The sequence below is a fragment of the Rosa rugosa genome, chromosome 3, assembly GCF_958449725.1.
Source record: "Rosa rugosa chromosome 3, drRosRugo1.1, whole genome shotgun sequence".
Classification (NCBI taxonomy): domain Eukaryota; kingdom Viridiplantae; phylum Streptophyta; class Magnoliopsida; order Rosales; family Rosaceae; genus Rosa; species Rosa rugosa.
This window is the reverse complement of record NC_084822.1, coordinates 53,065,891-53,126,838: the sequence shown is the minus strand read 5'-3', so window position 1 is coordinate 53,126,838 and position 60,948 is coordinate 53,065,891. Positions and strand designations below refer to the sequence as shown.

The window sequence follows — 60,948 nt, the reverse complement described above, 5'->3', positions numbered from 1 at the left end:
CTGCGTGTTTTTGGTAAGAAAAAGTTTGAAATTTGGGTTTTACAGAAAGGCAAAGATTACATTTTTATGCCAAATAATTGAGAACTTAGAGCTTCATTGAAGGTCTGAATATGTTTTGTCTTCAAGTTTTTGACTCAGGATTTCGTTGGTTAAAAATAGGGGGAAAGAGAGGTTTTGGAGGGATTTAGCAAAAAGGAAAGTGATGGTGAAGAGGTTGATGTTGAGAAGGTACAGTCAAAAGAGTTCAGAAGAGTTCGCAAAATATAACACCTCTTGCAGACATAGTGTGGTAGTCTTAGCTCCTTCTTTTTTCCTTCTGTTTTGAATCTATTAGTCACAATTGTCCTGTGTTTTCAAATTACTGATATCAACATTGTCAATAACAGGTTGTTGATCCATCCACTGGAGTAGAAGAAAGTCTACTGGTCGTACTGATTTCTGTCTGGAATATACGCCTAAAATAGTGCAAAACCATGGTATTAGTCAAGCAAAACATGGTGATACATCAAGCTTCAACAAAGGAGATTGTTGACACGCTACATCAAAAGACTTTCAATCAAACCAGATTTAAACCATCAAACAACCAAAGAAGTTTGTGCAGTAATGATGGCAAATGTCCAGAAAACTTGATTAAGAGCAGGGATTCCACTTTACAGTTTGTGCAGTTATCCAATCTTCTGCATAACTGTTGGTTTTTTTCATCAGTGTGTTAGGTTTCAACGGCTAGCGCATATATGTATCCAGCTTATCCTAGCTGGCAATTGTTTATTGACATGTATCTATTTATTTCCTTTGTTTCAATTTGTTGCCATTTGTTCCATGCTAATGTTCATCAACTCATCAAATTGTTGACAAGTTAATTTCATTGATAAACAACTTTCTTTTATGATGGAAAAAGAAGTTTGCAGCTGTCGAAGATAAATGCTATTATGTATACAACAAAACGTTGAAGCAAGGGTCAAGGGGTAAGTAAACTTCAAACTTAGATAGTCTATTTTTTGAACACCACTATGATAAGATCATCTTTTAAACAAAAAAAGACATTATGGTTATCATTCACATCCCGCAGCAAAGCAAGCGCGGGCTCTGTTGCTAGTGTTTATTATTCATACGATTCAGGATCAGACTAGGACAAATTGGACAAGTCAAGAAGATAACTTGGCTCCAATATCCAATAAAGGCATGACAAGGAAAGAAAGGAAAAACCAAGCAAATGGTTTTTTGGTTGTCTAATTGGGTTAGGTCACACCACTTTTCAACCACAATTTGACTCTTGACTCTCTCTGAGCTCCTCTTCTCCATTTTTCTCTCCTTCAACTTCTTCTCCCACTCTACCAGTTAGGGTCTTTCTCTGCAATTAGGGTTTCTGCTTCTTCACCAAAGATGCTGTCTTGGTGATTTATGAAGTAGAAGCACTAAGCAGGAAGAGAACCATTTGAGCTGGGCTAAGATCTGCTACTTAAGTAGAAAAAAAAAAATGAGCGCCTCCAGGTTCATAAAGTGCGTGACGGTCGGCGACGGCGCCGTCGGAAAAACCTGTATGCTGATTTCCTACACCAGCAACACCTTCCCTACGGTAAGTCAGTCCCATTTTTCGTAATTTCACACTCTTTTCCTCTCGGCATAATCATATGGCTTTCGTTTACAGGACTATGTGCCCACTGTGTTCGACAATTTCAGCGCTAATGTTGTGGTGGATGGAAGCACAGTCAACCTTGCACTGTGGGACACTGCAGGTGATTTCACCACTCTCATTTTCGAATATCTGAATTCAATTTCTTGTGACTAGTTTTTGCTAATCTGTTTGTAAACAGGGCAGGAGGATTACAATAGATTACGACCCCTGAGCTATCGAGGTGCCGATGTGTTCATACTTGCTTTCTCTCTGATTAGCAAAGCCAGCTATGAAAATGTAGCGAAAAAGGTTGCAACTCTTCATTAGTTAGGAAGAATTGTTTGCAATAGTTCTATTATACAATGTCTTCATTGGTGTTTTGATGAGTAATTTTGTTTTGTGTTTTCGGTTTCAGTGGATTCCTGAGCTGCGGCATTATGCACCTGGTGTTCCAATTATCCTTGCTGGAACAAAGCTCGGTAAGATCTTTTATCATCTTGTCTGGATTAGTTGCTATATAGTTCTGTTATGGTTGTGCTGGTGTATGCTCTCTGGTGCTTCAGGGTCTTAGGTTGAGGATAAAGCTTAGCTTCTATAATTGTATACCACCGTACTATTAGCTTTGATCAATAATTGGCCACGTACGGCTTGCATTCAGTGAATTTTATGTAGAGGTCTCATCTTTCTTCATGGAAGGCTTATGGTGATAATGTCTTCTGTACTTATCCTTTTCTGGAGCACTTGTTGTCATCAATCATTAGTCACTACTGAATTTTCTAACCCATTTGATGAACTAGGCACTCAACTTAACATTTCATGTGCAGATCTTCGTGATGATGAACAATTCTTTATGGACCATGCTGGTGCTGTTCCCATCTCCAGTGCTCAGGTAAATATACCTTGATTTTCAAAAGCTAATATCTGTTCTGTTGGTCTATGACCTTGATTTTCAATTTTTCTTTTTTGCTTAAAGGGAGAGGAAATGAAGAAACTGATTGGAGCTCCTTCATATATTGAATGTAGCTCAAAAACACAGCAGGTATGCATATAATGTTCTTCTCTTCTTGACAAACGCATCACTTGTTTTCACCTCTTGTTATTGATGGAATTTATGTATTATTGTGATGGCAGAATGTGAAGGCTGTTTTTGACGCAGCCATTAAGGTGGTGCTCCAGCCACCAAAGCAAAAGAAGAAAAAGAGAAGGGTACATAAGGCTTGCTCCATATTGTGATTTCAAGAGACATTTATTGGCCAGATGACCTCTCTCCATGTTCAGTAACTCCTTTGTACTTAGTTCCTCAAGGAAGCAATCATGTATAGTAGCAACTGACATTCTAGGGTTTCAGGTGAAAGCATTAGATTGTTTGCTTCAGACTGGTTTCAAGGAAGCATTAGCTGATTAGCATACTCAACACACGTGCAAGTTTGCAACTTATGTATTAACCGGATGTGATGAAGATCCTATTGTGAAAGAAGTGCTTCCTGGAGTGAATATTGTTGTATTTGTAATTGGCACTCCTAGGTTTTGGTGTTTGTTAGTTTGCAAGTGTGGCCGATACATTCATCATTGGTCATCAACTTGGTGTTAATTTGAATTCTGCATTGTATGATTCATTTGGGATTTGAGTATCAAGCTAAACATGGTTCTTACTGTATCCACATGAGCTTCTACTTGTTTGATTTGAATATTATAGGAAGGAAATCTAGTATTGACAGACATGGTGGTCTTATTATACAGAAATTGTGAAAGATTTATTGTCCACAACAAAGTCCAATATATACAATGGTTATATTAGGATTGCAAATTAAGATTGACTATATAACGAATTTGCAAAGTTTTGTGATGGAAAAGAGTGATCATTTATAATCCTTTTGAGTTAATCAAACACTTGTTCACTCCTCTTGCTGTAGACCAACTAATTGTTTATACAGACTTCCGGGGGTTCCAATCAGCTGCTCATGGCTACCCATTTCCACCACCCTACCATTTTGTAGCAGGGCAAAATTGTTTGCATCACGTATAGTTGACAACCTGTGTGCTACCAAAATTGTTCGGCCTTCCATTAGCTTATCTAGAGCCTCCTGAACCAGCTTCTCGGCCTCTGTGTCCAACGCACTTGTTGCTTCATCTAAAAGAAGTATCGATGGGTCTTTCAGTATAGCTCTAGCAATAGCCACCCGCTGTTTCTGCCCACCAGATAACTGCACCCTTTCTCTCCAACTTGAGTTTTGAACCCTTCAGGCATTCTGCTTATGAATTCATGGGCATTTGCTGCTTCTGCTGCCCTCATTACCTCAACTTCGGATGCTTCCTCATTCCCATATTTGATGTTGTCATAAACTGTTGTTGAGAACAATGCTGGCTCTTGCTGGACTAGTCCTATTTTCTTCCTCAAAGATTTCAAGTTTAAGCCTTTGATATCATGTCCATCAATCATAACTGCTCCTAAAATAGGGTCATAAAATCTCATTACTAGTGCAATCAGAGTACTCTTCCCTGAACCACTTGGACCGACAACTGCAAGACTCTTCCCTGCTGACACCTTCAAATTCAAGTTGTCGAAAATGGTGATATCAGACCGTGCAGGGTACCAAAACCGCACATTTCTGAATTCTATGTCTCCTCTGATATCAGCAACCACATTTGATGTGGGATCATTAGAATGTATGGCTGTTTCTCTGTTGAGTATACTAAAAATCAATCCAAGTGCTTGTGACCCCTTTACAATGTTTGGAGCAAGAGCAAGAGTTTCTGCTATGCACATTGCAGTGACAATTAACACCATAAAGGACTTCATGATGTCTCCAAAATTAGAGTTTTTGTGCTTGATTAGAACGGATGCATACCAAAGGCCGAGTGCATAGGAACAGAAGGCAAAGAACTGTGATAGGCCATAGCAAAAACCGGAAATGTGACCTCAAAGAACTGCTTTCTTATTTGGCTGGTTTAGCTCTGAAGCAAACTGAAGTGATATCCGATCCTCAGCCCCAAATGCAGCAACAGTGCGTATGTTGGCAATTGCTTCACGAGCTAGGGAAGTTGCTTTAGCATAAGCACTGTTGTAGTCTCCACCAAATCCCTTAAGAAGCAATTGCTGCACATATGGAACTAAGGACATTAACATAAATATCATTAGGTAAATGATGAATGTTTGGAATGATATATGACACTGACCTCAACAATGGAAGCTCCAATAAGTGGGGGGAGGGTAGCAACCACAACAGCTGCGATACGCCAACTTAATGTGAAGGCAATAACAAATGCAGTTACTGCGAGTGATACATTCTGCACAATTGTTGATAGGCGGTCAGCTAGAGCGCTTCGGACTAATGTTGCATTGGTAACTAGGATTGATGTCAGTGAACCAGTGTTATTCTCATTCAAATCAAACCACCCAACATCGTTTGAAAGGATAGCTGCAGTTGAAATGAGATAGATCTCTTAGATTTGCTCTACTATGTGGAATTAAACTGTTAAGTAAGGAAATGGCAAGCAGAAAAGAACCTGAGAACATTAATAGGCGCACACGACTTGTGAGCCGCTCCCCCATCAATGTGTAGAAGTAGTGTTGCAACAGATACATTGGAACAGTAATACCTGCTAGTACAACAAACATGAGAATTACCTTGTTAACCTCATGTTTGATTTCGGAACCATTTGGAGCATAAAATGCAGCCAGGATGTGAGTTATTCCAAGGGCAAAGAGAGGAGCTTCCATTCCTGCCAGAATTGCACCAACTGACCCGAGTATCGCGTAAGGCCACTCCTGTGCATTTAGTTTTACTAATTCCCATATTGATGAACTAGGAGAAGAACTTCTTTTGGACAGCTTTTGATCACTTGGCTCCTGCTCTCTTGTTGTAATTGACTTAACAACCTGCTGATTTCTATCATTGCTTTCTCGAAAGCTTGCATTTGTTGCACTTACAGACTGAGATAGTGAGCTAGAACGTTTGTCATGTTCCAATACCTGCAAGCTCACCAGACTAGCATACTCACCTTTCTTACACACCAGTTCTGAGTGGCTGCCACTCTGAACAACCTGACCATTTTTCAGCACAATAATTGTATCCACATCGCGGATAGTGGAAAGCCTGTGAGCAACAATGATTGTAGCTCTATGTGACATGATTTTATCCAGTGCTTGCTGAACAATTTGTTCTGATTCTGCATCAAGAGCACTAGTGGCCTCATCCAAGAGTAATATTTTTGGGTTTCTCAGAACTGCTCTCGCAATTGCTATTCTCTGTTTCTGCCCTCCAGAAAGCTGAGTTCCTCCCTCTCCAGCCTGAGTGTTGTAGCCATCAGGTAAACCTTGAATAAAAGAATGTGCATTGGCAGCTTTAGCAGCTTCTATGATCTCATCCATGTTGGTGTCTTCTTTACCCAACAGGATGTTGTCAGCTATACTAGTAGCAAACAATGCTGGTTCTTGACTTACCAATCCCATCTGTTCTCGCAACCATCTCAATTGGAGAGTGGAAACATCATGTCCATCCAACAGTATTTTACCTATGAAACATTGCTGCATCATAAACTACACTATTTGCATATACACATTAAAAGTCAATGTTGTAAATATGATATATAGTTATATACCTGAAGAGGGGTTGTAGAACCGTTGAACCATGGATATAATTGTGCTCTTTCCTGAACCACTGGGACCGACAACTGCAAAAGTCTTGCCAGCACTAATCAAAAAGCTCAGGTTTTCGAACACCATGCTGGGTCGTGATGGATAGGCAAAACAAACATCAGAAAACACAATCTGCCTTGATACTTTTGGCAACACTACTCCTTTGTCTGATACTTTAGAGGAGTTAGAATCTGATTCAATCATCTTCATGATATTCGCAGCAGCAGCTCGGCCTTTAGAAATGGCAGCCAGGTTTGGGGTAGCTTGGCCAAGAGCACTACAAAATTAAAGGTTTATTTTCAGTAAATTTTCAAATTCAAGAACCCCATTATTACATGTTTTGAGTAGAAAACTTACAATCCACTGACGATGACATTGATGATTGTTGTAAATGCTTTGCCTCCATTTGTGTCATGATGTCTTACAAGTATGCCGGCATACCAGAGAAGCAATGCCCAAGCACAAAACAACAATCCATATGTAAGGCCTACACCTAGTCCCTTAGCAAGCCCACCTTTCTCACCAAGTTTGAGTGCCTTGTTAAGTGACTGAGAGTATGTTTCAATTGCTTTGTCCTCTCCCACAAATGAGTACACAGTACGAATCTATGAAATCACCTGGAGGACCATGCACAAGGTGAGAGGAAAATTAAACCAGAACAAGATACACAGTAAAGCAGTTTTGAGTATGTACCTCTTCAGCAACTTTTCCAGCTTCAGCATAAGCAGCCTCACATTTTTCTGATAAGCTTGACATGACTATGGTATAGTGATGTAGAACGGTTGGCGAGAGGAATTGAAAAACAGTTAGATCTTGCAAAAGGAGAAAAACCCAAGTTACTATTGCAACTTTTGCATTTGGTGTCCGATTTCAAGCGTGCCATAGCTTTCCGGAAAGAGAATCGCGCCAGGAACTAAACTCGTCGCTATGCCCCGACGTGTGGGCTTTTTCGGGCTTTCGGGGTCGTTTAGGGCCTCAAAACTACAATTTACTGTTTTTCAGAATTTTTGGTTTCCTAGTTTGTTTTGGATTTGTTTTATTTTTACCCGTGGGGTTTAGGGTTTCATTGTTAGTCGCCCTAGGGTTTCTTTTCTCATATATAAGCAGCCTTAAGCTGCTGCAGAACCTACCTATTATCTTTTATCAATCAAATAGAGAATTTTCTCTTTTATCTCTGGTGGACTCCAGAACCCTTTGTTTAGGTTTATTGCTTGTAAACCTAGGTTACTGTTCCGACTGCGTCAGGTGGTATAAGAGCAAGTCTTCCCTGTCTCTCCTATTTACCTTGGAATCAATGGGTGAAGTTACGAAAGCAGATCTTGATGCCCTTACCGCTTCTCTTACAGCAGCGTTTACCGCTGCCATCAACACCATGAACAATCAGATAGGAGAAATTTGTGGACTGTTGGGAGAAAGAAACAACAACAACAACAACAACAACAATCAGAATAGAGGCGGGGAAGGAGGCCAGCGAGCTAGGGCTCCATGTGGTGAAGTTGTTGTTAATAGTTCAGAATCTGATTCTGAAGAAGAAATTGTACAACCTGAATAACCAGTACAAGCTGACTAGGATTACAAAGTCAAGGCCAAAATTCCTTTCTTTTCGGGCAACTTGGGTGTGGAAGATTATCTGGATTGGCAACTTCAGGTGGACAGATTCTTTTAGATTATGAAGGTGCCTGAACACAAGTAAGTTAAGCATGTTGCCTGGCGTTTGAAGAGTACTGCTGCAGTTTGGTGGGATAAGTTGCAGAATACTTGAAAGAAGCAGAGGAATAGCAGGGCGTTAAAACATGGCGAAGAATGAAACAGCTGATGATGGAGAGATTCTTGCCAGATGATTATGAGCAGATTCTGTACAGGTTGTATATTGAATGTGTCCAGGGAACTAGGACAGTGGTTGAGTACACCGCTGAGTTCTTACGCTATTCAGAGCGTAATGAACTAGAAGAAACTGAAGGTCAGAAGGTGGCTCGCTATATCAGTGGGTTGAAACCTTTCATTCAGGAGAAAATTGGGTTACAAATTGTGTGGACTGTGGCATAAGCTTTAAGCCTAGCATTGAAAGCAGAATTGTTAGAGAAGCCTTCACAAGCTTCATCTTTCCAAAGGTATAACTATCAAAGGAGCACAGATTTGGTAAATGCCTCAACTGACAAGGGTAAAGCCTTATAACAGAATACAAGAAGTGTTTCTAGGGCTTCCAATCCTCCTTTTAAAGGGACTGGCAGTTCTAGTGGTGTTCAAAATAGAGCCCCAAATCAGAAGCCTAATAATCCTTATGCTAGACCTACAACAGAAGTTTGCTATAGATGCAACAAACCAGGGCATATGTCTAATGTGTGTCCTGAGAGGAGGCAAGCTGCCCTTATAGGTGAGTATGATGAAGATGAAGAAGAAGTTGGAAGAGATGACGATTATGACGGGGCTGAGTTTGCAGTGGGGGAGTCTCCTGAAAAGGTTAATATTGTGTTGCAGAGGGTTTTATTATCTCCTAAAGAAGATGGGCAGCGGCGCAATATTTTCAGGTCACTTTGTTCTATTAATAGCAAAGTGTGCAATTTGATTGTGGATAATGGGAGATGTGAAAATTTTGTGGCCAAGAAGCTGGTGGAATATTTGCAGTTACCTACACAGCCTCATGAGGCACCTTATTCCCTTGGGTGGGTCAAGAAAGGTCCATAGGTTCGAGTTGCTGAGTCCTGCAAAGTACCGGTATCCATTGGTAAGCATTATAAAGATGACGTTCTGTGTGATATTATTGATATGGATGCTTGTCATATTTTATTTGGGCGACCTTGGCAATATGATGTGGATGTGACTTACAAGGGAAGAGATAATGTGATGATGTTTATGTGGAATAGTCATAAAATTGCTATGGCTCTTGTGTGCCAATTTGAGAAATCTAGTGCGAAGAAAGGGGAGAGTTTTCTGACCTTGTCTAGCAGTGAATTTGAGATGGAGGAAGCTTTTAAAGAATCTGAAGTTTTATGTCCAGTGGTGATTAAAGGGTTGTTGGCTGCAGAAAAGGAAGATATGGTGATCCCTAAGGAAGTGCAGAATAAGTTGGGAGAGTTCGAAGAGCTGATTTCAAATGAGTTGCCCAACGAGCTACCGCCTATGAGGGACATTTAGCATCAGATTGATTAGGTGCCTGGAGCTAGTTTGCCAAATCTGCCCCATTACCGCATGAGTCCCAAGGAGAATGAGATTTTGAGGGAGCAGATTGAAGACTTGCTGAAAAAGGGGTTCATTCGTGAAAGTATGAGTCCTTGTGCAGTTCCAGTCCTCCTTGTTCCTAAGAAGGGCAATCAATGGCGGATGTGTGTTGATATCAGGGCCATAAATAAGATAATTGTGAAGTACAGGTTTCCTATTCCTCGTTTGGAGGACATGCTTGATGAGCTGGAGGGTTCCAAGGTGTTTACCAAGATAGATCTTCGAAGTGGTTACCACCAGATTCGAATCAAGCCAGGAGATGAGTGGAAAACAGCTTTTAAGAGCAAGGATGGCTTATACGAGTGGATGGTCATGCCATTCGGGTTGTCTAACGCACCCAGCACCTTTATGAGGCTTATGAACCAGGTTCTTCGCCCTTTTATTGGCTCTTTTGTCATGGTGTATTTTGATGATATATTGATCTATACCAGGACCAAAGAAGAACATCTGGTACATTTAAGGCAGGTTTTGGGAGCTTTACAGGAAAATAAACTGTACATTAACCTGAAGAAGTGTACTTTCTGTACCAACAAGCTGTTATTTCTAGGTTTTGTGGTTGGAGAAGAAGGCATTCAGGTTGATGAAGAGAAGGTACGAGCTATAAGAGAATGGCCTGCTCCAAAAACAGTTTCTGAGGTGAGGAGCTTTCATGGTTTAGCTATGTTCTACAGGAGATTTGTGAGAAATTTCAGTACCATTACTGCTCCTATTACTGAGTGTTTGAAGAAAGGCAAATTCCACTGGGGAGAAGAACAAGATAAGAGCTTTGCTTTGATCAAGGAGAAACTTTGTACTGCACCAGTTCTTGCTCTTCCCAATTTTGACAAGGTGTTTGAGGTGGAATGTGATGCTAGTGGCGTGGGAGTAGGTGCTATGTTGTCACAAGAGAAGAAACCAGTAGCATTCTTTAGTGAAAAGTTGAGTGAAGCTCGTCAGAAGTGGAGTACTTATGATCAGGAATTTTACGCAGTGTTCCGGGCATTGAAGCAATGAGAGCACTACCTGATTTAGAGAGAGTTTGTATTGTTCACTGATCATCAGGCCTTGAAGTACCTTAACAGTCAGAAAACTGTGAATAAGATGCATGCAAGGTGGGTGAGTTTTTTGCAGAAATTTCCTTTTGTGATTCAACATAAATCTAGTACTCTTAATAGGGTGGCAGATGCTTTGAGTAGGAGGGCTTCCTTGCTGGTCACCTTAGCTCAGGAGATTGTGGGGTTTGATCTCTTGAAGGAGTTGTATGAGGAAGATGTTGATTTTAAGGAGATTTGGGCCAAGTGCAGTAGCAATAATGCAATTGCATATTTTTATGTGAATGAAGGTTATTTATTCAAGGGCAATCGGCTATGCATCCCTAGTTCATCATTGAGGGAGAAACTGATCAGAGATCTGCATGGAGGGGCTTTGAGTGGACACTTGGGCCGAGACAAAACTATTGCTAGCCTTGAGGAGAGGTATTTATGTCCACAGCTGAAAAAGGATGTAGGAGCTATTGTGAGGAAGTGCTACACCTGCCAAGTCTCTAAGGGTCAGTCCCAAAATACAGGTCTTTATCTACCTTTACCTGTTCCTGTAGATATTTGGCAGGATCTTGCTATGGACTTTGTGTTGGGATTACCCCGCACCCAAAGGGGTGTGGATTCTGTATTTGTGATAGTTGACAGGTTCTCCAAGATGGCGCACTTTATAGCGTGTAGGAAGACTGCTGATGCTTCCAAAATAGCCAAACTGTTTTTCAGGGAGGTGGTTCGCTTTTATGGAGTACCCAAGTCCATTACTTCTGATAGAGACACGAAGTTCCTTATTCACTTCTGGATTACTTTGTGGAGGATGTTTGGAACAGCCTTGAACCGTAGCAGCACAGCTCATCCTCAAATTGATGGGCAGACATAGGTTACTAACAGAACTTTGGGCAACATGGTCAGGAGTGTTTTTGGAGATCGAACCAAACAATGGGATTATGCTTTGCCACAGGTGGAGTTTGCTTATAACAGTGCTGTGCATAGTGCAACAGGGAAATCACCATTCTCATTAGTTTACACTACTGTTCCTCGACATGTGGTTGATTTGGTGAAGCTTCCTAAGGTTCCTGGTGTTAGTGTTGCTGCTGAGGGCATGGCTAGAGATGTGCAGGCTGTTAGAGAAGAAGTTAAGGCCAAGTTAGAAGAAACTAATGCCAAGTATAAAGCTGCAGCGGACCAACATCGAAGAGTTAAAGTGTTCCAAGAGGGTGATGACGTGATGGTGTTCCTGAGGAAGGAGAGGTTTCCTGTTGGTACCTACAACAAGCTGAAGCCCAGAAAATATGGTCCTTTCAAAGTGGTGAAGAAGATCAATGATAATGCTTAGGGCTGGCTCGGTAACGGTAACCAGATTTTTTGCTCTAACACCGCTACCGAACCGAAACTCATCAGTTCTGAATTTTTTGAACCACCGCCGATACCGATAGATCGGTTACCGATGAATCGGTATACCGACTTTGCGGCTCGGTTTCGGTTTGTCGACCGACGCTACGGCGGCAGTGAGGAAGAACAACGGTCCTCCTAAATCCAGATCTAGAAATTCAGTTGGAGATCCGATTTTTGATTCATATCTAGAGGTGAAAGAAGAAGTGGAAGAATGAATAAGTTAAATGATGAGAAAATGGAGGCAGAAGCAAAAGAATATAAGAAGAACAAGAGCCAGAAATGGAGAGAGAGACAGAGAGCAGAAAGTGAGAGAACAAAGGAGAAAGAGAACGAAGAAGACGACTCGAAACACATTTTAATTTTCATCATTTCTGATTCCATTTAATTATTTGTTTTTCCTTAACTTTACACAAGCAAGCTTGTGGCCTGGTGGTAAGAGGTTCGAGTTTGTTGTGATGTTGGCAAAGGTTCGATGCTTGGAAAATGCAAGAGAGTAGGATTTTTTGGAATTAAATCTAGAAACTTCTATCTCGGCTGGTTCGGTAACACCGAACCTATGCAATTGGTTGTACCACTACCGAGCCGATAACTTTGCTTCGGTACGGTAGTACCGTGCCGTACCTTCAGGTATCGGATTTGTCGGCGCCGAGGCCACCGGTTCGGCCGGTTTTCGGCTGGTTTCGGTAGGTATGGTAATTTAAGCCAGCCCTAATAATGCTTATGTTGTTGCACTTCCAGATTCGATGGGCATTTCTAACACTTTTAATGTTGTTGATATGCATGAGTTTCGTGAAGATGAACCTCATCATCCTGAAGAGAACTCGGGGTCGAGTTCTTCGGAGGTGGAGGAGACTGATGTAGAACGGTTGTCGAGAGGAATCGAAGAACAGTTAGATCGTGCAAAAGGAGAAAAACCCAAATTACTATTGCAACTTTCGCATTTGGTGTCCGATTCGAGCGTGCCATAGCTTTCCGGAAAGGGAATCGCGCCAGGAACAAAACTCGTCGCTATGCCACTACGTGTGGGGTTTTTCGGGCTTTCGGGGTCGTTTAGGGCCTCAAAACTGCAATTTACTCTTTTTCAGAATTTTTGGTTTCCTAGTTTGTTTTGGATTTGTTTTATTTTTACCCGTGGGGTTTAGGGTTTCATTGTTAGTCGCCCTAGGGTTTCTTTTCTCATATATAAGCAGCCTTAAGTAGCTGTAGAACCTACCTATTATCTTTTATCAATCAAATAGAGAATTTTCTCTTTTATCTCTGGTGGACTCCAGAACCCTTTGTTTAGGTTTATTGCTTGTAAACCTAGGCTAATGTTCCGACTGCGTCATATAGGCTCCCCCTGCAAGAGCTATCAGTGGAACCACAACTAAGGTAAGAAGCGTAAGCTGCCACACCGATGCAAATCGAATGGCAATCCTACAATGAACTGAGAAAGCTAGGTAACGCAAAGTGTGGCCTGTCTGCATTAAGATCATACAAGATGTGATTACTCCATTCGAAGCATCCCATTATGGTTCTAGATCAAGCACAGAATAAGTTTCTGTATATTTGTTACCTTGTCACTTATTGCATCTTGGACTAGTATAGCATCACTTGAAATGTGGAAAATGATGTTAGTGTCTCTGGCTTCAGTGTCGAAAAAATCAATATCCTTCCTTAGAACTGATTGAAGATACTTCAATCGCAAACGAGCTGTCTGCCTCTCACCAGTTCGCGTCCAAGATGCTACACCTGAAAGATCAAAATGTCAACAACAGTAACGCAGCAAATCTTAAGAGTTGTGCTTTTGAAATTGAATGTATGAAACATACCTATCCATGCTGATATAAAGAGAACAATTCCAAGATAGATCAAGTACAAAGCATACTGCAAATGAGTCAGATACATGTAGAACTTGTAAGAATTACTGCTAACATATTGCAGACGACCGCAAACCAGTAATTAATTGATGGGGCTGATTCTTGTACAATCAACAATGCATAACATGCAGAGAACATCATGGAATCGAAACTCGATCATTTTTGTTAGCAGGGTGATATGTTTCATTTTACCTCAGAAATCCGGGAAGACATTTTGTTAGGATGCTTAGCCATATGCCCCAAAGAATCTATCATCCTGCCATACAAGACAAAGAATACAGGAAGTGCAGCACGATGGATACACGCTCCGAAACTTCCGAAAAGCATCAAGACATAGTCCATTTTATCAGCAGCAGCAAAGAGGCCAAGAAATGAAACACTGCGCGGCTTCTGCTTGTTTGAATGCACTGGTTGGTCCATTTTCGGATGTGGGTTGTCCGAAAACTCACTGGATTTGGAGGCAAGCTCCACTTCCTCCATTGTAGATCAATGTAGCCAAAGTTGTTTCTCAGAGAGGAACAGAGATCGAAATTGGAAAGATTATAGAAAAAACGTACTAGTTTTCATGAACAAGTCATGGAAGGAGTGCAGTCCATTCCCGCCAATAAAGCAAATGTCATGTGATAGAACTAATTATCTGCACTCAACCAACCACTGCTTGTCATAAAAAAAACCAACCAATGCTTTGTAAATCTTTATTACCGAATTTCCGTTTCACTTGAGCGTTGTAGGGTTGCTTCAAACTTGTACAATTAGCTCAGTGGTAGATAGATTTGACCCCAGCTGTTTACATCATCATCATCCCAATATCAGGAAGGACCGAAGGACCATCATTGATTTGGAATATTGTTTGGCATTTGATCTAATAATACTTACTTTATTACATTTAGAGAGACCACTTGGATTAGACCTCTTCTATATATGTTCAGCTTGAATTATTGTTATGCAGTATAAATCTACCATAACAGACTTGAACGACAAATTAAATCCAAAGCAGCGAAGTTCCATGTGTATATGCTAATTACAAAATTATGATGTGTTAAAATGTGATACCTCTAATTGAAGTTGGATGCCAATTGAACATTATACATTGAATAAGTGACCTTTGGGCTCCAGCCCGTTTCGTTTTCGTTAGCGTGTTTCATGTTTTGATAAAGGTTTTGGTTTGGTCCAATTCCTTTGCAGTCGTTTCCTATTTACTTCATGGAGGTGGTAAAAAACAATTTAAAAAAAAAAAAAAAAAACTAAATTCTAAGATAGAACCGGAAAATATGTATTGGCGATATTGTTCTGCGACTTCTGTGGAAATATGCTGTATTTGACCACAACTCCTTATGCGAAACCCGGCCAATGCTCCTAGTGCGAATTTCAGGAAACTATGCAAACTGCAAAGTAGAGCCAGCTGAATTATATTTATCTGCATTTCGAGTATCACAATTGATTAGAGATGATTGATGGATAAATAAAGAGAGTTTCTATTGGAACCTCCAAATCTGCTCACTTGACCTCACTCTATTATGAATTATTAAATGACATATATAACCTACTATAAAATGACTATCAAGGACAATAATTATACCAAAAAATATTATATTTATTTTATGTAGACTTTCCAATTCAATAATATTAGATTGTATTTCTTATTATTTTCCTTATCTATTTTCATTTTTCAATTTCACTACATACTCATTAAAGCATTCATATATATTTAATAAGAATTAAAAATATGATTATATTTAAATAATTAATCATGTGGTACAAACAATATAGGAAAAAAAAAACATTTTTTTTTCTTAATATAAAAAACAAACATTAAAAAACAAATGATTTTTTTTTTAGAATAAAAACAAATGATTTCTTCATTTTTTTTTTTTTGCACAGCTAAAATAGAAAAAAAAAATTAAAAAACAGAATAGTTCATGGCATTTTCTTATTGATTAGACATTAATTTTTGAAACTCAAGTTTGATTAAGAAATGTATATTTAGTTAAGATTTATAGAATGATTAAATCATTGAAATAACTAAATTTTTTATTTTAAAGATAATAATTTGTTTGCAAATTATATGAGTGAGGTTATTTGAGGAAGTTTAGTGAGGTTTAGTGAGTAAATTTAGTATTTGAAAATTTGATAAGAGGTGTAAAAAGTATAGAGGTGAAGTGAGTAAATTTGGAGGTTCCAATAGAAAAACTCATAAATGAATCTTCTGATATAATGTAACAGAACCTGCGCCGAAGGGGTTTATCTTGGGCCTAGGAAGCATTTGGATTCCCCTTGACAAAGTCAAAAAAAAATGTAACAGAACCTGTGGTACACAAATATTTCCTATACTAGTGGTCAATAAGTCTCTCCTGAGAATTGAATTATTTTTTTGGTCTGAAGAATTGAATGTCATCTTCATATTTCTTTTCCCTAGTTTTGTAAATTTCTGATATGATCACCACTACTACAAAAATGCAAACAGACGACACTCATTAGATGACGGTATAGAGGTCGCCTGTTGTCTGTAGGTTAACATGATCATTTTTGTTGTTTTTGGAGCTCTCCAAATGTAAAAAAATCTTACACAGTAGGTAACTAGGTATGCCATGTACTTGTAAAAAGAGCTCTCCATCATCTTTTTTCTATTAATGAAGTTCTTGTGTTTTTCCTAGTGGATGCATTTGGTAGTTACTTAATTCTCTGATTAGTGTTTTTGGTACACTTTGTCTTTGTCGGGTTTACAATCTTATTGTAGTATCTGGATCTAGATTAGTCAGTTCATAATATATCACCAAACATTATATCATTTTCCTCATTCTTACTGGTCATAACACCTAGACATTCCATGTGTGTTCTTGTTGCAGGAATACAGGATATTCGAAGGGAGCTAGGCATATCAACAAAAGGAGAAGACTAATAGTATTTGTTCTTATTGGCAAAGGTATTTGCGCTTTTCAATTTTCATCCAAGAAATTGTATTAATTTGTTGGGCTAAATACTAGTTAGTACCCTGTGGTTTAGGTCCAAAATCAATTCAGTCCCTGGACTTCTAATTTCATCAAAAACACCCCTGCACTTTCAATTTTGATCTAATAGGTTCAATTCGTTAATATTTTGTTATGGGTTCAAGTTATAGTTGGATTATTTGTTGAAAAACTATTTATTTTTAATAGTATGACTCACTCCTAAATTGACTATGCAGACCACCTCGACACCACATCATAAAACATAGGCCATATATGAGCCACATTAACAAGTTAAATAACTCAATTGTCGGAAAACTAACAAATTGGACCTATTAGATCAAAATTGAAAGTGCAGGGGTGTTTTTGATGAAATTAGAAGTTCAAGGACTGAATTGATTTTGGACCTAAACCACATGGTAGTAATTTGTATTTAGCCCTAATTTGTTTATTTAATCTTCTGTACTAATTTCTCTCCAAAGCAGATGGACATGAAAAAATGAGATCAGCTGATCGATCGATGAAGTGGCCATGCCTGGACAAGTTCAAACTGTTTAGTAATGAATCAGTATTTTGTGGGTATGTATTAGAGGAAATTAAGTAGTGCAAGCTGCAAGAGTTCTTGTATTTATTTGAGTACAATATACAAAATGGAAAAGTTCTAACAAAATGTGAATAAACTTCAAGATTTAAAAGAAAAAAATTAGAATTGAAATGTAAAATTCTTTTACTTTTTTTTTTTAACAGAAAAGAGGGATTTCATTAATTCCAAAGCCAGAACGGCACATACAATATATCTCTATGTACTTGTACCCTAATTTAAGGGCCAAGTAAGGGAAGATAATGATCATCCACTAGTACATTGAAGCTCAATTATTTGAGCCTACATGACTATGTAAAGTCACTCCACACAAAGTAAAATAGTTTGAATCTCCATTCGTTATTACATTCAATTGTGGTACTCTAAGAAATTTATTTATTTGGTGTATAAATAACTCCATAGTAAGTAAGCTATCAACAAACACCTTCACTAGTTTGTAGGGAAAATAACATAAATTGACTTGGATTGGTCTCTCGGGATCCCAAATACGTAACATAAGTAAGGACTTGTTAACTCAGTCCACACTTGGGCCTAGATCCACATAACACCCCAAATCAATTTGGACACCCAAATCACTCCTCAGGCATTTGCATTTTACTTGAGTAACACTAGATATTGTTAACACTGGACTTGTTAACACTGGATATTATTTCTTGGTGACCAACAAAAGAAAGAAAACTGGAAAACAAAAATGGTTTTTGTCCATTTACCCTAATTCTAGAGATTTTTTTCCCACTTACCCCATTAAGTTTTTTTAATTCCCCCTTACCCATAAAGACTCTAATAAGGTATTCCCTAATACCTGATTAAGTTCTTCTTCCTTTTTTAGACTATTTTACCCTCACCCCTTTATTACATAGAGAGAGAGAGAGAGAGAGAGAAGACATAGGAAACTTCGCCGGATTCCGGTCACCGTCCGCTAGACTTCTCTGAAAACCTCGCCGGAGGTCTCCAAAGAGGTCGTCGGAGATCTCATAGGTCGCCGGAAAGGTTTATTTCCCCCAAATAGACATATATTACTCTCAAATAAACCTCTATTGCCCCCCAATAGACCTTTATTAGGGGTAATAGAGGTTTATGAAATCTCGCCGGAAGTCCTCAAAGAGATTATCGGAGATCTCATATGGGGCCGAAGAGGTTTATTGCCCCCAATAGACATTTCGGTCGTTGGAATGAGAATTAATCTCTCTAAAATTAGAAAAATAAAACTTTGATTAAGGAAAAAAAATAAGGAGGTTACATCAATTCAAAGCATTTATTGCTCCCCAATAGACGTCTATTGCCTCCCAATAATTTTTTTTTTCATTTTTCTTTTCTTCTAAGCCTTCTGCCCCCATTTTACCAAAAAAAAGAAAACGAGAGGGTTGAAGCTCAGTCACACAATAGATAATTAAAGAAAAAGAAAAAAAGCACCCGTCAATTGGTCAAAAGTAGGGGTGGGTTTGGTTTGATTCGGTTCGGTTTTGAGCCAAAACCAAAAATCGAACCGAAATTAAACTTCGGGTCGGTTTGGTTCGGTTTTTCATTTTTCAGAGTTTAAAACTGAAAATGTGCGGTTCGGTTCGGTTTGGTCCAAGTTCGGTTTTTTTTTTTTTTTTTTTTAAATAAATAATCGTTTAATAATGATTTTTTTTTATCTATTGTTTTTTTTTCCTATGTCTTTTTCTCTTTCTGCTGGCCTTTTAGGCCCCTTTGCTCATAGAAAAAACAAATGTCTATCAACTTACTAAAATTGCTCTGGAAACTAGGAAATTCATAATCAAGGCCATTGGAGCCTCTTCAATATTAAAAAAAAGAAAAAAAAAAAAAAGAACAAACCATTAACCATTACACATAATTGAAAGTCCCAAAAAAAACAAAAAAAGAGTCAATCCCTCTTATCCAAGACGGGTGCTTTGTGCTTGTAATCTCTCCCATGTAATCTCAGCCACAACTCCTGCATAGTATCAGTAAATTAAAGTCCCAAACATAAGTTATCCAAATAGTTTCAACTAGAAATATATTTCCACCACCTGAGTTCTAGTTTATCAACCTGCCACAGCCAAATTTTATTACTGAAGAAGTTAACAGAAACTTTAATGTTTCTGTTAACGTGCAGCATCTGTTTATTGATATATATTCTTTGATAGTGCCTTTACCAATAAAAAATTGCAGGGCCAGGCACATATGATAAAAATGAGATGTTGTGAACTTTCATTAACTCTCAAGAATTACACTTCAAAAGCTAATCATAATTCCAACAATCATGCGTAGTAGCAATTGAATACAATGAGATTACCAGGCCAAAAAGTATATCGGTGACAATGTAAATCAACTAGTCTCTGCAACATTTCCTTCCTTGGATATCACAAACTTGACTGAACATTGAATACAGAAAACTGAAGTACCACAACAAAATAAATACATTGTGTATTCTCACTTCTATGGTAAACAAGTAAAAAAAAAGAAAGACCAACTTTCAGGCAGATAAGCTCTCCTTTAAGGGACTGATATCTATTATACAACTCGCTCGTAGATCGATGAAGTTTTGTGATGGGGGATTTCATGCTGAACCACTCTTAAACTCATGTCTAATAAACCACGCATATAAAAGTTTAGTGACTAACTTCCTAAGCCTGCGGTCAGCATTTTCATGAATTACCATTGACTGTGAAACATTAAGCTACTCACTTACCAGTTCCACATGCAAAAAACAGATCAATGAATTTGTCTAATTTCTTGGATAAACACAATCTACGAGTTAAATTTGACAAACTTCAACATGTAATATGAAAGATAAAATCTTCAATTAACAGGCAATACCTGGACTCGACCCAACCGAGCCTTTCATCTGGCACAACACCTCAGACCCATCATTAACAATCCCAGCAGCTCCATCTTCTCTACCATTATCAACAACCCACAAAATAATATCATCAATTGCAAATAATCACCACATAATAATCTAAATCCATAGAACAAGAAGAAAGATACTCAAAATTCAAAACCCACATGGCAAAGTAGGAATACAGAGCATGAATTACAAATCAATAGCACTAATCGATCATAAAGCCCCAAAATTTGGGCCTATATTTAACCAAACAATAAGCAAATAAATCACAGAAAGCAAAAACGTACCAGCGCCAAGGATGTTCTTGAGGTCTCACCTTCATCTATGTTTTCACGAAATACAAAACTGTCAATATCAATAAGAATCAGAGAGAGAGAGAGATCTATAGATATATACAGATACAAAGAGAGATAGAGAGAGAGAGAGAGGTTCTGGATATGTGGAGTATGAAGAAGAAGAAGGGTGCAGTCAGAGCATTGGTCCCATCTGGTCGTTGTGCTCGATGTTCTTGCGGTCGGGATCCGGCTCCTTGAAGGCCTGGATGACCAGAGCGGCAACGGAAACCAGAAACGAAGAGAAAACTGAGAGAACTAACGACCCTTCCACTCCTTGGCGATCTCGAGTTCTTGACGACAACGAGGAAACTAAGAGGATTGATGAAGAGAAGAAAGAGACGGCGAGAGGCCAGAGAAGAAAGAGAAACTGAAATGAAAGGGTGAGAGACAAAAAGAGAGGCGAGAGGCATAGAAGTCGTGGACCTTTAGCCCTTAGGGTTTCTAAAGTCAAAACGACGTAGTTTTAACTAGTTCGGTTTTTTCGGTTCAGTTTTCAGTTTTCAGTTTTTTTCGGTTCAGTTTGGTTTTTTTTTATGCTAAAACCGAACCGAACCGATTCGGTGCAGTTTTTTTTCGGTTCGGTATTTTTCGGCTTCTGTTCTACTTTCAGCTCAGTTTTTTTTCAGTTTTCGGTTTCGCAAACCCACCCCTAGTCAAAAGTCAAAACCATAAGAATCTTCTTTCTTTCAAAAAAAAAAAAAAGCAACCATCAGTCACTCCGGTTTTGATTTCGTGATTGGCGAAACCAAGCAACCGGCGATCCTACCAGTTCCGATTGCGGCCGGATAGTGAGGCTAGAAGCCGAATCGTGGAGCGAAAAATGGCGTCGCTGTAGAGGGAGAAGAGGTCGGCGAAGTTGTGGTGATGAGAGAGGAGGACGAAACCGGAATCGGAGATGCAGTCGACGGCGACGCAGTCGAGGTGGATGGCGGCGAAAACCGACCCCAGTTCGTCAGAGCTTCGACCCACGGCGGCCTCAGCAAGCCAGTGGCGTTGGGGCTTTGCAGGGCGGAGAGAGAGAGAACGAAAGAAGATCGGGGAGATAGGGGCACGTGTAATTAATTAATTAAATCAATGGCAAAATTGTCATTTTGCTTTAAACAGGGTAAGTGAGAATAAAAATTTGTTACTAAGGTAAAAGTGAGATAACTTTAGCCAATTAAAATCCTCTGGAATTCTCCTGAGCCTAAATGCACATGCTGCATTTTTTTTGTGCACTCCAATGAAAAACCCAGGCGGTAATCACAATTTTGCCTAGCCATGATAAAGATTCAAATGATGACCATCAGATATCCTCCTCCCCTGATGCCTCCTTTATTTACAAAAACAAACCAACATGGCCACCAAGAACGGCTCGTGCCGTTCACCGGAGACGTAAAAGACGGCAGAGTGTCCGTTTCTCCGGCATCAACTCCCACAACTTCTGTTTTGCATCGCCTCGGCGGTTTCAGAGATTTATTGACCAGATGACCTATCTCCCTCTTCAGTAACTCCTTTGTCTTTAGTCCCTCGAGTAAGCAATCATGTATAGTAACGACTGACATTCTAGGGTTTCAGGTGAAAGGATTAGATCGTTTGTTTCAGACTGGTTTCAAGGAAGCATAAGTTAACACACGTACGTACAACTCATGTATTGACCAGATGTGATAAAGATCCCTATTGTGAAGTAAGTGCTTCCGGGAGTGAATATTGTTGTATGATTAACTGGCACTCTTGGTTTTCAGGGTTTATTATATTAGTGCAAGTTTGGCCACTTACATTGATCATTGGTCAGCAACTTGATGTCATCTTGAATTCTGCATTGTATGATTCATTTGGGATTTGAATATCAAGCTAAACATGGTTCTTACTCTATCCAGATATGAGATTCCTCTTGTTTGATTTGAATATTCTAGGAAGGAAATCTGGTATTGACGGACATGGTGGTCTTATTATACTGTGAAAGCTTTATTGTCCACGATGAAGCCTAACATATACATTGGTGATCTTATTAGGGCGTCCCCCAGAAGCTGCCTATTCTTGTACAATATTCATTATATAACGATTTTCCAAAGCTTGTGATTGAAAAGAGTTATCATTCATAAGCTTTTGAGTTAATCAAGCACTTGTTCACTCTTCTCTTGTTATAGACTAACTAATTGCTTATACAGACTACCGGGAGTTCCAATCAGTTGCTCATGGCTACCCATTTCCACCACCCGACCATTTTGTAGCAGGGCAATCTTGTTCGCATCATGAATAGTTGACAATCTGTGTGCTACCAGAATAGTGGTTCGGCCTTCCATTAGCTTATCTAGAGCCTCCTGAACCAGCTTCTCGGCCTCTGTGTCCAATGCACTTGTTACTTCATCTAAAAGAAGAATTGATGGATCTTTCAGTATAGCACTAGCAATAGCCACCCGCTGTTTTTGCCCACCAGATAACTGCACTCCTTTCTCTCCCACTTGAGTTTTCAACCCTTCAGGCATTCTGCTTATGAATTCATGAGCATTTGCTGCTTTCGCCGCCCTCATGACCTCAACTTCGGATGCTTCCTCATTCCCATACTTAATGTTGTCATAAACTGTTGTTGAGAACAATTCTGGCTCTTGCTGGACTAGTCCTATTTTCTTCCTCAAAGATTTCAAGTTTAAGCCTTTGATATCATGTCCATCAATCATAACTGCTCCAAAAATAAGGTCATAAAATCTCATTACTAGTGCAATTACAGTACTCTTCCCCGAACCACTTCGACCGAAAACTGCAAGACTCTTTCCAGTTGACACTTTCAAATTCAAGTTGTCGAAAATGGTGATATCAGACCGAGTAGAGTACCAAAAGCTCACAATTCTGAATTCTATTTCTCCTCTGATAACAGCAACCACATTTGATGTGGGATCATTAGAATGTATGATTGTTTCTCCTTTGAGAATACTAAAAATCGACCCGAGTGCTAGTGACCGCGGCCCCTTCACAATGTCTGGAGCAAGAGCAAGTGTTTCTGCTATGCACAGTGCAGTAAAAATCAATACCATAAAGGACTTCATGATGTCTCCAAAATTAGAGTTTTTGTGCTTGATTAGAACTGATGCATACCAAAGGCCGAGTGCATAGGAACAGAATGAAAAAAACTGCGATATGCCATAGAAAAAACCGGAAATGTGACCTCGAAGAACTGCTTTCTTATTTGGCTGGTTTAGCTCTGATGCAAACTGAAGTGATATTCTATCCTCAGCCCCAAATGCAGCAACAGTACGTATGTTGGCAATTGCTTCACGAGCTAGGGAAGTTGCTTTAGCATAAGCACTATTGTAGTCTCCTCAAATCCCTTAAGAAACAGTTGCTGCACACACACACACACACACACACATATATATATATATATATGGAATTAAGGACATTAGCATAAACATCATTATGCAAATGGAAAATGTTTGGACTGATATTTGACACTGACCTTAGTAATGGAAGCTCCAACTAGCAGGGGGAGGGTAGCAACCACAACAGCTGCAATACGCCAACTTAATGTGAAGGAAATAACAAATGCAGTTGCTATGAGTGATAAATTCTGTACTATTGTTGATAGACGGTCAGCTAGAGCACTTCGGACTAATTTTGCATTGGCAGCTAGGATTGATGTCAGTGAACCAGTGTTATTCTCATCCAAATCAAACCACCCAACTTCGTTTGAAAGTATAGCTGCAGTTGAAACAAGAAAGAACTCTTAGATTTGCTCTACTTTGTGGAAGCTTAAACTGTGAAGTAAGGAAACAGTAAGTAGAAAAGAACCTGAGAACATTAATAGGCGCACACGACTTGTGAGCCACTCCCCCATCAATGTGTAGAAGTAGTGTTGCAACAGATATACTGGAACAGTAACACCGGCTAGTGCAACAAACATGAGAGTTACCTTGTCAACTTCGTGTTTGATTTCAGAACCAGTTGGAGAATAAAATGCAGACAAGATGTGAGTTATTCCAAGGGCAAAGAGAGGGGCTTCCATTTCTGCCAGAACTGTACCAACTGAATCGAGTATCGCGTAAGGCCACTCAGGTGCATTTAGTTTTACTACTTCCCATATTGATTGACTGGGAGAAAAGCTAGGTTAAGACAACTTTTGATCATTTGGATCTTGCTCTCTTGTTGTGATTGACTTAACATCCTGCTGATTGCTATCCTTGGTTTCTCGAAAGCTTGTATGTGTTGAACTTACAGACCGAGATAGTGAGCTAGAACCTTCAACATGTTCCAATACCTGCAAGTTTTATTGAGTAGTTATACATGTCTATTGCGGGGCAATAATATGATTACAGGGTATTATTAGGGGGTAATAAAATCAGACGCCGGAATCCGATCACCAGTCCGGTAGCCGGATTCGGGATTCCTGTGACCGGTTGCCGGAATCCTGTCACCGGTCTCCGGATTCGGGATTCCTGTGACCGGTTTCCGGATTCAGGTCACCGGTCTCCGGATTCCAGTCACCGGTCGCCGGAGTCCGCGGCCGGCCACTGGTCACTGGAGTCCGGCAAGGTCTCCGATGACTTCTCTCTCTAAGTAACAAAGAAGGAGAGGGCAAAAATGTCCCAAAAATAAATAAAAAAGAATAAAAAAAATACTTAATTGGGTATTAGGGAAATGATCTCTTAGAGTGTTTGGGTAAGTGGGCAATCTCTTAGAGTGTTTGGGTAAGTGGGGTTAATTAACCCCAAAATTAGGTAAATGATCATTTCCCCTAAAAAAAAATGTTAGGGACCAAACTGATGTTTGCCCCAAAATTTGAGGAGGCAAATTGAATTTAGTCCAATATAAATATAGTAAATCTTTTACCGGAGAAATCAAAAGATGAAAAAAATCATGATCTTATATATTTTTTTGTCCCCTTATTCCTCTCTTCTCAACCATTTCATTTTCTTTAGCTTTATTTCTTGAGTTCTTCTCGTTTGCAAGGTGGTCGACAACTCATTCAATAATATTACTCACTTTAAAAAAAAAAAACTTACTTGTATATACTAAGTTATGTAATATAATTTTAAATCTATAAATTAGTAATTTTAGTGTGTTTTTCTTTCTTAAGTTTTGGCCTTCCTAGATAAAATTTCTGGCTACGCCACTGATCATCATCATTCCAATGTATTGAAGGACCACCATTGATTTGTAAGTTTGCATTGCATATGATCCAATACTTTATTACATTCAAAGAGATCACTTGGATTAGACCTTTTTCTGTGTTCAACTTGAATTATTCTTATGCAATATAAATCTATGATAACAGACATGAATTACAGATTAAAACCAAAGCAATAAAGTTTCATGTGTATGTGCTAATTACACAATTGTGATGTGTTTTTTTTTTTTTTTTGAGGGCAACGGAAGACTGATCCATTGATATTAAATCATACGACCTCACTCGGGTAAGCTTGAGAGGTCCAAAGATCCCTCATATTACATATCGATGCTCGAATGAAACGACTAAAATCCAAAACAGAAACTCCAAAAAGACTAAAATCCTAAAAGAACTGCAGAAAACAAAATACAAAATTAAAAAAAAAAACTCCCTAACCCTACACTGCCCAAAAATGGAACCACTAGTCTGAACATCTTGACGCCTAAGACCTTCTTGGTGTACGTCGCAACACTCAACCCAGCCATAGTAACATTGTAGGAACAAGTACAGGGTAAAGAGCAAGACATGCCACCTCCCAAAAAGCCCAAACCTGAGCCCAACCCAAGTGTAAAAGAAAAGGGGAACTGAACCAACTGGCCCAGTTTTCCAGACTGCATTGCAGCCCAGATCGGCAGAGGCCCATAAGCCCACTGCCCAACCTATCGTCTCCCACACCCAAATTGACCGAGATCTGACCCTTCCGAGAGGCAACTCCGCCCATCACCACTCAGGCGGTCGCCAGCGGCCTTCCCCCATCAGCAGAGTTGGAAAAGAACTTGCCTTTGGTCTAAGCCGACAAAGGAGACGCCGCCGCAAAAACACTACCCGCTTCAAAGTCTGAAGCCGCACACCTTCCGCCCAAAGACGCCGATTTGCTCTGATTGAAAAACTAATCCTCCTCCGCAAGCCTGCGTCGACCTCAAACTCAGCCTGAAAAAAAAAAAAAAACGAAACGGGACTCATTTCCGGCCAACTCACCACCGTCTCGCTCGAGATCGAAGTTTCGTCCTCCCTTGAGAGCACTCTGTTGCAGATCGGAGCCAAGAGACGCCGTCGCACTGCTCATGAAACCTAGGTTTAGGTTTCGGTTTCGCTCCGACTTTTCAAGAGCCTTCAAAAGTACACAATCATGATGTGTACGTTCTTCAAAATAGGTTGTATGAGATGTGAATCACTCATGCACAGTGGCGGATCCATGATTCAAATTTTGGGTGGACTTGAACTTCTTAATAAATAAAAAAAATTAAAAAAAAAAATTATTGTTAAAAATCCCGATGGTGTGAAAGAATTTTATTAATTGAAAAAAAAATACACATAGTCCGGGGGCACATAGTAATTGTTTGAGTATGTAAACCAAAGTTATAGAAATTTTGCATAAAACCAGCTTGTAATTATGTATTTCCTAGTACTAAGCGGTGTCAATATCTACTGGCAAATTGGCAATCAAGTCAAATAAGACTATAAGAAAACCTTTTCACCAAATTGGTAATTGTAGTTTCCTAGTAGTCTAGCACTAAGCATGATGTTATGTAATTATGCAACAATGAACTGGTCAAATTAAGGTCAAAACTTCCATCAAATTATGCCACATGCGAATTGATATGGGACGAATCGATCTTAGCCTGCCAAACTAGCTTCGAGTTCATATTTCATTTGAAAATTCAATTAGAGAAACTAGCTGTGTTAACCTCCAAAAAAACATACCAAAACACAAAGAGGGTATCAGATTAAAAAAAAAAAAGGAAACAATCACAAAACCAATATATAAGTAGAAATCTAGAAGATCAGCCCATAGAGCCATAGGCATTAAATTTTGGGCTTCTGGCGTTGAAATTCGTTGGTGAATTACTGGCGTTCTTTCCTGACGGCATGGAGCAGAAACTCAGAGTCTAGCACATATAGCACGAAAACCCAGTTGGGATTTTAGGAGGTGCGATTGAATTCAAAAACCCTTAATCATATCCTAAAGTTTGCCCCAAATTGAACTTATTGAATTGAACATAATTGAAATACATACTTATAATTATAATTTCAAGTGTTCAACGATTGTATTTGAGTCTGGAATTGAGGTCTTTTTGAAAGAAGAAGAGAAGAATGACGAAGAGATGGATGGACCGAGTCTGAGAGAATGTGAGAAGAGTTCGACTTCGGTCTTCGTCTTCAGTAGGGCTTGACGATTTGAGGAAGCCAACATACATTTACAAAAAGAAAAGAAAAAAAGAAGCATATATATAGATTTTTTTTTTTTAGCTCAAAATTCGTGGGTGCCCGAGTCCCCCCCACCCCACCCATGTACCTAGATCCGCCGGTGCTCATGCACTACTTTCCTCTTATATTAAATGAAGGGAAAGTGCTGGCTAAAATGAAAAGAACTTGTTTGCGGCCATGCCTGGAAAATTTCAAACTATTAAGTATTAATCGGTATTTATTTGGGTAGTAGAAATAGCGTATCAGAGGAAATTAAGTAGTGCAACCTGCAAGAATAAACTACAAGATTTATAAGTAAATAACAGTTGATATTAATTCTTGGTGACCAACAAAAGAAAGAAAAGTGATAAAGAAGAATCCTTGGGCATTCTCCTAACTCCTAAATACATGCTGCATTTTGTTGTGCACCCCAATCAAAAACCCAGGTGGTGATCACAAATTTGCCAAGCATGAGAGGGATTCAAATGTAAATCATCAGATACCCTCTTCCCTGATGCCTTTATTTACATAAACAAACCAACATATATGGCCACCAATCCCTTATACTTATATAAAGAACAATTTTCAGCCGTTCACCGGAGACGTAGAAGACGGCATAGATTGTCCGTTGCTCCGGCATCAACTCCCACAGCTTCTGCCTTGCATCGCCTCGGCGGTTTCAGAGAAAACCTCGGCAGGGGCAAGCTACTCGGAGGTGGTGCGAGAGTGAAAATGGAACTTGAAAAATTGTCCTTGTGTTCTCCAACTCCAACACTACCAATAAGAGTAGTCTTACCCGATGAAGATGACAACACCTTAGTGACATCTCTAGGGAGATCATTTGGATCGGGTCCCAAACGGGTGGTGGAAGCAATGATGAAGCAGTCTGCAGGCATGGAATTAATGTCTTCCTTCTTGGATTGTTTCGACTTTGGCTTCTTTGGAGTCAGGGATTGGCTTCTGGCGTTGTTGGTCTTTCTGGCGGTGGGAGGGCGGGAGAGGCTTCGAGTACGAGATGGGAGAGACTGGTGTAGTGGTTTTGAAACCGGCAGAGGAAGCAGAGGCGGTTGCTGCTGTGGTTGAAGAAACTGTTGCTGCATATAATGATTGAAGAGGGAGGGGTTAAAGGAGGAGAATGAGGGAGGAGGATGAGCATGAGGAGCCTGCAAGAGACCTCCATGGAAGTTCATACTTGGAGCAACATTTTCAGAGGAAGGGAAGCTTCTTCTTGCCATCATCATTCTAATTTGCTTGCAGGAAGACATCGACCGGTCTAAAGCAACAGCCTCCATAGCTAGCTAGGTTTGTGTTTCAAATCTAAAAACAAAGAGCTAGTTGGTAACAGAAACGAAGAAGATCGAGAAATCTCAGCAGCTTAATTCACAAAAACAAAAATTTGAACAAGGAAGAGATCGAGATGATAAGCAAAATATACACCTATATAACCAAAATTCCAAATTAAGCTAAAGATAGAGATGACTTATAAATTAATTTTCTGGTCCAGGAAGGATCTCAGAAACCCTGATTATTCCAAAGGGTTGAACTAAAAGTTAAGGGGATTGGATATTAGCTAGCTTTGTGTAACCTTCTTGGAGGTTGCGGTTTAGCTCTTCACCTCCAGCCTCCTTTTATAGAAACAAAGGCTCTCTAACGGCTATTTTATTCATTTTTATTTTTCTAATTTTATATTTATAATTCTATTAAGAGAAGTTTTAAATACACACCCCTAATTACTTAAATACACACCCCTAATTAATTAATTTGCGGCTATTATGTTTTAAATTTTATTTTTATAATCTTATTAAATTAATTAAATAAGATTTTGGTGTATTTGACAGACAACCGTTGCAGACGGCTACCCCTTAGTCCAGACCAGAAATCCACTGTAGGGCGGCAACCGCCAATTCGGTTTCGGCCGTTGGATGGCGCCATTTGAAAGAGCCGTTGGGGAGATTTGGACCGTCGATATCCTCCTCGGGCTCCCCGTAGTTGGTCTGGTCTAGATGGGGACTCCTAGAATCAGAGCCACACACGTATCTGTTTGGTGGGTCCCACCACCTCGTCTTATAATCCTATGACCTCACGTGCAGGGCAGGGCAGGGAAGGGAGAGGATGGGGCTATATTTTACACGTGGCCTCGTTTTTAGCCACTGGCTGCCTTTAAAGATCTCCAAATCTGCGAGCGAGGATAAGACGGGAGCGAGCTCATGTAAGCTTATATATGGTGAGGGCTTGACATGCAGAATTCTCTGCATGGGACCATTAGATCCGTTGATCATAATCAGACGGCTACTGCCTACTGCCTACTGCTGAAGCTCACAGGTTACGTCATTATTGGACTGTTAGCTAGGTTCTATATATATACAGATTCAACTGCAACCACCGAAAGGTGTTTCGGCTTTGGTTTAATTTGTTTGTGGCTGTTTCTCAAATGGCGACTCGAAATGTCAAATTCTCGTGTTTATAAAGAATGAGCTGCCATGCACTACCACACGAAAGTCTGGTATATATTTTCCAGTACGTAGGTATAGAAAATGAGGTTAGGAAAGGATCCGGATCCGTTCTATATACGTATGATCGAGTTCTTTCGGAGGAAGATTCTAACTTGTAAAACCACGTCTTTGACTTTATCTGGTTCTGATATGAAGTAGTTTTGTTATTACTGCATGGCTTTTCTCTGATTCAAACGGTTCAATCTCAGAAGGAGTAGGTTAATACAGAGAAATGTGGTGATGAAAGATGAAAGATGAAACAACAGTGCCATTACTCGAGTGGGGGAAATGAATAAGTGTAACCTTCCTTTAGCGAACAGAATGTGCAGAAGACAAATGTGTGGTCTCCATATCCACATGATTTTACTTGAAGTTTCTTTGATTTCTTCCACCAAAGAAAAGTTTCTTTGAGTTCATTACATCTCGACCTACCGTGCATTCACAATTGTCATCATTTTCATTTGCAAGTGAGCATTATTTTCATGGACCATGAAATTTAATTAATGTAGTTATTTATAGATAGAATACTAGATCGAGATTAGTTTGTGGTAATATTATTTGTAGATTAAGGACTTTAAAACATGCATATAGTAGCTAAATAGCTTTTAATTTATTTAGCTAGCTTGTTACAGGAAAGATTGGCGAATCTCAATCTGATTCTCTACCCTCCTCACAACTCGAGTTAATGTACTCACCCTCCTCACAACTCGAGTTAATGTACCCTAAGGGCTTCAAATCTCCTAACTATACATTCAGTGTGCGTAGTTCTAAGCTGTTAAATGTCTCACGTTTTGGTATATTGATAATGACGCTAACCAACACCACCGACCACTGAATAAAAAATTAAGAATTAATCAACAACCCTCTCGTTCTTTGGGTGTCGCAAAATATATTAATACGAACGAGTAGCCTAGCTAAGTTAAAGCTACTGATTCATTATATAATGTACATTTGGTTTAGATTTTAAACGGCCTTTCTTTAAATCATTGTGTCTATAATATTAACTTAGTGGTATTACCATTGTCACCTTGTATGATTCATGACGATGGCTCACATGCCCTTTGCGTAGATATTATCAAATTGATCGATGTAAAGAAAAGGCATAACAATAAAGTAAAGTATATTGTTGCTCACTCATGACATAAAGGCCATCAACTACATCGCCAAACAAATAAATAGGTCGGTTTCTTAAAAGAATGGTCAACTCAATTAATAAAGTGTTCTAACTTCCTTTTGAGATTGGATCCAGATCATGGCATTCCTTCCCTTCGGCTCTTGCAATCGCATAGCGTTATTTTCCCTGTTAAAGGTATTTCTCCAACTATTTTGTTAGAGATTCAATATTCGATTCGCTACATCTCAGCAGAACTCATCAACCTTTCCTTTCTTCTAGTTCAATGAGAGGCAGACTTATTGATGTAAACATTCTAAACACGTCGAAAGATTATGAGTTTCTTGGTTATAGTAGTATATAGTTAACCTTTAGCTATATCCAACTAATTGATTCGTTTACTTGTGAGTTTATTGTTAATTATGTCTTTAATTATCTATATCATTTCACTTGAAGAACTTCGACACCATTAAAGTAGTGAATTTGAGTGGGAAAACTTGAGGGTAAACTCTAACAAACATCCAACGTGACCTCTTGAGCGAGGGATGATCTAAGATGAATATTTTCAGCGATCGGATTGCATGAAAAGGGGCTGGACATCCAGTTGGATTATATCATAAGTTTTCGAGCAACTATTCTAAATATTGAAAACATCATCAATCAGTTTAGCATGCAGTGTTCAGAAGCCGATATCTGTATCGCAGAGTGAATGTAAGAAACCCAAAACGAAGTAGTAAATACGTCACTCATCATAATTCGAGCAATAATTCGTCAAGTATATCACTTTTCGTTGTGGCGTGAAGTTTCCCATTTCCCATGCACAAACCTAAGGTTATCATGGTGTCAAACTGTCAATCCTTAATTTGGGCCGTCTTGGTCCACTCATTACTATTCACAACGAGCCCAAGTCTGCTATTGGACAACATTCTCTAGTTGGGCTCGCTGTTAGAGAATCCACCGAGATTTCTAGATGGGCCTAAGCATCACCAATTCTGAACCCTCCTCAATAGCTTCCAAAATTGGATCATGTGCTGTTTTTTTATCCGCGCTTGTTGCCCACTATGGAGGTTGACCTCTTTTGTCCCTCAAAGTTGTGACACCCCTGATCCTTCTTTCTAATAATATCGATGTGTAACGCAAAACATTACCACAAAAAAAATGCAATAAGCTTTCTTTGTATAAGTATTTATGGATCGTGCGGAGATTCCCTCACGACGTCCTAACCAACATTCATGGTAGATTTTTTTAAAATTTTTTTTTTTTATAAGATAAACCTAGATATTTTTTTGATACAGATCATATATAATTGATGGAGCTGGCTAGAAAGGATGTGGCACAGACAGCACAGGGGTCTTGACGTTGATGCGCTTGTGATTTGTAAAGTTGGTTTGGATTTTTGGCCCCCGCAATATTACACCCCAAAACAGTTGTAGTTGTTTGACGGGTTTGGGGATTAGAGCCGTATGATAGACGTTGCGATCAAAAGCGACAGTGGATTGGGGAGGTAAATTTCCAATTAATATCAATATTCCGTGTCCGTTTTGAAGAAAGACTTCTACCACGATCTGATGTTTGTTATGAGCATGTGCCATGTGGTCATACATTTACGTGTGTTTCTTTTCTTGCCCATCCCTAATTTTGTGCAATTAGAAATTAGATTGTCATATATTCGTTGTTTATGATGATCTGATTGACTTATGTGGCATTGTCTTGATTGTAATCAATTTATTTTATCTTATTACTATGTATTTTTATCTCTTGCAGGCACTTGTTCGTGTCTTAACAATTGAAATCACAGACATGTGATAGTCTGAAATCACACGATAATTTTTTTTAGATGAAAGTGAAGTTTTATTCACATGAAATACAAGAACATAGGATATAAGTACGAGTGATGACAGTCCAAAACCTAATATGAAAGCCAAAAAATAAAATCGCACTCACTACTAACTAGCTGCGTTATCTGTAACCTTTAAAAAAATACATACATATAATCAAAAATTGAAAGAAGTGGGAAAAAGTCTTATTTTCTTCTCAAACCTAATCTAAGAGTGACCTCATTACAATCTGGCTAGAATAAAACTCAGTAAGATAAAACTCTGAATCGAGGAAAGAGCACCACAATAATTCCTCAAATGATGATAATAAAAATAAGGATTAAATTCAGTTTACCCCTCTGAGGTTTGGAGGTAATTTCATGTTAGTCTCTGTTCTCTCAATTTAATCAGTTTACCCCTCGAGCTTTTCAATTTTCCTCAACCGTGTCCATTCCGTCCAATTTGGACGTTAAGTTTGACAAAAAAACTCACTTTAAGGGCTAAAATTGTCATTTCAAGGAAAAAAAAGACAATGACAAAAAAAAAATTTCTTTTTTTTTTTTTTTGTCATGGTTTTTTTTTTTAAATGAGAGAGAATTAAAAAAAAAAAAACCATGACCAACCAAAAAAAATTTCTTCTTCTTCAATGAGAGATAAATAATATAAAAAAACCATGACAAATTTTTTTTTTTTTTTTTTTTGGTCATGGTGTTTTTTTCTTCCTTGAAATGACAATTTTAGCCCTTAAAGTGAGCTTTTTTGTCAAACTTAAGGTCCAAATTGTACGGAATGGACACGGTTGAGGAAAATTAAAAAGCTCGAGGAGTAAACTGATTAAATTGAGAGGACATAGACTAACATAAAATTACCCCCAAATCTCAGGGGGATAAACTGAATTTAATCCTAAAAATAATGTTGTAAAATTGAGCGGACAGAAAAAAGAAAAAAAAGGAAAATAGCTGTGTAACTGTTAGTCGGCAGCGTAAAAGAGGATAGCAAAAGGTCAGAAAATCATAAAGAAGAATCAAGAATGAATCCAAAAACCCAAAATAGAAAACCAATCATTATCCTCCCTATTTGATATTTGAATTAACTCAATTTATTATACTTCCCGTAACGCTGTAACACAATATGAGGTAACCGGAAATCGGGTCCCCCAGTATTTAGTAGTTAAGAAATAGTCTCGGATATTTGAAAATAAAAAGAAATAGTCTCGGAAATTTCAAAGCGGACAAAATGAGAGAGAGAGAGAGACGTTACCGACAGTAGCGACGATACCCCACCCACGCCAGCCGTTAGTGTTGTGTGGATCAAGTGGTCGTTGAACATAAAAGCTTCGCTCGGCGCTCGCCACCAAGAATAAATGCATCTTTCTTTTCATTATAATCTTCAAACCCACTCCTACTGTTAACCCTTTTATTCTTTGGCCACACGAAGAAGAATGTGATTTGTTGCGGTTTCCTTTTCTTAAAGATTCAGGTGCTACTCCATTTTTATTTTTTTGGGTATTCTCTTGGTGGTTTGAAGGCAGATTAGAGATGGGTATTCTGAGTTCTATACTGGGTTTTTGTGGTTTTGGAATTGGAACTTCAATTGGACTTGTGATCGGGTATTACATGTTCATCTACTTCCAGCCTACTGATGTTAAGGTTGGTTTTCTCTCTCTCTCTCTCTTTCTTTCTTTCTTTCTGAGTTTTTCAATTTCCTTGTGTTCTTCGTCGCTGATTTTGCACTTGTTATTTGGTCCAGTTATACAGTTGTAGCATAATGTATTTGCTAGTTGTAAAATTATGCACCAACGGGAAGAAAATTTAGACTAGGCTCGTATATGAAACTCTAATTAGCAAGTTGCATTTCTAATTGCTGATGTATGTATGTATATCCAGCATCCTCTGATTCGTCCTATGGTTGAGCAAGATTCGGAAACGTTGCAACGGATGCTTTCGGAGATCCCCTTGTGGGTTAAAAACCCAGACTATGATCGTGTATGTGAATTTTAGATTTAACGTATGTGTAATCTATGTTTAACTTGTAATACCTGGTTATAACAAGGGGGTGATAATGATTTTGTTTCTGTGTAGCTTGACTGGCTTAACAAATTTGTTGAGATTATGTGGCCTTATCTGGACAAGGTATGTGTGCATACCAATCAATGTTCTTTGGTTGACTCCCCTCAGTCTCTCTTATGCTTTTGTACTGGTTCGATTTCTATCAGGCAATTTGCAAGACTGCAAAGACCATAGCAAAGCCCATTATTGCTGAGCAAATTCCAAAATATAAAATCGACTCTGTTGATTTTGAAGTACTTACATTGGGCACCCTACCACCAACTTTTCAAGGTTTGGTTGATCCTTCTCAGTCTCTTAGAGTCTCTTCTGCTCTGCTCTCTCTAGCGTGCGCATACAGACAAACACACACCATCACATACAAAACTATACAATTGTTCTCATTTATATGCTTCTTCTCCCTTTCTCTGTTTTTTTTTTTCTGTTGATTTAAAGAATGTATACCAGATGTATATGCCTTAATCATGTGTGATTGTTTTACTTTGTTTTGTTCTCTCCTGCTCTGAAATTCTATTGTGTTCGAGTACTCATTTTTGGTTTCACATGTGCCAGGAATGAAAGTTTATGTCACTGGTGAGAAGGAATTAATTATGGAACTATCCTTGAAGTGGGCAGGAAATCCTAACATTACTGTTGCAGCTAAAGCATTTGGGTTGAAAGCCACAGTTCAGGTGCTTGCCTGTGTGTGAAAGCATAAGAAATTAGTATCTTTTATGCACGTACACACACCCACACACGTACAGCATAATACTTATGGGCAAAGTAAGGAGGAGAGATTGTTTGCTGAATTAAAGGTTTGAATGGAGCACTAATTCTTTGGAGTGTTTCAGGTGGTTGACTTGCAAGTGTTTGCGTCCCCACGTATCACCCTGAAGCCTCTGGTTCCGACCTTTCCTTGTTTTTCAAAAATCTTTGTTTCTCTTATGGAGAAGGTAATGATTCCAGTTTCATACTTTTAACATACTTGATTGTTGAACAGCAGCAAAGTTAGTTATTCGTGAGAGATTTCATATGTTTATAGACCTACATATGCAGCATTCTTGGGAGTCAACAATGTGTAATTTAAGATTGGAACTAATATCATGAGTAACCTCATTTCAATTTGGTAGACTTAATTCTTAAGAGATCTATGCTGGGATTCGTTGTCCAAGATCCTACACCTTAGAGAAACTCCAGAGTTATCATTTTGTTGTGGTATCTGTAATATGGCATTCCTTACTACCATTATGTTTTTTGTTTTTCTTTCCCTTCTCAACAATTTCATTATGATTGTGCAGCCACATGTTGACTTCGGACTAAAACTCCTTGGAGCAGATGCAATGGCTATTCCAGGCCTGTATAGGTTTGTGCAGGTTGCACTTCTAACTTTGGATTAAATTTGTTCTTACATGATGTATGTCCATGATTATATATATATATATATATATATATATATATATATATATATATATATATATATATATTGCGATGTACTTGCTGTCAGTATCTTCACTGTTTCTGTAAGCTTTATATAGAATGTAAGATGCATTTATAGTTTTTGTCATGTCCTAGTAATCATATATATGTATGATATTTTGCGATGTACTTACTGTCAGTATCTTCACTGTTTCTGTAAGCTTTATATAGAATGTAAGATGCATTTATAGTTTTTGTCATGGCACATTATTTCCAGCTTCATTTTGTTGTTGCAGCTTCCTCACTTCTGTTATTGAAATTATGTTTTATTCCCTCAGGAGCTTATTAAGGATCAAGTGGCAAATATGTACCTATGGCCCAAATACCTAGAAGTAACTATCATGGATCCCAAACTGTAAGTGGGTTTTCCTGTTTCATTTCAAGTAATTGTCTCCACCCTTTGTGACTTGATATCAATTTTGTTTGATTCTGCCAGTGCCATGAGGAAACCCGTTGGGATTCTCACTGTAAAGGTTCTGAAGGCCACAAAACTCAAAAAGAAAGATTTAATGGGAGGAGCAGATCCTTATGTAAAACTCAAGCTGACTGAGGACAAGCTTCCTTCAAAGAAAACAACAGTGAAACACAAAACTTTGAACCCTGAATGGAATGAGGAATTTCATTTGTCTGTTAGAGACCCTGAAACTCAAGCATTGGAATTTATGATTTATGATTGGGAAAAGGTATGGTTCTTTATTTCCACATCTCAAAGAAAGTAGATATAGTTTTCCATTAAGCCTCTTTTTGTTTGGTGCATTTTTGGTACTTTTCTACCTCTAATTGATTTTTTGAGAAACATAATTAGAAATTGAAAAGCAGTATTTTCATCTCTCCTATATCTATATATATATATATATATATATATATATAACTTTGCTCAGGTGCGGATATCCGCACCTAAGAAAAAAGGTACGGATTTCCAGTTTTGACCCACTTTTCGATCATATTTTCACATCTTAACCGTTCAGTTTTTAGGTCTTAATGTATAGATCACCTCTGCAAAATTTCAGTCAAATTGGTGATCGTTAAGGCATCGAAAACTGCAATTTACACGAACGAACCGAATCTGCCGAACCGGAACCGTTCGTGTACATTGTTGTAAATTGCAGTTTTGAATGCCTTAACGATCACCAATTTGGCTGAAATTTTGCAGAGGTGATCTATACATTAGGACCTAAAAACTGAACGGTTAAGATGTGAAAATATGATCGAAATGTGGGTCAAAACCTAAAATCCGTACCTAAGAAAAACTGCGGACGTCTGCAGTGGAGAAGCGCTATATATATATATATATATATTTATTTATTTATTAATTATAATGTAGTCTTTATTTTACTTAGGTTGGCCGACACGATAAGATGGGTATAAATGTTATTCCCTTGAGCGAACTTACTCCTGATGAGTCTAAAGTTATGACTCCTGACATACTGAAAAACATGGACCCAAATGATGCTCAAAATGAGAAGTCGCGTGGACAGCTTGTTCTGGAACTGCTCTATAAACCCTTCAAGGAGGATGAGATGCCTGAAGATAAGGAAGATTCAAATGAGGTACAGAAGGCTCCTGAAGGAACTCCTGCAAGTGGTGGTCTGCTTGTAGTACACATCCATGAAGCTGAAGATTTGGAAGGAAAGCACCACACTAATCCACATGTGCGATTACTATTCAAAGGGGAGGAGAGAAGAACCAAGGTATATTAATATGTCTTTTGTTGATGTCCCTCTGTCATTGGTCTTTTGTTTGCACTTACTGTGTGTTAAAGAAGCATAGAGAAGAATGGAGGCCTAATGTCACATTTCACGTGTCAATAATCCTTGTAAAACTTAATTTTTGTACGAATAGCAGAGAAACCCCATTTTAAACTAGTTTTACGGCCTATAACCATAATCATAGAGCTTATTTTCTATGAAGAAGACCAGTAAGTCAGTAACCATCTTCAGTGCATATATCAGTTGACTGTTGCATTCAAAGTTAGTAGCTTGCATATGAGTCAAAATTGTAAAATGCATTCCCTGTGTATCTGAAGATGCATGTGTATATACTATATTGAAGTTCTCAGGAAGTTGCTCATAAACTGCTGTTTGCAAGTTTGGAAACGTAGGGTTTCCAACTATGATGCTGATGCAACATGAAGAGCTGGAATGCTATTCATTTATTTGATTTCACAGTTTCAAAGTTTACTTGCTATGGTAGTTTGTATGTTAACTGACAACATTTGGAATTGTCTCAGCATTTCAAGAAAAATCGGGACCCAAGATTTAACGAGGAGTTTCAGTTTATGTTAGAAGAACCACCTAAAGCTCATGATAGGCTTCATGTTGAGGTAGTCAGCACCTCCTCGAGGATGGGCCTGCTGCATCCCAAGGTACAGATTGCAACTGCCATAAGGATTGCTTCAACTCTTTTTTTTATTTTTGGACAAAAGATTGCTTCATCCCTTAAGCCTGCAAACATTCAACTTGTCCAGAATCTAGACTTGTGTTTATATACAACCACTAAAAAAATTGAAATCATGTCTGATAATTTGAACTTAAAACAAAAGGAGTTTGCTGCTCCAAAATTGGAATTTTAAAAGTAATGCATTAGACTCTGATTCTGATGCTTTTACTTCAATCAGGAAAATCTTGGATATGTGGATATAAATCTAGCGGATGTTGTTAGCAATAGAAGAATCAATGAGAAGCACAATCTGATCGACTCGAAGAATGGACGGATTCAAATCGAGCTGCAGTGGCGAACATCCTGAGGGTATTGCAGCAAACGTTGGATAGAGAAGGAAAACAGTCCGAGTTTTCTAGGTTTGTAATGAATGTAGGTTTCACACGAAGTTGTTTGCTTTAGGGTCAAATTGGTTTCTTATTGTTAATATATGATTCCAGGCTCAATACATTTTGTACCTAGTTGGAAGAAGAATTGTTCTGTGAGTTTATATTCTTGTTCAGATCATGCCCTTTAGTACCTTTACCATTGTTTCTGTGAATCGTCACACCACTATTTGAAATGGATTTATTCAAATTACTATGTTTACTTGAACTATGGATTTGTAATGGCAAATTTCTTGTTTAAGATCAACTGGCTTTTTTACCCTTCAGACCAGAGAAGAAAAGAAAAGGCTTTCAGTGAATGTGAACTTCGGCTAACTTGTACACATAGAGAGTCTCTATCTGATTGAACACTGGAATATTTCGTCATAATGGAAATCTTGAACAAGCTGATATCCCTTTATTTCAAGGACGGTGGCAAATCACCATCCCTCCATCCATCAATTGTCTATCTATACTGGCGATTCTTTCCTGACTCCCTAGGTAAATGTAAAATGTAGCAAAAGTCCAAAGGTCATAGGCTTTTACCAAAACAAGTTTCTATGTAGGCCATCAATGCTTCACTCCTTCACCTATCTCTAGGCTGAGGGCCTAGAACCTCCTGACGAAGAAACGAATCAGGATCATGTCAAAAACTTAAAAGAAAACACGATTAAGGCTCAGGGATTTGCTCAAGGGTTTAGGGTTTAGAGCAAAGACTTAACGATTTATTCTCGATACATAAATAACAGAAAAAAAAAAAAAAAAATTAGCTACCGCATTTTAATCACCAAAATTTTTTCTTTTTTTTCAAAAATTAACTGAACTATGAACGTGTTTCCCGTGAAATCGTGAATGTCTATGACATCACTGTTCTCAATGAACATGGGAAGAAAGAGAGAAAGATTTAGGCCAATTTTCACCAAGAAGAGACAAAATTTGAAGTTTCGTTATAGCTAAGCCAAGCAAGCAAGCAAGCATGTGTGTTTGTTACTTTGTTTGTATGGGATGGACCTGTATTCAACTTAAACACGCGCCTGACCCAGAATTACTGAGTCTGTTTGCAAAACGAGTCCTTTGTCCTTTCACCCTTTAACCTTTCAGACTTTAGCCAGTAGTGGTACACTAAACATCAACTTGTTTCAGCAGCAGGACTACTAGTACATAATAAGAAGATGAAGATGGTCCTCTGCCTTAAATGTCGAGAGTGCTGGTGGGGTTTGCTTCTAGCACAACCAACCATTCTTCCGAACTTTTGGTTCCAAACCAACCATGATTTGAAGCATTCCGATTGGAGAATCCGGTTAGAATTAAGTTAGATCAGGAGGTAGATCTCCTCTAATATAACTAATAATTAAGCGTAACCACGAATTACAAAAAAGAGCCGCAATGCCATTGAGGCTTTGTACCCAGTTACGTGCTACTAGAAGTTGACGAAAACAAAGCTTTAGAATTTGTACTTAGAACTAACGCAAAACGAATATTAGACTAAAATAATCATCAGCCACTTAAACATTACTACGTCCTAGTCTTACCAGGTACGAAGCTCTTTCCTTCTGAAATACCTAAAAGGTCTCTATTTTTTTTTTGTATGGAATAATTGGCATTGTTGCTATAGAAACAATCATCTTTATTCTCTCAATCACTCACTTAGATATTCGCCTAATTCAGAATTCACCCACTAACGCATGCTTTGGAGAATATGAATCTGTTCTGGACCTAGTGGAATACTAAAACTTGGAGCAAATACTAGTGAGAATCAATACCTCTATCTTTGTCAAATTATCCAACCACTTCAATTTCCCCATCGACATAAACACCGTCGCATTCATTCAGCCACTTGCACCAAGAACGCCTTTGAATTTTGGCATAAAAATCTCAAAAGAGGTACATATCCTCCATTAAAGCCAGCTTTCTTACAAAGTTCTCCCGACAACATATATTTGTTAAAGCAAAGTCTATTGTCTACAGGAGGAAAAAAAAAAAAAATTATATAATGAAAAAGAGACGCACAATGATCATATACCGTATCTTACTATCGTAATAAATAGACTGACAATATATATTAATAGACTAATTTAGCCTAATTTCGAATCTAACTGTAATGAGGAGTAAATCTACATTCGATGTATCTATATGGGAGAGGTAAAGAGAAGATGAGAAGAGATTTCGAAGATCAGATGAGAGAGAAGGTGTTGAGTTTGTCACTTCGAGAGAACTTTGGGTAAGATTGAAAAGAAGAAACTATTGAAGTATCTGCAAGCCATTGGATCTAGTCATAACCACGTGTTGCAGCTTAGATAGGTTAGGAGAGAGATGATCCTCTCCCTATCTATATATGTTATTATGTTAGAATGGGGTGAAATTTTTCGAGAAATGAAGGTGATGGTTATGTAATTAGTTAATTACAGATGTTAGATTGAGTAGGGTCGCGACTGGGGACCGAAGACTGAAGGATCCAGATTGGTGAAACAAATTGAGGCAGAGATGAAAGACAGAAGGGCAAAGAGTGGACTTTTTAGCTCAAGGCCAAATGGAGTCAGTGGAAAACTTTTGACCGTCTGGGAAAAGACGCAGACAGTCTTTACTCTTATCTGGGCCCACCGTAGCTCCGAGCCAAAGCAAGCCCATTCCATAATGAAGATCAGTTCTCCTCAGAAAGGGGGAAGCATCCACATCGGCGTTCGTTTAATCATTTTCTTCACACTGGCTTAAGACAAAATTGCATTTATATCGATCTAGTCCAAAAGGCTAGCTGGGAAATTGAAGATGCCTCACTAGATCTACCTTTCTATTTTTCTGATAGATTTTGAATATATCAAACTCTGAATATAGTAGGATGAAACTCAAACAACCAAAAAGTGTTTATTCAAAGAACTAAATGAACAGACACTCATTTGATCTTAATTATAAAAATTATGTGAGAGACAAAATTATATACAATAAGAATACATTTCGGTTTGATTTTTTTTCGAAATGAGAGTTAAACAAAAACTACATTTGAAATATAAGTACCCTATCCAAATCAAAATGACAGGAAATCTTGGGCAAAACAATAACAATGTAACCAACGTGAGTTGTTCAGTCGGTATAGAGGCATGCTTATAGTTGAACTTCAATTCAAGTTCGACCCCCGCTGTCAACAGTTATGCGTTGGGTTGCGTAATATGTAAATCTTATGTGGAAATCTATATCTGGAGTTGTTGAGACAGGTGCGTGCTACACGTTATTCCTTCGAGATCGAGATTTTAAGTCTGCTTTGGCGCAGAGGTGTAGAATAGTTTTCCTCTCTCTAAATTTTTTCAAGAATTAAATAAAATAAAAAAAACGTAATAATCAGTCCAAAATTTAGTGATTTGCCACCCCATTTTTGAAGATATGGAAAACGAAGCTTGTGTACCTACACATGTGAAATCTAACTAGGATAACAGCGAGAGCTATATATCAAGGAGAAATTACCACGTCAATTCCAACTGGTGGAGCTGACAGGTGAGAGCAGCGGAGAAGAGACAGCTCTGCCACTGCTACGAACACATTATCACGCCGTCAGAAACACCACCCTATACTCACGAGCCCGGAGACTACATCCCCACCCCCTAACTCCGTCACTATTAACGTGGACTCTCCCCCTGGATTTGGACTAATTCACATGTAACAGTAACAACCATGCAAATTAATTAACCATCCGTTTTAAAGCACCGTGAAATGGTACCGTCGGACTGGGACCCACTCCCAAACTGCCCGGTCTTATTTTTTCAGACCCTATAGCCAGCAGCTAGCTAGCTAGCTAGCTTTGGATGACTTGAAGGACATGAAAGGAAACTTGAAATGAGATATGAGTCTCTCTCTCTTTTTCCCACTCTCTGCTGGTTGGATTCTCCTCGCAGACGACTCTGCTTCTTTACTTCTTATTATACCTAAACTAAAAGCCTATTCCACTCACTGGAGCATATATTAATACCAGTACGTACTTCAATCTGAAGAATCAATCATACAGAAGAGTTGAAGAAGACAACCGTACACAGCTATGGTAATGTCTCCCATTATTCTTCACATTATTCTCATCTTCCTCCTCTGCTCCACTTGTTGCGGAAGCGGAAATGGTGATCTTGAAGCACTGCTGAAGCTCAAGGCCTCCATGATTGGTCCCAAAGGTTCCGGCCTTCAAGATTGGAAAACGACGTCGTTGATGTCTCCCTCGGCGCACTGTCTATTTACTGGGGTTACATGCGACGGCGAATTCCGAGTAGTGGCTCTCAACGTGTCGGGTCTGCCTCTGTTCGGAAAGGTTGCGCCGGAGATTGGGCTTCTCACTAAGCTCGTGAACCTCACAATCGCCGACAACAACTTCACCGGGAAGCTTCCGGCGGAGATTGGCAATCTGACGGCTCTGAGGCACTTGAACATTTCTAACAACTTGTTCGTCGGAAAGTTCCCCGGAGAAATCACGCGGCGGATGACGGAGCTGGAGGTCATCGACGCCTACAACAACAACTTCAATGGCCCACTTCCCGTCGAGCTCATCAGTCTCAAAAATCTCAAATATCTTCATCTGGGCGGGAACTACTTCACAGGCCCGATTCCCGACAATTACTCCGAGATTCAGAGCTTGGAGTATTTGGGCCTCAACGGAATCGGCCTCAATGGAAAGTTTCCGGCCAGTCTGTCACGTTTGAAGAATCTCAAGGAAATGTACGTCGGCTATTACAATACTTACGACGGCGGAATTCCTCCGGAGTTGGGATCGTTGAGTTCGTTACGGATTCTGGACATGGCTAGCTGTAATCTCACCGGCACCATTCCCACAAGCCTAAGTAATTTGAAGCATTTGATCTCTCTGTTTCTTCAAATTAACCAACTCACTGGTTCCATACCTCCCCAACTCTCTGCCCTGCCCAGCCTCATGTCTCTGGATCTTTCCATAAACTCGCTCACCGGAGAGATACCAGCGTCGTTCTCGGAACTGAAGAACATTACGCTCATCAATCTGTACAAGAACAATCTCTATGGCCCCATTCCCAAATTCGTTGGTGACTTTACTCATCTCGAGGTGCTTCAGGTGTGGGAGAACAACTTTACTTACGAGCTGCCGGAGAATCTCGGCCGCAGTGGGAGGCTTAAAGATCTCGACGTCACCGGAAACCACTTCACCGGGCTGATTCCTCGGGATTTGTGCAAGGGAGGGATGTTGAGGACGCTGATACTGATGGATAATCACTTCTTTGGCCCCATTCCTGAAGAGTTAGGCCAGTGCAAGTCGCTCATCAAGATCAGAATGGTGAAGAACACACTCACGGGGACTATTCCGGCAGGGATGTTTAGTTTACCTAATGTGAATATCATTGAGCTCAATGATAATTACTTGTCTGGCCAACTTCCGGCGCAAATGTCAGCAGGCTCACTCGGAATCCTAGGACTTTCTGGGAATCAAATTTCCGGCGAAATCCCACCGGCTATTGGAAATCTGAAGAATCTGCAGACAATTTCTCTGGAAATGAACAAATTCTCCGGTGAAATTCCAATGGAAATCTTCAATCTGAAATTATTGGCCAAGATCAACATCAGCGCCAACAACTTGAGCAATAGAATTCCGGACACAATTTCTCAATGCTCCTCCCTAAGTTTTGCTGATCTTAGTAGAAACAACTTGGTTGGGGAAATTCCAAAGGGGATTGCAAAGCTGAAGGTTCTGAGCATTCTCAATTTCTCTCGAAACCATCTAACCGGTCCAGTTCCTCCTCAAATTCGCAACATGGCTGCTCTCACAACTCTTGATCTCTCCGATAACAATCTCAGCGGCAAACTCCCAACCGGCGGTCAATTTCTGGTGTTCAGCAACTCATCCTTTGCCGGAAACCCCTTACTCTGTTTACCACGCAGTGTTTCCTGCCCGACTGTTCGAGCCCACAAAGCATTCGGTACCTCCAGGGTGGCTCTTATCATAATCGGACTCTCTACCTTTCTGCTATTCCTACTGATCACAGTGTACAAAATGAGAAGGACGAAATTTCAGAAATCCATGACTTGGAAGCTGACGGCCTTTCAACGGCTCGATTTCAGAGCAGAGGAGGTGCTGGAGTGTTTGAAGGATGAAAACATCATTGGCAAAGGGGGTGCCGGAGTCGTCTACCGCGGCTCCATGCCGGACGGCGTTGACGTGGCAATCAAACGGCTGGTCGGGCGTGGAACCGGACGGAACGATCACGGATTTTCTGCCGAGATAAAAACGTTAGGACGAATCCGGCACCGAAATATTGTTAGGCTGTTGGGGTTCGTGTCTAACAAGGACACGAATTTGTTGCTATACGAGTACATGCCTAACGGAAGCTTGGGGGAGGTGCTGCATGGGTCAAAGGGAGGACATTTGCAGTGGGACAGGAGGTACAGGATCGCCATGGAAGCTGCCAAGGGGTTGTGCTATCTCCACCACGACTGTTCGCCTCTGATTATTCACAGGGATGTCAAGTCCAATAACATCTTGCTCGACTCCGACTTTGAGGCCCATGTTGCTGATTTTGGGCTCGCTAAGTTCCTTCAAGACGCCGGAGTTTCCGAGTGCATGTCTTCTATTGCTGGCTCCTATGGTTACATTGCCCCAGGTACTTTTGACATCTCCTTCATCTTCTAGGGTTTATGAGGTTTTGGGTTTAAAATGAAAATACACGTTTCTCTGTTTTTGGGCTATTAGAAAATGCATTCTTTCAATTTTGATGACTAAATGAACGGGAAAGTTCCAGCCTCCATTTTTGCTAACAATTTTAATCAAAACTTGGTACATGAAGTTACTGTTTGACTATAGATTCAATTGATTCAATCTGATATGCACGACACTAACTTCGAATGTCATTTAAACTGGGTGTGATGAAACAACAGAGTATGCATACACATTGAAAGTGGACGAGAAAAGCGATGTGTACAGCTTTGGTGTGGTTCTGCTAGAGCTAGTTGTCGGGAGGAAACCAGTTGGGGAATTCGGCGATGGAGTGGACATTGTAAGGTGGGTGAGGAAGACTACATCGGAGCTCTCTCAGCCGTCGGATGCAGCAGCAGTGCTGGCGGTGGTGGATCACAGGCTCAGTGAATACCCCCTTGCAGGGGTCATACACCTGTTCAAGATTGCAATGATGTGCGTCGAGGATGATAGCTCGGCAAGACCAACAATGAGGGAAGTGGTCCACATGCTCACTAATCCTCCGCGCTCTGCTCCAAACCTACTCAACCTTTAGATACACTGGCACGCTCTTCCTCTGCGATATTTTTGAGTAAATAAGAAGTCCTGCATAAAGTAAAATAATTTTGTGCTAAGAGAATGTTGCTTTCCTGCTTTTCGTTGAGATTGACTCTGTTCACTTGTAAATTGCTGGTTTCTGTGTTAACGATGTATTAGAAATGTTTGCTTCCATAGGTCCTCTGTTTCCATGTATCATAGATTGTTGTTATGTTATAGACGTGCAATGAAAATCAGGTTACTACCGAACCGACTCAACCGAGGAAAAATTGAGAGGAGCACTGGTGATTGATTTTGTGACGTTAAACCTGTGAAGTTGTATATTAATAATGGCATTGTTAAGTATATGTAGAGGAGCACTGGTGATTGATTTTGTGACGTTAACCTGTGAAGTTGTATATTAATAATGGCATTGTCAAGTATTCTACATATAGTTTGTTCCGTATTCTACAATAGATTCATGAAATCACACGACTAGCATTGAAATGTAACCATCTTTTTTCAATAAAAGAAATATTGTTTTAGAGAAATGGGAATTGAGATAAAATTGCTGTGTATTCTTTAAGATAATAGGGACCCCTCTTTATATAGAGGATTACAATACATAGAATCTGAATTGTACAAAGAAATATAATCATACAATGAATGGATATCTCTAAGATATTATCTGAGATTATCTCTAATTAAAATCATATTACCACTTTGATCACACTGTCCTCAGATTGAACCAGTTCACTTTGATCTTGAGGAGAGTTTGTTGTTGCTGATTATCTTTGGTGTTGTCACTTTTGATGTAGCATTGCTTCATTTGTTCAAAACAAACAGCATTATCCTAAATGCTCGCAGGCTCATCTGTGGTAGATTTCAAACCACAATTTTTCGAACATGCGTAATTATGGATCCAATCCATAAACATTCACGAACCAGTTCGTGAAGAGCAATGATCTCTACATTGTTCGAAGATATAGCGACTAGGGTCTGTTCTGTAGACCTCCAAGATATCATGGTCTTTACCCATGGTGAACACTTAACCAGTTTGGAAATGACCTTTGTGTGGGTCAGAGAGATACCCAACATCAACAAAACCTTCCAAAACGCTTATCGTTTTGGGATGGGGATAGTGGACGCAGGCCAGTGTTGGCGGCGTTCCTAGTGTGTGATGGGTCCGAATCCATCATCTCTCTGTAGGGATAAAGCATGCCCCTATCAGTCGTACATCTCTAGTATCGAAAGATATCTTTTTCCACCAATCCAATGGTATCGCGTTGGCGCACAGCTATACCTAGCTAATAAGTTCACAACATATGAGATGTCCGGTCTTGTGCATTAAGCTAAGTACAATAATGCGCATATTGTACTTAAGTAGGGCACTTCTGCCTCTAGCACATCCTCGTCATCATCCTTCGGACAAAGAGGATCATTTTCAGGATCAAGACTACAGACGATCATGGGGGTGCTTGAAGTTTTAACCTTGTCAAAATGCCTAAGCACCTATCAACATGATGCTCAAGTTTCAAACCCAGACATAATTGTGTTCTCCCAAAATCCTTAATCTCAAAATCGGATTTCAAGTGTTCAGCGGTTTCCTTTAACTCTTTAAGGGCTTCCAATGAAGATCATGTCAAACATAAACCGCTATAGAATCAGAAACTTGTTATGGAAACACGCGGGCATATCCCTTCCCAATCAAATAGTCACTTTAGTGAGCGTTTCAATATTATTGCAAACGCGCTCCGTGGTCTAGAGCTACTTGACTTGGATAAATGAAATCCACCATGAACCTTCATGTATATTCCGTATCTAGATCCCCATAGAGATACGTGATGACCACATTCGTAAGCTGCATGATTAGTTATTTGGAAACTACCAAACTGACAGGATAGTGGAGTGCAATGACATCCATTACGAGAGAATATATCTCATCGTAGTCGATTCCAGGGCGTTTTGTGAGAAGCTTTGCGCCATAAGGCGAGATTCCATCTCTTTTTCTCATCACGCTTTCTAACGAAAACTCATTAGTCAACAGGTTTTATGTCAGGAGGTGTTGGCATCACTGGCTCAAAAACCTTCCTCTTCGTTAGAGAATCCAACTCAACTTGGATCGCATCTTTCCATTTAGGCCAGATTTCTCTACGTTGGCATTCATGTATCAACGGAGCGTGGTTCGATGTCATCAGACTCAACAAACTTATGCGCAACGAAATGCGTGACTACATCATCAATTATGATAGAGTTTCTATCCCACGTCTCATGTACACTAGTGTAATTTTCTATCCCACGTCTCATGTACACTAGTGTAATTTTCATAGAACTCTATATTCTCAGGAATAGGTTCTGACATCGAGGCGTCCCCCAACGATAACCATAATCCAGAAGATTCTCATGAGACGGATTTGAGTCTAGATGATCAAAAGATTAGAATGTGTCAAAGTATCATTCGAACCTACGGGCCTCCCACGCATCCTAGCTGGGGCCATGGCCTATAACGCCAGAGTGTCACTCTCTTTGGCGTTGGCGCCATGCTTACCTCCGTGTAAGGTGGCGCTACTTCCTCTCGTAGGGACGTCCATCCTTGTAGGCATGTTTGCAGCATATTTGTGTGATCTCGTCACTTTAACGGAGATCAGATGAGACATAGTGGGGACAGATCACGACAATTCATGTCGTTCCTGCGGAACATCCATGTTCTTATCTCCCCCTAACGACGGGAAGACTGTCTCATCAAAGTGACAACCCGCAAATCTAGCGGTAAAGAGATCGCCTTGCAAAGGCATTAAGTGGCGGACGATTGTTGGAGTCTCAAATCCAACGTAGTTGCCCATTCGTCTGTAATGACCCATCATAGAGCGTTGTGGAGGCGCAATTGGCACATAAATGGCACACTCAAAGATGCGTAAGTACGATACTTGTACCCAGTCACAAGCTGTAACGCAGAGGTAGATTGAGTGGCAGTGGGTCGTAGACGAATTAGCATAGCTGTATGCGATATTGCATCACCCCAAGCGGATATAAGGAGATTTGTGCGCATTACCAATGTCCTGACTACCATCGTAGTCGTTTCCGCGAGACCATGTGGGTGTGTTCGTGAGAATATGATGTCCAACATCAGTCCCAATGCAATAACCATCGAAAGTCTTCGACTTCGATGTAAACTCTCTAGCATTGTCAAGTCCAATTGACTGAATAAGATGATTCGGGGAGTGAGCCCGTTGTTATATGATATGGGCTAGGAGTGTAGCATAAGCAGTATTACAAGTGGATAATGACACAACACGTGACCAGCGTATTTGCATCCATGAGATATTTAAACGTCCGTAGGTTGGTTGAATCAGTCCACAGAATCCCCATGGATTCTATGTAAGAACAAAACGAGTATTTTCATATCCTTTCCATATGACTAATTTCCCTAATGAACAGGCTTTGTAAACGAGCGAGAGGCTTTAGAAGCAACCAATGAGGATTTTGGTTGGCCCTGAGCGTCTGAAACGCTATTTGAATCAAAGTTGGTGATTGCAGCATCATCTGGGTCGTCGTCACCATGATGTACGTTATCCATGGCGTCATGGATAAGGACTATGCTAGCCCTAGGCTGGTGGTTGACGGCGGCGGCGGTCACACTTAGTCCAGGAATCAGTTTTTGATTCATGCTTCGTTTCGCTCGAATAAAAGGATGTCCATGTGAAGTCTTTGGTAGACGGATCATCATATCATGACCAGGATGACCTATCCTGTCGTGACAAAGCCAATATGTGTCTAAATCCAAGAGATCTTCTCTCATGACTTTATTGGATTTAATAGCTCGAATAGTGACATAGAGTCCACTAGAGAGACACATAAACTTCTCTAAGATGCGCATTTGTTCGCAATCCTTAGAGGTATTGCAAATGAACTTATTTCCGTTCTCTACATGAGTTTTCGCATGAAATCTGTTGGCTATTCATAGGTGCGATTGGCCCTAGAAGCGTAGAGAGTTTCTGTGACAGTAATTAAGGTGCCATTTGGCAAGTGGAACTTGGGCTATTCCATGTCCTTGAATTAATACTGATGGCCCAGCCATCGTAGTCACAAAGTAATATGCTCAGAATCAAAATTGAGTCATAATGAAAAGAACTCAAAATTTTATTCATAAGCCAACGGAGTTACATCATTGTCTCTTTGACGAAAGAAAATCTAATCCAAAATGCTAGCTAATGCAAAACAATGGTAGTCGTCTAACTTCTTTCGGTAATTCCAAAATAAATGTGACCAGGTGAGTAGAGAGATGTCGGTGGAGCAAGGCTCGCTTAAGTACCACTAATCTCATAACCTTCCTAAACATCACACTTACTTTGTGTAATACCCCGAAAATCCAAATTAAATTCCATGGATTTTTAGAAATGATTTCACGATAGTAGGAGCGAGTACGAAGCTTGGAGAAGTTGTGGAATTAGTTCGAACGATTTTATTTTCGAAAACGAACGTTTTTTAGGGGGGCCGAGAAAGTTGACTTTTTATACGTACGGAATTTGGGAAAACTTCCTTCATGAAAGTTGTAGAGCTCATCGATACGATCGCGTGCATATGTGGAACGCAATATTCGGAGTTCGTATGAATAAGTTATGAATATTTAAAAATTGGGATTTTTCTATAAATAGGTGGAAAATCTGATTTATTTCGGAAGGACGAAAGTTTCTCAAAATTGCATTTTGGTCCCTGAAACTCTCCGTTCTCTCTCCTCCCTACGCAGCCGACCCGACTGACCCGACCCGGACCCATCTCCCTCCTCCGGCGTTCTCCGGCCACGACCCGGCCATCCCTGGCTTCGCCGTGAGCTGTCCAGTCTCCTGGTGCCATCGCCTTGCATCGACGCTGCCCCCAGACGTGGATCGAAGCCCCCCAGAGCCTAGCATTCGACCCGACCGGATCTTGGCCGTGCCGGCGTTGCACGGGCCGATCCTCCCCATTTTCGTGATCTCCTCCTCCCCCTGATCATCCCCATATAAGCCTTGCATGACGATTTTGGGTGTAGAGCGCTTGATCAAGGTTTGACTTTTTCGACGGCTCTGATTCAATCTGGAATCAGATCAGACGCTCCGGATTAATCAAACTTCAAAGCTTGATCTAGGACGATCTAGGCCAAACCAGACTTAGCTCCAGGTATGGAAGTCGATCACCCTTTCATTTGGAACCAGTTTGTAGTTGGTCACTTTGCCATCGGAGGTGGTTGACCGGCGTTGACCTCCGCGTTGACCGCCGACTGACCACCGCTTGTGGCGGCGTATCAGACCATATTTCGAGTTTTCATTATCTAGGCGATGATCTATGCATCCATACGAGCGTTTTGATATATAACTTGGTCATGTTAGAAAAAGTTGATAAATAGTGGATTTACGTTTTTACGTTACTATTTACGGTTTTTACGTTTTATCTTCGGTTTACGATCTGCGAAGATCAGACCATCGGTTTTACTTCAAATTTTAATATGTTGATCGTATGACTGTCCCGGTGACTTTGTGAGGTCACGGGCGAAGATCCGACCGTTGGATCTTCGTATAATTGAGAAATAGTAATTCGGAAGGCGATTCGTGAGAATCCGACCGTCGGATTTTCGTATAATTTTGTGGAGATGTTAGTAAAGGCGATTCAGGAAGATCTGACCGTTGGATCTTCGTGATAATTTTGGAGGATGATCCTAAAGGCGATCCGTGAGGATCCGACCGTTGGATCATCGTTTAATTTGAATCTGAGCGTTGGATCGTCGTTTAATTACATTTATGAGTTGTTGGCTAAGTTAAGATCATTATTGGATTAGGTTATCGACGGATTGATTTGGCGGACAATTCGGGAAAATTGTTGTTTTAGCTGTTAAGAAGACGCAGCTGGATTAGAGGTGAGTAAACCTCACGTGGTTCATATTACGAACTGAATAAATTTAATTACTTTATTTTTGTCATAATTGTGTGAAAATATTTATGGAATAAATATTTGTTTTAAATCATATGGACTTGATCAACTACGGTCCATAGGTAAGTAAAATGATTTTATTATACAAATGAATTTCACGGTTTTTATGCTTGAACTATAGTTGGTATTAGTGGTCATCCCTGAGCGGATGATTACGTATATATATATTTACGTGGAATATATATATTGGTTGACGTGTGATTGGTGTGATGAAATGATTGAGAATGGATTTGGATATTATTCAAGATATTAATCTCACATTTAATTGTTGAATAATGAAATGTTGATAATGTGATGTGAAAGTTATTTTATATGCCCAATGGTGAATATGTGGAAATTATTTTAAGAAATAAAGATTTGTCTTGAAATAATATGTCTCTTTATGTGGGTGTACATATACATATATACGATCTATAAATCATAAAGATTGTATTTTGGTGATTTTGATTATGTCTGAGAAGTACAATTGTGAAGTCGGGTGTTATCTACTACCCCGTGCTTAAGTGAATTACTGGTAAATGTGTTTTGGTGTTATGTGGAAGTTAGCCTTGGGCCCTAGTCCCTACAGATAGTGCACTATTATACTCTTAGGAAGGTTGCTTACTTTGAGTATACATACTTGGGTATAGTACGTTGGACCCTAGTATGCTGCGGCTTTCCCGTACTTTGGGTATAGTACGTTGGACCCTAGTACGTGGATTTGTGATTTGTTACCAGTCAACCTGGCTTACTCGTGCTTTGGGTATAGTACGTTGGACCCTAGCACTTGTATTTATGATTTGTTACCAGTTAATCCGAAAATTCACTAAAAAGAAAAGTGTACTTATATTATTTTGATCAAATATCTATTTGTGATATATTGTTAATATGTGAAGGTGTTAGTGGAAAGAGAATCAAGCATGCTTTGCTTTAATGTTATTTCACATATTAATGTTGCAATATTTGTTGGTGGTGATCAGTCAAATGCTGAGTTTTAAAAGAAGTATCGAGAATAAATATGCTTATATATGTTTCTTTGATTTTTGGAATTACATTGTGAGTGCGTCGATTGTTTACTTGAGTTATAATAAATATAATTGAATAAATCAACAGTTCTTTCTTGTTTGCTCATACGGGCTGTCAAAAGCTCACCGGGTTTTGTGTTGTTGCAACTCCCGGTACACTATTCAAATTGTGTAGCGGGTAGTCTTACAGGTCAGGAGAATCAGGGCAGTGATCGTGCGGTTTAGAGTATTAGTATTAGATTTATAGCATTTGTTTTGTGAGGAGAATTGTGCTCTCTTGAGCTTTATAATTTGTTTTGGTGAGAGTGTACTGTAATAAGTAGCTTGAGGATTTGGTTTATGTAATTATCGAGAGGTGTAATGTGCTGTTGATTTTGAGAAAAAAATTCTGAGATTATAAACAGGGTATTTGAGGTTCATGCTTCGAATATGAATTACTTAAATTCAGAATTCGGGGTGTGACACTTTGGGTGAGCCTACTTTGAAGAAATAATAAACCATTGGCATCTACTACAAACATATATGGCAATTGCCTATTACATCTCTTGGAAAATAAAAAGACTTGATCAAAATCGCCAGTCTATGGATCTTGGCCTTTGAAGTCTTCATCAACCCTTAGAGCGAGATCGTCATCTTGATCTTCTTGCTCCATGTAATTTGCTTCCCTTGCTTCACGATACGTCTTGTACGCGTTAACAACATTCTGGGGTGCATTACATGCTTTAGCCCAATGTCTGTACGCTCCACACCGAAGACAAGCATCATCATGGTCAGGCTCCATTGATCGAGGCACGCTTAGAGCGCGTTGGGGACGGCTATGATCCTTGGTGGCGCCACCACCATAGCCGGAGGCTCTGCCTCTCTCTCTCTTCACACGTTGACCTCTACGGTTCCGTGCACGCCTATCTTGGCGGTTTTCTTCCTCTTTGGGCCGAGAATATGGACTACAAAGTCCAGAATAATCCTTTTCCTTAGGGTTTCGCTCCTGGATCCCTCCCTTAGGGGCGTGACTATAATTAGACTCCGGAATTGGCTTTTCTCCCACGGGTCTAGAGTTATAGTTCTTCACAAGTATGTTGTCGTGCTTTTCAGCTACGTTCATAGCACCAATAAGCTCATGAAATCTTGTGATGTGTCCAACATTGACATCAATCATATAGTTCTTGGCTATCATTAATGCAGAGACGGGGAAGGTAGAGAGAATCTTCTCGATCAACATCGTATCAGTGATTTCACAGAATTCCATCAAAGACTTGATACGAAGTGTTTCCGAATTGTAGTCAAGTACAGACTTGAAATCACAAAAGCGGAGGCTATGCCATCTCACTTCTAAATCAGGAAGCAGGGAGTCACAAACGTTGCCAAAACGCTGCTCGAGTTCTACCCATAGTTTTCTGGGGTCTTCCTCATTGAGGTACTCATTTTGGAGCGCGTCATTCATGTGCCTTGTCATGAGAATTATGGCTTTAGCTTCATTGGCCTCTCTTGTAGCTCTATTCGCTTCAAAAGCGATAGCTTGTTGAGGAGTAAGCACGTTGTGACTTGGCTCTTGGATCGTACTTAGGATCCCATCAACCTTAAGATGCTGGCGCACATCACAGACCCACTTGTGGTATCATGCGCCTGTTGTCTCTAGTGGAGCGAAGCTCAACTTGTTCAGGTTACTCATCCTGAAAAACAACAAAAGATTAGGGTTAGTTTTGGAGCGAAAAAGGCCACCACGAAAACAATAAAAATTTCTAAGCGTAGTCGCTTCCAAGAAATTATGAATTTCCGAGCGTAGTCGCTTCCAAGAAATTTGATTCCAAGAGGGGTTGGATTAGATCGAAACAATGATGTTTATGGTCGATCGTTTTATCTCAACAAACTCTAAGTTTGAAGGACTCTTCAAGCTCCAAGCTTGGAGTGAGCACGAACCCCCACAGTTCGGCTTAATTTGGTCTCCCTTATGATAAAGAAATGGGGGTAGAAGAAGGGAGGTTGCAAGTCCCCAAAAAAGAAGAGAAATTGAATGTAAAAACGGGAACTTTTAGAAAAAAAAAACCTCGAAATAGGTCGCCGGAAAATTTGGGTGGAAAAAGTGGGCTGAAAAGTGGCCGGTGGTGACATGTCGCCGGAGTTGCTGACGTGGCTGAGATGATGTCAGCAGCTTGGGCTTCTGGGCTGCGGCTTGGGCTTCAAGGTGGGCGGCGGCGGTTTCTGGGATTTGAAGACTACGAATTTAGGGTTTCAGGGTTAGGGTTTCGTGCTGATAACGTGTTTTAGATAACGGGAATTGAGAGAAAATTGTTGTGTATTCTCATTGATAATAGGGGTCTCTTTATATAGACGATTACAATGCATAGATTCTGAATTGTACAAGGAAATATAATCATACAATAAATGGATATCTCTAATATATTCTCCGAGATTATCTCTAATTAAAATCATATTACCACTAGGTCAAGTAACCTAGAGTTTGAGCCAGACACAATTTGGATTTACTTAAACAAATATGTATTATATTAAGTTTTTAACACCCAAATCATATGAGTTCTTATCGAAGGGAAATTATCCTCTCTTTTTTTTTTCAGTAAATGAAATATGTAATATTTTTTTGGTAGGTAAAAAGAAGTGATTTTATCGTTTTAACACCCTAATTATATTACTTTTTACTGGAGGAAAACATTGGCCATTTGCTAGTAAATCATGTTGGAGTAACTACTGCCTAGAAAAATTTACGTTCGTATTTTATAACAACTAGCATATTGTGAGTCGAACTCACGAGTCACGACATCCCACTTACAAAATTGAGACTTATACCACTAGACCAAATAGTATTGTGCTTCATATTCTTTAATTAATTGTTGCGGTCAAAATTAGTACATTTATATCAATATCTAAAAAGTTTCAAAATTGAAATGAGTTGTTCTATTGGAACCTCCAAATTTACTCACTTGACCTCTATGCTTTTCACACCTCTTATCAAATTTTCAAATACTAAATTTACTCACTAAACCTCACTAAACTTCCTCAAATAACCTCACTCATATAATTTGCAAACAAATTATTATCTTTAAAATAAAAAATTTAGTCATTTCAATGATTTAATCACTCTATAAATCTTAACTAAATATACATTTCTTAATCAAGTTTTTTTTTTTTTTTTTTTTTTTTTTGAGAAAATTTCTTAACCAAGCCTGAATTTCAAAAATTAATGTCTAATCAATAAGAAAATGCCATGAACTATTATGTTTTTTTTTTCTATTTTAGCTGTGCAACAAAAAAAAATGAAGAAATCATTTGTTTTTATTCTAAAAAAAAAATCATTCGTTTTTTAATGTTTTTTTTTTTCTGTATTTTTTGTACCAAATGATTAATTATATATATATATATATATATATATATATATATATATATATTTTCCCTCACCAATATGCGTTCAACATATATATCATACATTTTTATGTCATATGATCTTAATCATATTTTTACTTCTTATTAAATATATATGAATGCTTTAATGAGTATGTAGTGAAATTTAAAAATGAAAATAGATAAGGAAAATTGTATTAATAGAAACTCTCAATTGAAATTTACATTCATATTCTTCAATGATTGTATGTGGTCAAAATTAGCATATTCATACGATTAATCTGTGAATCCGGACCACCACGTGGCATTGTGATATCACTAAAATTTGATAGGATCACTGTAAGGGTGAAAAAAAAATTAAATTAAGTGAACCAATCAGCAACAATTAAATGTCATAGGAACTGATAACATTGATCTTAACCACCACGTGTACCATGGTCTGAGATCATAGAATAATTTTCCTAAATTGGTGCTAATTAAATCGATATTCGTTTGTGCTAATCATCTCGATTTTCGATTTTCGTTTCTGCAATATTTATTATCGCAATAAATTTGCCCACAAACCTCTGCAGCTCATAAAAACCCTAATTTCTATCACAGTACTCATCAACCCTAATCCTCTCACCTCTTTCCCCCTGCTTTCTCTCAAATATCCTATAGTTTTTCTTTCATGGAGGCCGATACTGTGATAGCGACTATTGATATGAATATCGATCACTTCTTTGTATAAAAACATGGAGAAATGAATTCAGGTAACAAAAAAACATTCATATGATGCAGCTTCATTGAATTTAGTTAGTCCATAGTTTGTTTCTTCCTAAGAGTCTATTTGCAGGTTTTCTTAACCAGGTATTGGTCTGAAAACCAATGAAGAAGCCATGGTTGAAGAACATCAATACAGTCAGAAACGCATGCCTGTAATAGGGGATGTTGCAGATCTCTTTACCATTCAGCTTCAAAAACACAAAAGCACATGTACGTTCGTTGCTTGAACATCTCAATGATCATGCTCTGCTCCTAAAATTATCGAAATTAAGATGCTAATTGGTGGAAGACGAGGGTACTCGACTTTGAGACCAACTTCTCATGAAAATCAGACGAAATTGCGGATTTTTTCATTAATAATGAATATTTGTGATAAAATAGTATAGTAGTTACATGAGTTGTACTCTTAAATGATTTATTCACACTATAAAATTTCAGATCATGATTGTATTTAGTTATGTTATCATAACTTGACCTAAAAAAAAACAGAAAAAATAAAATAAAAAGTAAAAAGTCATTTGGAGACCTCTAACTCTCTAATTAGCGGTTGGAGTGACTGCCTAAGAGCATCTCCAACAGAATACTTATTTCAAAAAAAATTTGAAATTTAACTAATTTTAGGCTAAGTTTGATCTCCAGCAGACTAGCTAAACAAAAACTAAATTTAGCTTTAGCTAAAAACCTAGCTATATTTAGCTAGAGAAAAGAGAAATTTAACTAAAAGTTAAATTTAACTTGAGATTTAGGTATTCTGCTGGAGCATAACTCAATATTCAACTAGCTATATTCTAATTTTAGCTACTTTTAGCTATCTTCATAGCTATCACTGTTGGAGATGCTCTAAGAGACGACCACAATGCAACGTCACTATACACCACCATGAAATCTGAAAACATAAGAATTAAAAAGTCAAACTTGAAATTGTATTGTCCCTGTATAACACATAAGCTCATTTTTGTACGGAAGTTGAAAGCTTAGTAATATAAAGAGCGGCAATGCAACCTAGCTCCATAATATGAAGTAGGAACATCTCGCCCGAGAATCTCCCAACTCCTTAACAAGTACATGATTAGCCACCGAATAGACGAGGAGAACTCCAATGTTGAAACTTGAAAGCATGTGATCAAGAACCTACCCCATGACTAAATCGTTAAATCAATAGTCACAAGCCCTGCTGTCCAATGTATATATTCGACATTTTAGTCCGGTAAAAGTACTCCACATGCACTGCCTACATTCTCATTTTCTCCATATGCATTAATTTTTTTTATAAGGAATTTAAAATGTTTTACCTTATTTGATTGTCATAGTCTACGATATTTTCATGTTATAACATTTATGAAAATACCAGATGGAACAACAATGAAAGATTATGAGTAATATAAGCGGATTAGTAGAGAAAATTCAGAAGCACAAAAGTACACAAGAATTTGGTGACGCAGTGTAAACCTCTCCACTGGGGAAACTTCACTACGTGGGTTGTAACGTAGCTAACACAATAATCAAGTTTAATATGAATTCAAGTGATTACAACTCACAAGTAGTGGCATTCAACATAACCACTTTACTAGCAACAATGTTAACTTGTTCACAATTTGAAGGACCTATTCTACACACAGTATAAATCAATCTATGTCAATCGAAGATACTGTACAAGTCTCCCACTTCTTGTCTCTGAGTCTCACCAATCTCAAGTGCAATGTGAATGAAAAATGCAGTGAGCAAGCAACAAAGAGAGTTTTCTAAAATAGTTTTTGTGAAGACTATGCAACACACAACCACTTCTTGAAATAAAAACTCTAAGGAAAAATGCAGCTTTCAAAACATTTTATAGCAGACAAAGACTCCCCCTCAATCCGATCTCATTGATTATATATTGAGATAAACTTGGAAAGGTTTTTCAAAACATATTGAGAAACTCAATCAATCTTTACTAACTATATGCAATGAAAATCTCTTAACTGATATGCATTCCAAACCACTTTGAATGTAGATAAGATTTTTGAAACATTTCCAAAAATACGGATAAGATTGCATAACTGTCTAGATCCACAAGATAAGCATCAATCACATACAAAATGATATGATATTCAATTTACCTTAAGATTGAGATCAGTGAGTCTTTCAGCCCTTGACTTAGCGCTGCCTTGAAAGCACCAGTCTCCAAGTCAACTATTGCTTCTGCTTTGCTGGATCTTCGATCTCCTAGTGCGACCGGGAAAGATGAAAGTGAGGAATTCTTCTTATGCCTTGGTCCACAGATCTCCTAGCACCTTTAGGAGAATTTGTGTTGAATGGGAACAGTCCAAAATACTTACAATTTACAATCAAAGTGAATTTGAAAATACAAAAAGAAAGAAGCAAAAATTAGAAGGAATGCAAAGAAGAAAAAATTATCTTTAAGATTTTTTTTTGGTTTTTTGATCGTACGTTTACTTATATGGTTTTTGATCGTACGTTTACTTACACGGGAGATTGGAGATGTCATCGGCCCTATAGCCCCAGCCCGCTTGTTTTGGGGCATTTGAATTCAACCCTTCGGCCCTCCATCCGAGATGGCCTAATGGCATTTGTACGGACTACAGGGGGCAAAAGGTAATTTCAGTCTTTCTGCTTTTCATTTCGCCAGAATCCGTTTTTCAATTTCAAAACCCGTACATTTTAGCGCTAAGAGCAAAAGAGCAAAAGCAAAGCAAGAGGGCAGAGCGCCAATCCTGATCGGCGCCAAACAGATTATGGAGGAGCCTACAATCCTGCAGCAGTGTCCAAACACGGTCACCATCCGGCGCAACCCTCACCGGAGAGCGAGGCCCCAGACTACTCCGGCAACCGCAGCCGCCGGAATCCCGTCTTGTACTGTGCCGAAAGTCCCTTTCCCGACCGAAGAAATTCTCTCCATGGACATATCGAGCTCGAAACCTGACCCCGAGAATCTCAGAGTCTTCCTCCGAATTCGACCTCTACTGAGGCCGTCGGACAAAAGGAGCGGCGTCGTCGGAGATTTAAAGGCCAGATCCAAAAACGTTTGGCCGCAAAACCCTAAGAACGCGGCGGCGAGGGAACAGAAGAAGAAGAAAAGCCCTAACGCCGAGGTCTGTGTCAAGGTGAACAGTGCTCGCTCGGTGACTGTG

General features: G+C 39.2%; 7 protein-coding genes and 1 pseudogene across 8 annotated transcripts in view; 4 read left to right on the top strand and 4 right to left on the bottom strand.

The window, feature by feature from the left end:
- Positions 1 to 1,203: 1,203 nt before the first annotated feature.
- Positions 1,204 to 3,272, top strand: LOC133736069 (rac-like GTP-binding protein 5). Its single transcript, XM_062163507.1, has 7 exons — positions 1,204 to 1,576; positions 1,649 to 1,736; positions 1,815 to 1,924; positions 2,031 to 2,094; positions 2,440 to 2,504; positions 2,589 to 2,654; positions 2,747 to 3,272. Exons 1-7 carry the CDS (start codon positions 1,478 to 1,480, stop codon positions 2,846 to 2,848), a joined length of 594 nt encoding a protein of 197 aa, XP_062019491.1. The 5' UTR covers positions 1,204 to 1,477; the 3' UTR covers positions 2,849 to 3,272.
- A 100-nt stretch (positions 3,273 to 3,372) lies between these two features.
- Positions 3,373 to 7,025, bottom strand: LOC133736068 (ABC transporter B family member 13-like). Its single transcript, XM_062163506.1, is given in 7 exon segments — positions 3,373 to 3,824; positions 3,827 to 4,712; positions 4,793 to 5,034; positions 5,123 to 6,130; positions 6,218 to 6,531; positions 6,612 to 6,871; positions 6,948 to 7,025. Coding segments are annotated over 7 exon segments (3,087 nt in total). The 5' UTR covers positions 7,011 to 7,025; the 3' UTR covers positions 3,373 to 3,510.
- Positions 7,026 to 13,381: 6,356 nt separating this feature from the next.
- Positions 13,382 to 14,220, bottom strand: LOC133737936 (ABC transporter B family member 13-like). The gene is made up of 3 exons (XM_062165395.1): positions 13,933 to 14,220; positions 13,693 to 13,747; positions 13,382 to 13,612 (listed from the first exon to the last, which is right to left on the bottom strand). The coding sequence occupies exons 1-3, from the start codon at positions 14,218 to 14,220 to the stop codon at positions 13,398 to 13,400; spliced, it is 558 nt and encodes a 185-aa protein (XP_062021379.1). The 3' UTR covers positions 13,382 to 13,397.
- An 8,172-nt stretch (positions 14,221 to 22,392) lies between these two features.
- LOC133740582 (ABC transporter B family member 13-like) lies at positions 22,393 to 24,535 on the bottom strand (annotated as a pseudogene).
- Positions 24,536 to 28,089: 3,554 nt separating this feature from the next.
- Positions 28,090 to 29,396, bottom strand: LOC133739543 (uncharacterized). The gene has a single exon (XM_062167327.1). The coding sequence runs from the start codon at positions 29,071 to 29,073 to the stop codon at positions 28,375 to 28,377; it is 699 nt and encodes a 232-aa protein (XP_062023311.1). The 5' UTR covers positions 29,074 to 29,396; the 3' UTR covers positions 28,090 to 28,374.
- Positions 29,397 to 34,477: 5,081 nt separating this feature from the next.
- On the top strand, positions 34,478 to 39,755 carry LOC133736495 (synaptotagmin-2-like). Its single transcript, XM_062164003.1, has 12 exons — positions 34,478 to 34,850; positions 35,088 to 35,186; positions 35,283 to 35,333; positions 35,417 to 35,540; positions 35,820 to 35,938; positions 36,098 to 36,199; positions 36,545 to 36,619; positions 37,001 to 37,077; positions 37,159 to 37,405; positions 38,063 to 38,413; positions 38,953 to 39,087; positions 39,340 to 39,755. The coding sequence occupies exons 1-12, from the start codon at positions 34,740 to 34,742 to the stop codon at positions 39,466 to 39,468; spliced, it is 1,620 nt and encodes a 539-aa protein (XP_062019987.1). The 5' UTR covers positions 34,478 to 34,739; the 3' UTR covers positions 39,469 to 39,755.
- Positions 39,756 to 43,310: 3,555 nt separating this feature from the next.
- On the top strand, positions 43,311 to 46,995 carry LOC133736101 (receptor protein kinase CLAVATA1). Its single transcript, XM_062163537.1, has 2 exons — positions 43,311 to 46,122; positions 46,397 to 46,995. The coding sequence occupies exons 1-2, from the start codon at positions 43,551 to 43,553 to the stop codon at positions 46,747 to 46,749; spliced, it is 2,925 nt and encodes a 974-aa protein (XP_062019521.1). The 5' UTR covers positions 43,311 to 43,550; the 3' UTR covers positions 46,750 to 46,995.
- A 13,423-nt stretch (positions 46,996 to 60,418) lies between these two features.
- The window catches only part of LOC133741037 (kinesin-like protein KIN-6), a 12,662-nt gene continuing 12,132 nt past the window's right edge, over positions 60,419 to 60,948 (top strand). Inside the window, exon 1 of one of the 2 annotated variants that reach the window (XM_062168972.1) lies at positions 60,419 to 60,948. This exon is cut by the window's right edge and continues 90 nt beyond it. In XM_062168972.1, coding sequence (XP_062024956.1) covers positions 60,553 to 60,948 — 396 coding nt within the window. In that variant the 5' untranslated portion in view covers positions 60,419 to 60,552. The other variant, XM_062168970.1, reaches the window with a different exon arrangement.

Excerpts from the sequence above, each read along its gene's own strand:
- LOC133736495 (XM_062164003.1), top strand. The coding sequence starts at position 34,740 with ATGGGTATTCTGAGTTCTATACTGGGTTTTTGTGGTTTTGGAATTGGA. Across the intron at positions 35,187-35,282 it reads AAAACCCAGACTATGATCGT|CTTGACTGGCTTAACAAATT; the intron begins GTATGTGAATTT and ends GTTTCTGTGTAG. Across the intron at positions 38,414-38,952 it reads GGGAGGAGAGAAGAACCAAG|CATTTCAAGAAAAATCGGGA; the intron begins GTATATTAATAT and ends GAATTGTCTCAG.
- LOC133736101 (XM_062163537.1), top strand. The coding sequence starts at position 43,551 with ATGGTAATGTCTCCCATTATTCTTCACATTATTCTCATCTTCCTCCTC. Across the intron at positions 46,123-46,396 it reads CTATGGTTACATTGCCCCAG|AGTATGCATACACATTGAAA; the intron begins GTACTTTTGACA and ends ATGAAACAACAG.
- LOC133737936 (XM_062165395.1), bottom strand. The coding sequence starts at position 14,220 with ATGGAGGAAGTGGAGCTTGCCTCCAAATCCAGTGAGTTTTCGGACAAC. Across the intron at positions 13,748-13,932 it reads TGTCTTCCCGGATTTCTGAG|TATGCTTTGTACTTGATCTA; the intron begins GTAAAATGAAAC and ends ACTCATTTGCAG. Across the intron at positions 13,613-13,692 it reads CTTTATATCAGCATGGATAG|GTGTAGCATCTTGGACGCGA; the intron begins GTATGTTTCATA and ends TTGATCTTTCAG.
- LOC133736069 (XM_062163507.1), top strand. The coding sequence starts at position 1,478 with ATGAGCGCCTCCAGGTTCATAAAGTGCGTGACGGTCGGCGACGGCGCC. Across the intron at positions 1,577-1,648 it reads CCAGCAACACCTTCCCTACG|GACTATGTGCCCACTGTGTT; the intron begins GTAAGTCAGTCC and ends TTTCGTTTACAG. Across the intron at positions 2,505-2,588 it reads TTCCCATCTCCAGTGCTCAG|GGAGAGGAAATGAAGAAACT; the intron begins GTAAATATACCT and ends TTTTGCTTAAAG.
- LOC133739543 (XM_062167327.1), bottom strand. The coding sequence starts at position 29,073 with ATGGAGGCTGTTGCTTTAGACCGGTCGATGTCTTCCTGCAAGCAAATT.